This window comes from Taudactylus pleione, unplaced genomic scaffold (genome assembly GCF_031769625.1).
Source record: "Taudactylus pleione unplaced genomic scaffold, aTauple2 ptg001627l, whole genome shotgun sequence".
Taxonomy (NCBI): Eukaryota; Metazoa; Chordata; class Amphibia; order Anura; family Myobatrachidae; genus Taudactylus; species Taudactylus pleione.
The window spans coordinates 369,382-441,470 of NW_028286024.1; the positions used below are offsets into that span (position 1 = coordinate 369,382).

Below are 72,089 nucleotides of genomic sequence, written 5' to 3' on the forward strand. Positions count from 1 at the left end.
AGTGCACACCATCGACCCACTTGCGAGCGGACAGCCGCTTGCGAGTGGGTCTGAATGAGGCCCATTGTGTTATATCAGAGCTGCAACTGGGGGGAGGGGGCGACTGGGTGGGCACTTGCCCCGGGTGCCGGAATTGGTGCTGAGGAGATGGGGGACCTGGGTGACAGCGGTTGTTGATTTAGAGAGAGACACAGCGCTGCAGTCATTCTACGGGGGCGCCGGTCGCGAACCAATAAGAGCTCATGGACTGGTAGCCAATCAGCAGCAGCTGTTGATCCGTGAACCCTGATTGGATCACAAACCGGTGCCACAGTACAATGATGGCGGCGCTGTGTCTCTCAAGGGCTGTGGATGGCTGCCTGCCAGTGTGGCTCCAAATCAACACCTGCTGATGTAGGCACAGAGGGGGGCCAGGTAAGAGGCTGCTGGAGGGGGAGAGGGGAAGGGTAAGAGGCTGCTAGAGGGGGAGGGGGAGAGGCTGCTAGAGGGGGAGGGTAAGAGGCTGCTGGAGCGAAAGGGGCATAATGTGTAAGGGGCATTACTGTGTGGTATACTGTATTGTGTACAGGCATTACTGTGTGGCATAATGTGAAAGGGGCATTACTGTGTGGCATAATGTGTAAGAGGCATTACTGTATGGCATATTGTGTAAAGGGCATTACTGTGGCATAATGTGTAAAGGGCAATTACTGTGTGGCATAATGTGTAAGGGGCACTAATGTGGCTTAATGTGTAAGGGGCATTACTGTATGGTACGATGTGTTGTAAGCGGTATTACTTAGTGTTGCATAATGTGTAACGGGCATTACTATGTCACAAAACCACACACCCTTCTCAGGAGCGCCCTTTTTTTGTGGTGGTGGGACGCCAAATTGTTGTTTTGCCAGGGTGCCAAAAATCCTAGTTTCCGCCCTGTTTATATATGTATCCACACTTTCACAAGCCGTTTTTTAATCCTAGCAGACAACGTACCAGCATGCTGTTCCACTTTATACCACTAGGTGGCGATATAGGTAAACAAATGGTCAAAACTGAATATAGATTTGATGCTCGTGCTTTTGATAAAGTAACTTTGGAACCAGTAGTGTATATGATCACATGTACTTCAGCTGGTCTCTGTAGCAGTGATTCCAATCCTAAGACAGTAAAATGTGTATTAGACGCCCATGATTCCCAACATTCCTAATATGAAAATTTGGATAAACGTCACACCTGAATCCACCGAGACCGTATTCAATTTCCGGCGCATTGCTCTATGGGCATGATTGAGAGATGGACAGTATTGCACAGCCGGAAATGCAACAGGAGGTGACCGTAGGAAATAGACACCTCCAAGCTGCATCTGCGATCCGAGAGCAACATCCACAGAAGCCACCATGGATCACCATTGCAACCATCACACCCCCTAAAACAGCACATACTGGGGGCGTGGCCTCACAGGTATGAGGCCACACCCCTTCTGCATATTTTTTTTTTTGTAAGTGCCTCTGGCTATGGGCCCCACCACTTTCCATTTTTAGAATCTTTAGTAAATCCACCACCTACATATTTATCACCATCCAATCACAATCCACAAATAAATTGCGGTTTTGATGTGAAAATTTTGAATACATTCACAATGCGATATCTGCAAATATCACATGAATGTATTATAATTCGCATCCCAGAACAGAGCTTGCGGGAAAGCTCTGTCCCTGCGAATCCCCTATGCGCACTTCTTGGGTATTTTTTTTTGCAAAAAATACTCTGAGCAAGCACAGGCTCAATGCCCCTAGCACCCGGGGTTTGCTTCTGTGATCAGCCTGTGGGCCTGATTCAGCATGGATCGCTATTGCAAACGCGCATGCAGACCGGTCGATGGTGCGTACTGCGCATGCATGTCAGTGTGCATGTGTGAGGTAGCACTGCCATCACACTGCAATCACGCACGCAGAAAGAAAGCCATCGCAGAGTGAGCGACGGGATGTCAGCGTTAGGGGGTGGTGACGGGGGGTAGTCGGAGAAATGCCAGTCCATTTAAATGCCGTTCTATGGGCGTGCATAAATTAGCCACTGTGACGGCATACACAGCTTGAGTACTTATTGCGTGTGACGAGACTTGTAATTTCTGAGACGGGTCAGGGCCGCTGTAACTGTGCGTGACGGAGCAATGTTACTGATGTATACTCAGGTCTGCAAGGTATTACGGATGTGAGAAAGCGGTAGTGGGCGTCTCTATGCTGGCTGCGCGTTTGCAAACATTAGCATAATTTCGCAGCTGACCTGCGTGCATGATTGCAGCAACGATCGCAGTAGCAATCCGTGCTCAATCAGGCCCTATGTGTCTAACAGACCACAGGCTGATCACAGGGAAAATAAACAAGTTATATTAGAAAATAAATCAAATAAAACTTACCTGCACCCAGCGATCGGTGGGCTCCTTCTGTGACCCCCAGTCAGCTGATCTGTGCAGTCTGCTGAGATGCTAGCCAGTCATGTCATGCCAGTCCAACCTGTGCACCCTACGCTGTCAGCAAAATATCTATGGGATTAATGAGCTTTAGAAAGTACAAGAGGCCTCTTATTAACTGTAGTAACATCTAATTTAAATTGTACCCATCATCCTTGCACCATGTTAGCGCCCATCTTGTGGGATGAACCAATATTCCGCCCACCAATTAAATAGGAACTAAGCTGAATGCCGCTTCCACTGTGGTTGCACTTTGTGGCTCATGGCATCATTGCTAGTAGTTCCTAATCAATGGATACGCTGATTTGGTTTGGCCAACAAAATGGCCGCCGCATGGGTATAATAGGTCCATCATAGCGACTGACCTACATCTACATTACAAATCCCACATTTTATTTCAGTGGTGAGAACAGCCGTATATTTAGGGGGCCTCTAGTCAGGTTTAATTCTCACCTCACCCCATTTAAGCTGCATACACACGTAAAGATTTTCTGTCCAACCATCCAACTAGTTGATTGGTTGGAATGAAAATCTGGTAACGTATGACAGCAAATGACAATCAGCAATTTGCTCCCAAACGCCGGAAAATGGACAAAAACTGTTGTTTGAACAAATTATTTCGATCAAACATTTAACAAACTTGTCTGACGCCATTTTCATCTCTTTACTGGCATTTAGGAGCAAATTGCTCATCATCAGTTACTCCCATACCTTACCAGATTTTCATTCCAACCAATCAACTAGTTGGATGGTTGGACAGAAAATCTTTATGTGTGTACCCAGCTTAACTCCACGTACCAGGGGGTTTCACGGTTCCAAGCCTCCTGGTGAGCTGCAGGTTGCCCAATAGAGGAAGGGGTCAGTGCATGCATTGTGTGTAGGGCTTACACAGCAATGACGCCTTGATGCACAGGATTTGGAGTCTGATAAAAATTAAGTCTTATCTGAGCAAAACTGTTCTCTTCTTCCTGTGCATATTTAATGTGAAGATGTTGACTGACTTTTATTAAAACCCTGTGGGACATATGGTCAGCTGTCATTCATCTCATATCTCCCCGCCCACAGCGCTCGCTTTGACATGGCACCACAACATTTTAAGCAAATAATATCCTGTTACAAAAACAACATCTGTATCTTATGCCCGGGTTCATTTGTTATGGATTCCATTTGTTAGGAGATCTATAATAATCACCAAACTGCTCCAAGGCAGCGGCTTCATGTGTACACTTGTTCCAACCTGGCTGATGTTAACATTAGACAACACCCCGTGACCAGTGGATAATAACATTAGTTCGGAGCAATATTTCCACATAGTTTTCTTCTGAAAGGATAACTCCACAAATAAACTAAATGTTTTGGGTGTAGGTGAAATAATTAATATGTAAAATGAAAACAGAGTTATTCTGAAGGCTTCATTCCTCTGTAAGGGGGCATTTAGCAAGCAGTGAGAAGAACCTTTTTTAAAAAGTTGTTTGACACAGCTTCCTGCTATTTATCAAAAGGTTTATCTCAGGGAAGTCATTCATCTTTACTACTCACTCAGAAAGCAACTCACACCTACCGTACTCCCACCTATACAACCTAAAGTAATGTATCTTTACATGTAACCTACTCCCACCTATACAACCCACACTAATGTACACTCACACACCTACCCAACTCCCACCTATACTGTCTCACACTGGCACACCCTAACATCCACTGCCTACCTATATTACTCACATTAGTACACCCTCACACCTCCCCTACTCCCACCTATACTACTCACACTGCTACACCCTCACACCTCCCCTACTCCCACCTATACTACTCACACTGCTACACCCTCACACCTCCCCTACTCCCACCTATACTACTCACACTGCTACACCCTCACACCTCCCCTACTCCCACCTATACTACTCACACTGCTACACCCTCACACCTCTCCTACTCCCCCCTATACTACTCACACTGGTACACCCTCACACCTCCCCTACTCCCACCTATACTACTCACACTGCTACACCCTCACACCTCCCCTACTCCCACCTATACTACTCACACTGCTACACCCTCACACCTCTCCTACTCCCCCCTATACCACTCACACTGGTACACCCTCACACCTCCCCTACTCCCCCCTATACTACTCACACTGGTACACCCTCACACCTACCCTACTCCCCCTATACTACTCACACTGGTACACCCTCACACCTACCCTACTCCTACCTATATTACTCACACTGGTACACCCTCACACCTACCCTACTCCTACCTATACTACTCACACTGGTACACCCTCACACCTCCCCTACTCCCCCCTATACTACTCACACTGGTACACCCTCACACCTCCCCTACTCCCCCTATACTACTCACACTGGTACACCCTCACACCTACCCTACTCCTACCTATATTACTCACACTGGTACACCCTAACATCCACCGCCTACCTATATTACTCACATTAGTACACCCTCACACCTCCCCTACTCCCACCTATACTACTCACACTGCTACACCCTCACACCTCCCCTACTCCCACCTATAGTGTCTCACACTGGTACACCCTAACATCCACCCTCTACCTATACTACTCACACTACTACACCCTCACACCTCCCCTACTCCCACCTATACTACTCACACTAATACACCCTCACACCTCCCCTACTCCCACCTATACTACTCACACTGCTACACCCTCACACCTCCTCTACTCCCACCTATACTACTCACACTGCTACACCCTCACACCTCTCCTACTCCCCCCTATACTACTCACACTGGTACACCCTCACACCTCCCCTACTCCCACCTATACTACTCACACTGGTACACCCTCACACCTCCCCTACACCCACCTATACTACTCACACTGCTACACCCTCACACCTCCCCTACTCCCACCTATACTACTCACACTGCTACACCCTCACACCTCTCCTACTCCCCCCTATACCACTCACACTGGTACACCCTCACACCTCCCCTACTCCTACCTATACTACTCACACTGGTACACCCTCACACCTCCCCTACTCCCCCCTATACTACTCATACTGATACACCCTCACACCTACCCTACTCCCCCTATACTACTCACACTGGTACACCCTCACACCTACCCTACTCCTACCTATATTACTCACACTGATACACCCTCACACCTACCCTACTCCTACCTATACTACTCACACTGGTACACCCTCACACCTACCCTACTCCCACCTATAGTGTCTCACACTGCTACACCCTCACACCTACCCTACTCCCACCTATACTACTCACGCTGGTACACACTCACACCTACCCTTCTCCCACCTATACTACTCACACTGGTACACCCTCACACCTACCCTACTCCCACCTATACTACTCACACTGGTACACCCTCACACATCCCCTTCTCCCACCTATCCTACTCACACTGGTACACCCTCACACCTACCCTACTCCTACCTATACTGCTCACACTGGTACACCCTCACACCTACCCTACTCCTACCTATAGTGTCTCACACTGCTACACCCTCACACATCCCCTTCTCCCACCTATCCTACTCACACTGCTACACCCTCACACCTACCCTACTCCCACCTATACTACTCACACTGGTACACACTCACACCTACCCTACTCCCACCTATACTACTCACACTGGTACACCCTCACACCTACCTACCCCCACCTATACTACTCACACTGGTACACCCTCACACCTCCCCTACTCCCACCTATACTACTCACACTGGTACACCCTCACACCTCCCCTACTCCCACCTATACTACTCACACTGGTACACCCTCACACATCCCCTTCTCCCACCTATCCTACTCACACTGGTACACCCTCACACCTACCCTACTCCTACCTATACTACTCACACTGGTACACCCTCACACATCCCCTTCTCCCACCTATCCTACTCACACTGCTACACCCTCACGCCTACCCTACTCCCACCTATACTACTCACACTGGTACACACTCACACCTACCCTACTCCCACCTATACTACTCACACTGGTACACCCTCACACCTACCCTACTCCCACCTATACTACTCACACTGGTACACCCTCACACATCCCCTTCTCCCACCTATCCTACTCACACTGGTACACCCTCACACCTACCTACTCCCACCTATACTACTCACACTGGTACACCCTCACACCTCCCCTACTCCCACCTATACTACTCACACTGGTACACCCTCACACCTCCCCTACTCCCACCTATACTACTCACACTGGTACACCCTCACACATCCCCTTCTCCCACCTATACTACTCACACTGCTACACCCTCACACCTCCCCTACTCCCACCTATACTACTCACACTGCTACACCCTCACACCTCTCCTACTCCCCCCTATACTACTCACACTGGTACACCCTCACACATCCCCTTCTCCCACCTATCCTACTCACACTGGTACACCCTCACACCTACTCTACTCCTACCTATACTACTCACACTGGTACACCCTCACACCTACCCTACTCCTACCTATACTACTCACACTGGTACACCCTCACACCTACCCTACTCCCACCTATACTACTCACACTGGTACACCATCACACCTACCCTACTCCCACCTATACTACTCACACTGGTACACCATCACACCTCCTCTATTCCCACCTATACTACTCACACTGGTACACCCTCATAGAGCCATAACTAGACTTTTTGGTGCCCTGTGCCAGAGAGAGCATTGGCGCCCCCCCTCCCAATTTTTAACTAGGGACATAAGTGCACCTGAAAAAGGGCCATGGCTTCATGGGGAAGAGCTAGGGAAGAGATAGGAGAGGCCAGGAGATGCTGGGGATAAAAGAAGAGGAAGCTACAAGTGAGAATGATAATAAACAGAAACATCCTCACACCTCCCCTACTCCCACCTATACTACTCACACTGGTACAACCTCACCCCTACCCTACTCCCACCTAAAATACTCACACCTATACTACTCCCACCTAGCCTACTCCCACCTATATAACTCCCACTGGTACAACCACACACCTACAGTACTCGCATCTAGGTATCGGTATGAAATACCAACAGTCAGGATCCTGGCAGTCAGAATCCCGAGGGATAAAATACCGAAACTTGTTGGTCCGTATGCTAACCCTCCCCTTCTCCCTATGCGAACTCTCCCTCTTTGGTGCCTAACCCTAACCCCCGCCCTAGTGCCGACACCTAACCTCCCCCTCCCCGCACCCTAAACCTAACCCTCCCCCCTTAGTGCTTAGCCCCTAAACCTAACCCTACCCCAAACCCCGCTACTTACCTTCGGCATCCCGGCAGTGGGGATGCTGGTGCCGGGATTCTGACAGGCATCAGTATTCCGGCACCGGTAATGTAAGTGTCGGCATCCCAACCACCGGGATTCCGAACGCATCCCCTCATCTATACTAACACTGGTGCACCCTCACACCTACCCAGCCAAAAGTAATGGGATTGATGCCTTGTATTGTATAGGACCCCTCTAGCCCAGCGAAGTGCAGCAACTCGATGTGGCATCGATTCCGCAAGTGAAGAAGAACTCTGGAGAGATGTTTACCCATGCTGTCTGGATAGCTTCCCACAGCTCCCTGATATTTGTAGATGCAGGATCTTGGGTGCGAATGGACCTCTCCACCACGTCCCATAAATGCTTGCTTGGGTTCATGTCAGGTGAACGTGATGGGCACACAATTCGTCTGAGCTTTCCAGTATGCTCCTCAATTTTGGACAACTTTGGAGTGATGACACAGTGCATTATCCTGCTGGAATATTCCATTGTTGTGGGGGATACATGAAGTCCATGAAGGGCTGCAAATGGTCATCAACAATGCAACTTAGCAGTTACCGGTCATGACATCTTCAGGCAGACCAACGGACCGACCTCATGCCACGTGAGCACACCCAACACCATACAACTTTAAGGAACGAAACACCAAGCCACACAGTGCCTTATTGACAACTGGGGTTCATAGACTCATGGGGTCTGTACCACACCCGAACCCTACCATCAGCTTGAAATCACTGGAACCATTACTCATCAGACCATGTCATATGTTGTCAGACTTTCACGTTCCATTTAGCAATATCATGAGTCCAAGTGAGGCACTGTGTCCAGTATTGTAGTGTTAACAGGGGAACTCTGGTGGGTCTTCTGCTCCCATATCCCATGGAAGCTAAATAATGCTGCACCGACCTGCTGTATATTCGTCTGGTACCTTCTGTATTGAATGTGGATGTGATTTGAGCCAGTGTCGCTTGTCTGTTACCATGGAAAAATCTGGCCAGATGATCATTAAACACCAGTGGTTGGTCACTGCACTGTACTCGGTGGGTGGTAAAGCCTTCCATGAGGTATTACCGGTATATATGTGACACCATAGATCAAAGAATGTTTAATGTCCTCACAACTTCAGATAATATAGTCCCATCCATCAAACATCTACTGGATTTTCAATTAATTTGATAGTCATAGGGTCACATTTGGCTAACTTGGTGAACCATTCCTTATTGCATCTGAAATGCCTTGTTGCACCTGAATCGATACACTAGTAATCCTTTTGGCGGCTATCTGTAACAGTCAGGGCTGCCTCATCTCTACTGAGCACCACGGAAGAGATGGATGGTACATAGCTCACAGTGGGGCTGATTCTGAATTGGCTGTGGTTGTGTGAAGCCACACTTCCCAGTTTTTACATCAACCGCCATAACTGTCATCATTAGGATCAGCAATTGCACTTGCCCCCATGCTGGAAGCAAGAGATAAATTGGAAACAGGCATCTCTTCCCGTACGCATGGCTCAGAATCGCACGGACCTCTAGGTACACGCTCACAGCACTCCAACGATGTTTCCATGAGACAGATCGCTTGTGTGTTGCCGCCCAGTTTCCGCTCAGTTCAAGCAAAGTGAGATCCTTCACAGATTCACCAGACTTGGAATCGATGATGGATACAAAATTAAAAAAATGCATAAAGTCGCTTTTGCTTATACACAGTATTGTAACTTCCCTTATTTGCCTGCATTATTGAATGTATGCCCTGACTCAGAATCAGCACCAGTAAGAGCAGAGTGTCCAACATTACTGTATCTGAATTTAATCAGTTCCCGTTAGCTGTTTGAGGGGGGAATTTTCCTCTTTGAACTTGAAGTTAATAGTCACAACTCAGGAACGAGGAGTTGAGTTTTGGAGACATTTGGCTAGAAGACAGCTGGGCAGCATCCTGCCGTGCGCTCTCAGCCTTACTCAGCAGTGGACGGACATACTTAACCTATTATGCACGGGCTTCACAAGATGCAAGTCAGGTCAATGTGGCACTAAAAGGAATGCTAATGAAATGCAATGTACAGAATGTAACAAAGTGCTTTATTAAAGCTCCCTCTGAGAAAGTTGACGTCTGTAAATAATTTGAAGAAAATCAGAAAAAATATTTTAACTAAAAAAAAAAAGAATTGCAACAGAGGATAATTTCTTGGCTCGTTTATCCCTTTAATTTAATGGTAAACGGTTTATAGCGAGACTGAGATTAGGGCTCCAATGTGTCTGGATTCCCTCAGGATAGCCGAGGTTAGGATTCTAGTGATGAGCATGGACTATAATATTTACGCTCTGGCTGGTACTTTTACATTTGCCCATTTTGCGCCGGAGCTTGAAAATAGGCGTCTCAACGCTTGTACACTTCATTGCACCGTCCCGCACAAAGAGAAGACTGAGATTAGCATTTATTCCCAAAACCGCTATTGCAAGAGAGGCTGAGAACGTGGATGAATTACCAGCTGTCTCTGAATTGGGTCACTCAAGTTTTTATCTTGCGTTAAACCAGCGGCTGCAACTTTTTCTATTCAATTGGAAATCCAAACAAAGTTAATGCAGGTTCTAGTAATAAAATATGTTAAAAAAAGCAGAAAAATGGGTGTAATGATGTGGGACATGTATGTTGGGCATTGTATGGGTGGGAATGGGTGTAATGATGTGGGACATGTATGCTGGGCATTGTATGGGTGGGAATGGGTGTAATAATGTGGGACATGTATGTTGGGCATTGTATGGGTGGGACTGGGTGTAATGATGTGGGACTTGTATGTTGGGCGTTGTATGGGTGGGAATGGGTGTAATGATGTGGGACATGTATGTTGGGCATTGTATGGGTGGGAATGGGTGTAATAATGTGGGACATGTATGTTGGGCATTGTATGGGTGGGAATGGGTGTAATGATGTGGGACATGTATGTTGGGCGTTGTATGGGTGGGAATGGGTGTAATGATGTGGGACATGTATGTTGGGCGTTGTAATGGTGGGAAATGGGTGTAATGATGTGGGACATGCATGTTGACATTGTATGGGTGGGAATGGGTGTAATGATGTGGGACATGTATGCTGGGCATTGTGTGGGTGGGAAATCGGTGTAATAATGTGGGACATGTATGTTGGACGTTGTATGGGTGAAAATTGGTGTAATGATGTGGGACATGTATGTTGGGCGTTGTATGGGTGAAAATTGGTGTAATGATGTGGGACATGTATGTTGGGCGTTGTATGGGTGGGAATGGGTGTAATGATGTGGGACATGTATGTTGGGCGTTGTATGGATGGGAATGGGTGTAATGATGTGGGACATGTATGTTGGGCATTGTATGGGTGGGAATGGGTGTAATGATGTGGGAGATGTATGTTGGGCATTGTAATGGTGGGAAATTGGTGTAATGATGTGGGACATGTATGCTGGGCATTGCATGGGTGGGAATGGGTGTAATGATGTGGGACATGTATGTTGGGCATTGTATGGGTGGGAATGGGTGTAATAATGTGGGACATGTATGTTGGGCGTTGTATGGGTGGGACTGGGTGTAATGATGTGGGACTTGTATGTTGGGCATTGTATGGGTGGGAATGGGTGTAATGATGACGGACATGTATGTTGGACATTGTATGGGTGGGAATGGGTGTAATGATGTGGGACATGTATGTTGGGCATTGTATGGGTGGGAATGGGTGTAATGATGTGGGACATGTATGTTGGGCGTTGTAATGGTGGGAAATGGGTGTAATGATGTGGGACATGCATGTTGGACATTGTATGGGTGGGAATGGGTGTAATGATGACGGACATGTGTGCTGGGCATTGTATGGATGGGAATGGGTGTAATGATGTGGGGCATGTATGTTGGGCATTGTATGGGTAGGAATGGGTGTAATGATGTGGGACATGTATGTTGGGCATTGTATGGGTGGGAATGGGTTTAATGATGTGGGACATGTATATTGGGCATTGTATGGGTGGGAATGGGTGTAATCATATGGGACATGTATGTTGGGCGTTGTATGAGTGGGAATGGGTGTAATGATGTGGGACATGTATGTTGGGCATTGTATGGGTGGGAATGGGTGTAATGATGTGGGACATGTATGTTGGGCGTTGTAAAGGTGGGAAATGGGTGTAATGATGTGGGACATGCATGCTGGACATTGTATGGGTGGGAATGGGTGTAATGATGACGGACATGTGTGTTGGGCATTGTATGGATGGGAATGGGTGTAATGATGTGGGGCATGTATGTTGGGCATTGTATGGGTGTAATGATGTGGGACATGTATGTTGGGCATTGTATGGGTGGGAATGGGTTTAATGATGTGGGACATGTATATTGGGCATTGTATGGGTGGGAATGGGTGTAATGATATGGGACATGTATGTTGGGCGTTGTATGAGTGGGAATGGGTGTAATGATGTGGGACATGTATGTTGGGCGTTGTATGGGTGGGAATGGGTGTAATGATGTGGGACATGTATGGGTGGGAATGGGTGTAATGATGTGGGATATGTATGTTGGGCGTTGTATGGGTGTAATGATGTGGGACATTTATGTTGGGCATTGTATGGGTGGGAATGGGTGTAATGATGTGGGACATTTATGTTGGACATTGTATGGGTGGGAATGGGTGTAATGATGTGGACATGTATGGTGATGTGTTGTATTGATGGGAAATGGTGACATATTGGATTGAGTGTGTGGCCTGGTCATGTAGTTTGGGGGGCAGTGATGTACATTGAGGTGATAACTGGGAGAACGAATTTACCATCCATGATGGCGATTGACATTTTATTTAGACACAAGTGCATTGCGAGTTGGGGCTAATTATGATGCTGGGGGGACTTTTCATTCAACCCACAATTGTGTTAATGACATTTCATAAAATGGGTTTTCCACATTCAGACATCTTTTATTTAGTGGCCTGTTAACTTTAACTTGTGTCTTTTGTCAAAGCATTTATATGATCAGGACAGAGCTGTTTCCCTTTGTACTGTACCTCCTAGGTATGGGTAGCACCCCAGCCCTCTCTCATTCAGTGCCATGACCCAGTGCTACCTGACATCAGAGGGTTAAGAACCACTACTGAGACTATGGACAACTGATTTACAGTTACACAAACTCTCCGGGGTTTCTGGAGCTGTTCAGTGGCTGCGTTCTACTTAACCACAACCTAAAGGAGCTACTGCACATCTGTTATCAGTTTTCTGAAAGGACAAGAAAGGGGGAAAGAATATTTTAACCAATAAAAAGCCAAATCAATTTTCCAAGACTTCAACCCTACGAAAAAAAATAATAATTTTGTGAGTGGAACTGAAGCGGCGGTTCCTAATGAGCACCTGGGTATTAGGTGTGAAGTATTACAGAGTAATATCTGTGCTAGCCGGTCACAGGTCAGTGTCTGATCCAGCAACCAGGGGATTTGCGTCTGGCGGCACCTCGTTATATCCAGTCCTACAGAATCATTCTCCGTTACACTTTATTTTACCTTCAGGTAGGAAGAAGCTGAGTGGAATTTCCATTCATATATTGCGGATGTAACGGTGAGTGTGACCGAGTTCCATAAACACTAGTGGGGTAGTTACAATGGCTGAGGCCCTAATGTAAAGCGGTACCAGATAAGGGCGCCGGACTCTGTCCTACAGTGTGCTGGTTCCCTGCATTGCTCATGCTTCAGATTACCATTTTTAGGCTTTTATTGCACACACACATACACACACACACACTTACACACACATATACATATACACACAAACATACACACATACATATGCATAAGCATCACACACACTTACACACACACATACATACACACACACATATACATACACATACATACACACACACACACACACAAGCACACACACATACATACATACACACACATACATATGCATAAGCATCACACACATACATACATACACATATACATACATATACATACACACACATATACATACATACACACACACACATATACATACACACACACATATACACCAGGGTTGCCTACCTTTAACATTCTCTTCCCGGGAGAAGCCCGGGTAAGAGATGTAGCAGAGGGCCGACGGGGGCGGGGCTTGACGATTCGCATCATTAAGCCCCGCCCCCTCACGGTAAAATTGCCACGATTGGGCACAATTTACATAGGGGGCGAGGCCAAATGTTGCGATTCATGCAGAATCACAGCTTAAGCCCCGCCCCCTTCACGGAGACCCGCGATTGCCGCGGGTATTCTCCTAATTCTGCTCACTTCACTAGGAAGTGGGCAGAATGCGGGAGAAATGCCTACCCTTCCGGGGGTGTGGGGGGTTACCCGAAAAATCGGGAGCCTCCCGCGAAAACCGGGCGGGTAGGCATGTATGATATATACACACACACACACACACACCAATGAGAGGTCAGATTCCTTACGTTTAAGTTGTTCAAAATAACAAATAAAAAAAGTACTATTTTAAAAGGGGTTTGGACTTATTATCATAGTGATAGATCTGATTATTTAGTATAACGTGGAAAGGTCACTTATTTCCATTCATTGGCATTTATTAGGAATAATGGGTTTGTAGCCTCCGGGCCTGATTCAGCAATGGGGTGTGGATTGGAAGATCTACAGTAAAAAAGTTGACAATGTCTAGATCAGGCGTCAAACTGAAAATGCCAACCGGGCAGAATATTCAAGGTCTTAAGAGTGTGTGGGCCTCAACAAAAAAACAAGTCTTATATGCAATTGTTAAAGGTTTATTATTAATAAAAACCAATGCAGTGCCCCCTGTAGTAGTGCCCCTTATGCAATGCCCCCTGAATTTGTGCCCATTATGCAATGCCCCTTATGCAGTGCCCTAGTAGTGCAGGTGCAGACTCCTCTCATCACGAGTGATGTCATGACGTCACCTGCGCACTGCATCACTGGGAGCTCCGATTGTTCCAGGGGTGTGAGCCGCATAAAATGTTTATTCGGGCCGCATGTTTGACATGCCTGGTCTAGATAGATACCAGATGTTAGACAATCAATAGGTCGACAGGGACAAAATGTCGACGACATGTAAGAAGGTCGGCAGGTGTAAGTGGTCGACAGGGTCAAAAGGTTAACACTAAAAAAGGTCAACACAAAAAAATGGTCGACACATTTTTTTAGAAACACAGAATTTGATGGCAGATAAGAACCACTTGGCCCATCTAGTCTAACCCTAATCTTCACCTAACCCTCCCCTTGGAACCTAACGTTAACATTCCCTTCTAGTGCCTAACACTAACCGTCAGGGTAGGTGCCTGACCGTAACCATCCCTTCTATGCCTAACCCTCCGATAAGTGCCTAACCCTTCCTCCTGGTGCCTGACCCTCCCTCCTGGTGCCTAACCCTAACCCTCCCTCCTGGTGCCTAACCCTAACCGTCCCTTCTAGTGCCTAACCCTAACCCTCCGGTCAGTGCCTAACCCTAACCTCCCTCCTGGTGCCTAACCCTAACCCTCCTGGTGCCTAACCCTCCCTCCTGGTGCATAACCCTAACCGTCCCTTCTAGTGCCTAACCCTAACCCTCCCTCTTGGTGCCTAACACCAACCATCTTGGTAAGTGCCTAACCCTCCGCGGTAAAAGCCTAACCCTCCCTTCTGGTGCCTAACCCTAACCATCTGGGTAAGTGCCTAACTTTCTGTTAAGTGCCTAACCCACCCTCCTGGTGCCTACCTCTAACCGTCTGTATAAGTGCCTAACCCTAACCCTCCGGTAAGTGCCTAACCCTCCGATAAGTGCCTAACCCTCCGGTAAGTGCCTAACCCTCCCTCCTGGTGCCTAACTCTAACCATCTGTATAAGTGCCTAACCCTAACCCTCCGATAAGTGCTTAACCCTAAAAAAAATGTGTTGACCATTTTTGTGTTGACCAATTTCTGTATCAATCTTTTTTTTGACCCTGTCGACCATTTGTATCTGTCGACTGTTGATCTTTAGTGTGTAGACCTATTGACTGTCTAACATCTGGTGTCTATCTATACATTATTGACCTTTTTCCTGTAGATCTATAGACCGGATCCCTAGCAATGGGCGCTAATGCCGTCGCAGCTGCAAATTTGTACGCAGCATCTGTGCGAAGCTGGGAAAATGTCGCATTGAGACGGCCACCAGCGGCTTCACAAATCAAAGTACAAAGATGCAGCTCGGTCACAGATCAGTCGATTAACGTCCTTCTAAGTAACACTATGGTCAGGCAGAACGGGCGCAGGAACTCAGATGCTGGAGTAATTTTTACTCCGTACAGGATCGTAGTCGCAGACTGAGACATGCTATGAAAATGGTCATGACATGCCTGCACTTACGTCACGACCCCCCGCTGCCGTCCACTGGAGGTTTAATTTAGAAACCACTTCAAAACCACCACCAAACCCCCGGGGTATAGAATAGAATAGAAACCGCCACCAAGCCGCCAGGGTTTAGAATAGAATAGAAACCGCTGTCAAACCGCCACTTAGTAAATATTGCCCGAACCCTTTAGGGGTAAGCCAAATACAGTATATGAAGGGCAAAATTTACTAAGCGGTGGTTTGACGGCGGTTTCTATTCTATTCTAAACCCCGTTGGTCTGGTGGCGGGTTCTATTCTGTTCTAAACCCCGGGGGTTTGGTGGCGGTTTTGTAGCAGTTTCTAAATGACAGCCCTGTTCTTCTATCATATTCTAAAATGTGTTTTGACAGCGGTTTGGAGGCGGTTTTGCTATCTGCAGATTTACTAAGGCCAAAACCGCTGCAGAACTGCCATCAAAACACATTTTAGAATAGAATAAAACAGGGCCGTCATTTAGAAACCGCTGCAAAACCGCCACCCAACCCCCGGGGTTTAGAACAGAATAGAACCCGCCACGAAACCGCCGGGGTTTAGAATAGAGTAGAACCCGCTGTCAAACCGCCGCTTAGTAAATTTTGCCCGAAGTGTTTTATGTTAATGTGGTGTTGATAGAGAAATGGTCAAAGTTTCTCCGTCACACATGGAATAAGTCGGCTGAACATTCGCACCGATCCTCTGTAGAAGTTGGGTTCCTTATGTCTCCACAGTCATCTGCGCACATGCCTCAGCGACTGTCCTGGCACGGTGGTAAGTTACTACTATACATTGTCACCGAGACCGATGAGGGGGCCTGATTCAGGGTTGTACGCTAAGGCAAGCACATTGGTGAATTTTACCTCTTAGCAATTGCTAAAATACGCTAATGCATCAGCCGGCGGAATCTGTACTGAGACGCCCACCGGAGTCCTCGCAGCTGACCGGAAACTGTGTACACAGACGACAGCATCGGACGCAGATCCTGAAAACATCGACTCCTCGAGTGAGGCTATGGTCACTCAGGATGGGCGAGGTAACTGCGATGCTGGAGGTTCGTTCTCTGCGTGCGCCATTGCAGCCGCTGGTTAGTACACGGCCAGGAAATGGCCCCAACGCACCTGCGTTTTCCCAGAACTCCCCGTAACCACCCACAAAACGGTCTCGTCCTGTCAATCAATTGCGAGTGAATCCTCACAGCAAACTCGATCGTAATTAATTCGGCTGCAGACCGCCGATAATTGCCCAACTGCCAAAAAATCAGCATAGCGTCCAACTCTGAATCAGCCTCAGTAACGCTCAGCTACCCCCCCAATATTTGTTTTAAAATTATACAGTTACCATTATATAATACAGATTGTATTAAAGAGGCTCCAGTGTTTATGGGTAATAGTCCTTTACTGGTTTTGTTATACAGCTTTAATATGTACGTACTGCTGAGTTCTCATGTCTGTCTACCAGGTTATTTCAATTAACACTTTGTTAAATTATAATAAAGATTTGTTATTCCCTGTACCCATAGTGGTGGCTGCCATTTTGCGATCTGTAGCAATATTCATGAGAACGCATCCACGCAGAACAAATGACATCACTGAGACCTGTAGTGCACCGCTGATGTCACTGGTTTCTACTGAATTCATAGGCTGCATTCACGGTAATGTCGTCAGTCCCTTGCGAATTCCGGTTTATTGAATAAGTGATCGGTTCCGGTGAGCGGCATCTTTTACATAAAATGGGACAACGGATGTGGTACTTATGATAGACATGTTTCCATTAGATTGCGGCTTCAAAGGGAAATAGTACCCCATTTATACATTTGGTTACAGTAAAACATATGGATCCAATTTATTTTTGCAGAGAGCGCACGTTGTATCCTGTGTTTTTTTAAATTATCATTAAATCCTGGCAGAGGGGAGAGCGATAAATGGAGTCTGTAAAAAATAATTGTGCATCAGAACAAAAGCGATCTCAGAAAAGCGTGATATCCGGTGGACAGCGCTAAACTGCAATTGTTATTCACATTGCTCGTGTTTTGGCCCTGGGCGGGTTATTATTGATGCCTTTGATTTCTGGGACCCTCTGTATAAGACGTTAGCGGCCGGAGTAGGAGGTAACATGGACGCTTCGTTGTCATTTGGGGCTGCAGGCTGCAAAATGAATGCATGAAATTAGAGCGTAACATATATAGCTGCAGATAGCGTCAGGGAATAACCATTGCATAGTGCTCTGCGCGTGGAGAAAGTAATTCTGAAAAAAGACATATGTACGGTAAAGCAACATATAAGTGCTTGTTATTAGGGTCTCCTAATTAGAAGGTCAGTATGATTGCGGGTGGTGCCGGCTGATTGGTCTCAGCAGTCTGGTACCTGATCCCTTCTACAAATGTAAGCAGGAACCCCGGTGTCTTTGCATCCCTGGTAATTAGGAAGTCGACTGAGATTGCACTAGTCAGCGCTGTTTAGGCTCTATGGGAGCGGGCAGTGAGGCCAAATCCCAATCAGTCAGTGAATCTGCAGACTAGACGCGTTTCGCCCACATCTGTGTTCCATTCCAAGCTAAAATGGTCTGCGTTCAGGTATTGCGCACCCTGCTGTCACCCTGATACTCAGCTAATAATACCCAGTACTAGAAAGCTATACCCAAATAAAGAGGCCCAGAGTATATGGTCGACAGGACTTTATAAGGATGTCTCACACCTCATGCACCACTTCTACCATGGCCCATACTGTGTGGAGTTTGTATGTTCTCCCATTGCTGTATGAATGCTTCGGTTTCCTCCCACAATCCAAAAATATACTGGTAGGTTAATTAGCTCCTGACACAAATGTACCCTAAATTGTATGTGACAGGGAACATAGGGCCTGATTCAGAGCCGGACGCTCTGAATCAAGGTGGGTTTTTTTTTTGGTGCAACCTCCTGGACGCTCGCATAGCTTATGCGAGCATCTATGATGATGGTCGCGATGGTCAAGACCATCGCGACCATCGGGCTTGCGACGAGACCCTGCTGTAGGGTCTCGCTGCCGCAAGCCCTGGAGTGATTTTGGCTCTACCAGAGCCAAAATCACTCCCACTGACATCACTAGTGGGAACGCCTCCGTCTGGGCAGCCACGCCCCGGCACGCCCACCAAAGGGGGCGTGCTGTCACTCACCATCAACAGCACGACCCCCTTTGGTGCGAGACCCGGAGCGACGGCTTCCCCGTTGCTCGCCGGGTCTCGCACATGTGCACGACGGAGCGGCCTCCGTCATGCGCATGAGCATTTGGGTACCATCGACCCGCTTGCGAGCGTCCTGTGCTCGCGAGCGGGTCTGAATGAGAGCCATAGTTTGTAAGCTCCACTGGGGCAGGCCAAATATTCTCTGTACAGTGCTGCGGAATAGGAGTGCGCTGTATATAAATACTGTAACTACTAATGAGTAATAATGTTACATTCATTCCGACATTTTGGCCCTTCACCGTTTTATAAATGATGAAATTGTGTTTCCCGCTGACTTTTTTCATGTTAGCATTTGCCTAGTATTTATTATGGCACTTTATAAAGAGAGAGCTTTAATATTGTGTTAAATAACATTTTATTTACTGCGCGTTTGAACCCTCATTAAGGTCTTGGCAAAGGTTAGATGAAATGACTGCACTGTCCGTTTACTGACTTCACTGAGAGAAAAGAATATTATATTCAGTAAATGATTTCTTACAGCTGGGAACGTTGGGAATAGGTGCTGGGAAAACATGTTATTTTGCCCTAGCAAAATGTTTGTGCACCTCTCTTGGAAATCCTTCAGAAAACCTCAGTGATTTAATGTTGTGATGTTGCTGGTTTCCCTGTGGACACAACATGGCCTCCCACGTCGAGCTCTGTGTAAAGTAACGTTACCGAGCTCTTTCCAGCTTAATTGTCACTAACTGACACCCCCTGCCAGGTGGGAGATTTCACTGTTTCAATTAATGTTCTGAGGTTTTGTGTTTGTGTAAATGACTTAACACATTGTATACGGAAATCCTTTCCAAACAGTACCTGCATTATTCATTTAGACTGAGGAATGGAAATATAGGGCCTGATTCAGACCCACTCGCGAGCGGCTGTCCGCTCGCAAATGGGTCGATGTTATGCACTGAGCATGCGCACGACGGAGGGAGCTCCGTCATGCGCATGCGCCAGACGCGACGAGCGAAGGAAAGTCCTTCGCTCGTTGTGTCCGATCAAAGGGGGCGTGCTGTCAATGTTGATTGACAGCACGCCCCCTTTGGTGGGCGTGCCGGGGGCGTGCCTCCCTTACGGGGGCGTTCCCACGGGAACGCCTCCCGTCAGAAGCCGGCCCACTGACATCACTAGTGATGTCAGTGGGAGTGATTTTGGCTCTGATAGAGCCAAAATCACTCCGGAGCTTGCGGTTGAAAACCTCAACCGCAGGCTCCGGCTCGCAATTTCGATGGTCGCGATGGTCTCGACCATCGCGGCCATCAAAAAGCACGCTCGTATAGCCTGTGGGTGGTGACCCACAGCTATACGAGCGTCCAGGAGGAAGCTCCATAAAAATGGAGCCCGGCCCTCATTCAGAGCGTGCGCTCTGCTCAGAGCGTACGGCTCTGAATGAGGGCCATACTCTATTAAAAGCCAAAAAAAAGACTTGTCTTCCAGGGGGAGATGTATCGAGCCTTGGTGACAGATACAGTTGAGACGTTCCTCATAGCAACCAATCATCTTCTAACTGTCAAATATCTAGCTCAGTCTATAAAATGACAGTTAGAAGCTGATTGGTGCAATGTGTAACTACTCCACTTTATCCCTCTCAAAGGTTTGATACATCTCCCCCTCCGTACGGAGACTAGTTGATAGCAGGGAACCGACAAAATTCAAGTCACATCCATAATCACTCGAAAAAACACCTGTTTTCGGGGGTTTAACTCAAATACTTAGTATCCCCCGAATGTATGAAGGAGAGACCGCAGCAGGTATCTCTGATACCTGCTGCGATCCCTCCATTGCCGCCGGCAGCCGCCTCCCCCATAGGTTTCTATGGGGGATGCGATGCTGCCAAATGTATCAATATCGGGAATGCTTCGCATTCCCGATATTGACCCCAGCAGCTAACGCCATCTGCAGATAGTGTTAGCCGCTGTGTCCTATGGGCACTTACCGCATTTGAGCCGGCGGAGGGATCTTCCAGATCCCTCCGCCGGCAGTGGGCGCCGCTCATGTGCAGTCCGCGGGAGTGCGCATGCGTAGCAGCCCGGAATGAGCTCCGGCCACATCGCAGGGACGGGCTCTTTTCGGAGCCCGTCTCCGTGCATGTGCCGGGTCATACATTCGGCCGGTATGATCGCATTTTGCAATGCGATCATGGGCGATACTGCATGCCCTGATCGCATTGCAAACTGCGATCCTTAATAAATGGGCCCGATGGTGTTTTTTTTCCTTTCCAAAGCCACATTGCAGCATAAAATATGATGATACAAGGGAGTACTGCCATTTCTTTAGTCGAAATGTGACTCATTACCTAAGTGCCATGTATATCTCGCAACAGGGTGATGCCCGCGAGCCATTAAACAACACACGTAGACTTGGGTTCCTTCAGTGGTTATACATTGCTGCTGGGATGCCGCATATTATGTTATGTTCAAATGAATGATTTTAACTATGCCTTGTATGATACCTGGGATCAGGGGTTAAAGTGGGCAGGAACGGGGTGGAATTGAGTTCCGTCATCTCTAATGGTAGGTGGGTGGTACTAGTTCCACCTCCACCAAGTCCCTGCACAGAAGTCCCATAGACAGAGAGCCACTCACTGGGCACGATTCTATTCAACGTGATGTAAATAGCGCCGGGAGTTAGCTCCTGGAGCTATTCAATACACTGCGCTGCCAAGTCCGACTAATGATTTCTTCTTTCATCCCTCCGGGGATGAGAGAAGAAATCCGACAAAAGTCCCGGCGCGAGGCTGTTTTCTGCCCTTTGCGCCTGGAAAACAACCTCGCGCCGGGAAGTTAGGTCGGGGAATGCCCGTTATCGCGCCTAAACACCCTGTTAAAGGCGCGAGAACTAGCCTTCCCCGACCTAACATCGTGATGAATTGAATAGCTCCGGGAGCTATCTCCCGGCGCTATTTACATAGCGCTGAATTGAATCGTCCCCTCTGTCTGCCTAGGGAGGCTCAATTTCTTCAGAGGTCCCTTATTTCAGAGAAACCAGCATATAGGTAAGGAAAGAATGAAGCAAAGACAATACATAGGGGTTGAAAAAAAAAATTGGGCATCCAAGTGACATAGACTAGTTTGTGGGGACCTCATAAAAAAAAAATCAGAGGCACGGCAGAAAAATAACACTGATGACATAGGGCTATGCGCTCGCAAATGGGTCCGATGGTGGGGCATTGCGCACGCGCGTGCGCGAGCCCCAGAGCAAGTGATAAATTCACTCGCTCCGGGGCTCGTTACAAACGGGGCGACTGTCGATGTTGATCCACAGCTCGCCCCATTTTGTAGGCGGGAAGGGGGGGGTGGCTGGTCAAACGGAGGCGTTGCTGAAAGAACGCCTACAGTTTGTGGGCGGCCCTACTGACATCACCAGTGATGTCAGTAGTGAGCTTCGGGCTCTATTAGAGCCAGAAGCTCACTAGGGCTTGCGGCAGATGAGACCCTACCACAAGGGTCTCGTCGCAAGCCCGATGGTCGCGATGGCAGCGACCATCGCGACCATCACCTGGCCACTAGCAAAAGCTGTGGGTGGTGACCCACAGCTTAGTGTGCGGCCAGGAGGCCGTTTTTTAAAGAAAAAAAGCGGCCGTCCTGATTCAGAGTGAGCGCTCGCTTTTTGCGAGTGGCTCTGAATCAGGTCCATAGTACCTAGGCGGCCCCCAGCCATTCACTTTACCATTTCCTATACACAACAGTGCGTTTGTGTATGTGTGTGTGTAAAGAACAGTTTTCACACTTGTTTTGGCCTGTCAGACTAGCGTGGCGGTGGGGGGGTGGGGAGTAGGTGGTGAGAGAAATGAGTTCCACCACATCTACAGGTCCACTTTAAGCCCTGCCTGGGATGAAATACAATGAATACTCGGTGTGCTAGATCTTCGCACAGGTTTAGTATTACCTGATTGAGGGGGGCGAAGGGGGATCTACTCTCACTCCAACCCTCTGTCTTCAGCGGTGATGTCACCACCTCTACAACATAGCAGAGAGGCAAGGCTTTCCCACCCCCAGACACCATCATTCACAACTGATATTGCAAAAGGATTCTTTATTTATTTTGACCCATAAAGGTTATATTTAATCAAGATAAACAGGTCTATCGCCTGGGGACTCCTTCAGGATGGCCAACAATGCAGATAAATATATTTTTTATTTTTTTAAGGTTGTTTTATTTTATTTTCACTTACCTAGGTGGTATAATTATAACAAGGTTTGCATAAATAACAAGCAAAACAAACGTGTCCAGTGAAGCTGAAATAAAATACTATCATGTGCACTAAAGTAGATAAGGTAATGTTGCTCCATACGTTTAATGGATTTTTTTTAATTTTTTTAGATCATTAGTAATATTTACTGCAGCATTATACTATGCAGCAATCATTTAAAATATCAATTCACAAATATTACATTCACGGGAGTTCTTTTACTCTTAGTGTAATTCCGCCTTCTCCTTGCCCTAGGCACTTTGATAAATAATCTCCATTAAATAACTGTCCTGGTCACTAAAAACAGTTTTATTCCTAAACATATCTTGTATGTTGGCAGCCCGGGTTGCTGGTTGGTGGTTTTCGTGTGCACACTGTGGGCCTGATTCAGAGCCGGACGCTATTTGCGAACGGTCGTTCAGAAAAAGGGGCCGGCTATTTAAATTGAGCGCTTGCTCTTTGCGGTCTGTTGACGCCTCTATGTCTGAGCGAGCGAACGAAAACATGCGCTCGCTATTTTGTAAAGATGCCCCCTGGCCGTTCGCATCATACGTCATCTCCGCTATTTATTAGATTAATCGAGTACATCGAAAGGCATCTGAACTGCTCGCAGTGCTTGTGGTAGTTTTTACTTCCCGCAATCACTGCGAGCAGTTCAGGCTAAAAGACAACCAAGTGACGTGGTCGATGACGCTGCTTTGTTAATTATGCACACCCATTAAACGCCCGTTTTGACCGTTTGGCACGCCTGCGTTCAGATCTCCACTCCCCGTTTTCAAGCACCTTCCCCTGTTACCACCCACAAACGCCTCATTCTGTCACTCAAATTAGCAGGCCCTCGCTATTTGGCGAGCACACAATTTCCGACCGCATTGACTGGTTGGCGCATGCGCATTATGACCCATACGCATGCGCAGATGTGCGAACATCGCTTGGAGCGAACTAGCGGCCGCTTACGAGCGGCTCTGAATCAGGCCCTGGGGACCAAAGTGTGCTGTGTTGGAAACAATGGACCTCATTCTGAGGCGCTCGCAAAATGCGAGCGCTCACTCTGAATGAGGGCAGCCTCATCACTAAAAAGAGCCGGCCTCCTGGCCGTTCGCTAAGCTGTGAGTGACCACCCACAGCTTTAGCGAGCGGCCAGGTTGATGGTCGTGATGGTCAAGACCATCGCAACCATCGGGCTTGCGACGAGACCCTTGTGGTAGGGTCTCGTCTGCCGCAAGCCCCACAGAGCTTCTAATAAAGCTGGAAGCTCTCCCACTTACATCACTGGTGATGTCAGTGGGGCTGCCCACAAACGGCAGGTGTTCGTTTGGGAACGCCTCCATTTGTGAAGCCAACCCCCTGCCCCGCCTTCAAAACGGGGCAAGCTGTCGATCACCATTGACAGCCGCCTCTTTTGTAGTGAGCCCCGGAGCGAGAGAATTTCTCTCTCGCTCCGGGCTTGCGCACGCACAGTGCGGCCGCTGCGCGTGCGCAGAGCCCAACATTGACCCGCTTGCGAGCGGGTCTGAATGAGACCCAATGTCTGATACTAGAAGTGTGTGCTAGAGTATAAAGAAATTAAATGGATTCTAACACCACATAAATACAATGACAGCTTTCCCCTCAGTCAACTGCCGGCACACAGTCCCGCTCTGTTCACAAGCCAGGTCCAGCCTTAATGACAGCGTCCCTGCTTCCATGGTGCCCTCTGCCACTCACTTCCCCGATGGTAGAATTGCTGGGAAGTAGAGTGTTCACCTTCATTCCTACATTAAGCATCGACACCGGGAGCAGCCCATGGTTTGAAGACCAGTGTGCCTACCGGGGTAGGGTGATTACAATCTATCCCCTACCACACTGGTATGGGGCAGGCTGGCCAAATGGCTAGGGTCAGCAAGAACCCACAAGAGCATCAAGTCAAGTTATCACACCCTATTCGGCAAGGTGAGCCAACCATACAGATCCTGTGCATGCACCCATCGGAAAACACCAGGTTTAAGTAGAATTGTGAATCAGGCCCTCCGCTATAATTATTCATAAAGTGAATGCTTCCCGATCGCGTAGATTAGTTCGCGCACATGCACTGCGAAGCCTACGCATGCGCAGATTGCAAACATCGGCAGGCTGCGCGCTAACGCAGCATAGTGAGCGGGTCTGAATCGGGCCCTGAGTTTACATATGTATGCCCACAAGGAGGATGGCATAGTGACAGGAGAACATAGGGAATATCAGCAGATTATCGAAAATGCACACACACTGCTCGATATCGGGAAATTGAGGCCAAGATTCGTTCTTGGTCGATCGATCGGATAATCAAAAGAATGGGTTTGTGGACGTTTTTTAACTGTTTTATCGGTAAGAGACGCTAGAATGATCATTCATACACACTTGCCAATAATCGTTTGATCGGCCTGATTTATTGTATAATCGACCCGATAATTGTATAGTGTGTAGCTAGCTTTAGAATAAAACTGTCCAGAATTTGTGGGCTACATGCAAAATTAGCCAGTATTTACTCTGCAGGCAAAAATAATAATTGTATTTGCCCCCCTTACATTGTAACATAGTTTGTCCAGTTGCAAAGTATGTATCAAGAATTCCTAATAAAAGATATCACCTGGTCGGGTGCTTTGCTAGCGAGCGGTCTATCAATAACTGATTTATAACAGAGATATGGTCTGACCTGACCTATGTGAAAATAAAAGGGGTCACGTATTTCATTTGGTGAGGCGAAACATTTTCTGTCTTACCCGTTCTGAGGTGCGGAAACTCTCGGTCATAGATTTTGGCTTTTTCTTCTGGCTGCCAGTGAAGGAAATTAAATCATTTTAAAGGGCTAGACATGCTGGCACGCTGCCACGGGGAGATGTAAGTCTTAAGGTGACTTTTATATACATCTGCTTAGGGCCCGTTGCAGCGTCCAGATTTTCCGCCGTGAAGGAGGCCAGGCTCTTACCCAGAGATCAGTCATACATTTCCTCACAGAAACGCCATTCATTTCTGAGACAGGAATTCCTCCTGTGCCGAGAAGAAACACTCGTGTCCCCGGACAAACGTAGGCCGAGGTACAGAGAGACGGCTTCACACCTCTCTGCATTTATTATCACCGTGTTATGTTTACATTCTGAAACTCACTAGTCTACGAAATAAAAAATGTGTCATTCATCTGTTTCTTTCAAGAAATGATTCCGCGTTCTTTCTTTTGTTTGTTTCTTGATAGAACTGGTGGTTTTAAAGTATTTTTAAAACAAACCTGCTTGAGTCCATTGCTTCCCGACGTTACTTTTTTCTTGCTATAGAGGTGGCTGTGTTAATTATCAGTTGATTATTTATATAAAGCTTAAAGCAAATCTTTACCTATTAATTTGAGTCAACAGAATCTTCCTCTTGTGGAATAGAGTAGGGAAGTGTGTTGGGGTTTATTAATGTTATGTGAGGGCACTCGTGTGTGTGTGGGGGGAGTATTACTGTTTTATGGGGGTATTAATGTTATGTGGTGGATTTATATTAATTATGGTGGGTTTAGTGGGGCAATCGATATGTTATAGGGACTATTAAAGCAATGTGCGATCGCTATTAATTCCATACTTGCCTACTTTTGAAAAAGCATTTCAGGGAGAGTGTGAAAACAACACCTATGAGTGCGTTGGTAAAGTGGGCGTGTACGGCTACATCTGAGAGGCGTGTCATAAAATTGATTTACAAACAGATGTTAATGAGCCCCAAAGCAGTTAGTAAGCTCTATTTGGTGATGAAAACACACTAAGGGGTAAATTTACTAAGGTGCCGACTTCTATTTGATGTCATTCGAGATCAATCTCGGATGACATCGTCCGGATTCATGTGTTTCAGTTTTCTAACAGGTTACTGTATTTACTAAGCTGCCGAGTTCCTGTCATTCAAGTTGTTCGATGGTGTAATCATTTGTTGTCATTCGTATTATTCATTTCTATTTAGTGTTCGGTTTTTACGCGAACAAACAGATGCATGCACGGATCAAGGAGATCCGTGATACATGCATCTGTATGTAAATAAATAAACACAGAAGCACGGACAGGATCAGATCCGTCTGTGCTTCTGTGTTAAAAAAAATTAAAACCAGTGTAACATTAGAAAAAAAAACGACGTGGCCCCCTCCCCAAAAGATCAACCAGCACCGGGTTTGGACACCCAGTATTGGTTGTGCTAAATACAGGGGACAAATTACGTATGGGTCCCCTGTATTAAGCATAACCAGCAACAGGCTATTCAGAAACAGCCCTGGTTGCCAAAATACAGGGAACAAAAGACATAGGGGTTCCCTGTATTTAGTGCAACCAGCACTGGTCTCTGAGCCATTCCTGGTTCTGGAAATACAGGAGAAAAAAATGCATAGGGTTCCCCTGTAAATTCCAGAACCAGCACCGGACTGTTTCTAGCGAGGGGAATAATGCCACAGCCAGGGAAACCCTTTGGTCCACCAGCCAAAGCATTACCCCTGACCGCTAGTCAGCCCAGGGCCGATGTAAGTCAGGCCAAAAAGTCAGGCTAAAAAAACAACTTTTACCCTGTTAAAGCAAAAAAAATTTAGCTTTAGAGAAACAAAAAATTGCCATTTACTGCACGAAGTGGCAAGGAAAGGATAAGGCATTGGCCTGTATTTATGATGACTGATGGTTCTAATGATAATTTAAGTCCCTCTGCTTGTAGGAGAGGTACAAAAAAAATTTGTTAAGACAAGTAAGACACCGGCACCAACTGTGTGCTCTGAAAAATCATAAATGCCCGAGGAGAGTCCAAGTATGTCTGCTGTTGCCAAGTGTGAGCCTGACCTTTCTAGTAATACTGTACTTGAAGAGGATCCTCCTTCCACCATTTGTGTGCCTTCTGACGTAGAAATCAAGGATGCTTCTGTGGAATTGCACGAGGAGGATGAGGAGGATATTTATCTATTTGGCGATAACAACAAGGATGATGAGGATGTTGATAATGATGAGGATGTTGATGGTGAGGATGTTTGTGTAAAAACCGTAAATCAGAGAACAGTTGTTGCTCATGGTGGGAAAAATCCCATTGTTGCCATGCCTAGGCAAAGGACCAAAAAATCCACTTCCATTGTGTGGAATTATTTCCACCCAAATCCGGACAACCTTTGCTAAGCCATTTGTAACCATTGCCAAGTAACAATGTATAGAAGTAAGGACCTTAACCATCTTGAAACCTCCTCCCTGTTATGTCACATGCAGCGCATTCATCAATTTGGAAAGGGTATTTCAAATTCTAAAACTTTGGGGACAAAAAAAGAACAACAATCAGTCCAGTGTCACCTAGCTGCTCCTTTCTATCTGGATCCAAGCGCCTGCAATCTCCACCACCAACACCCGCATCATCATCAACATTCTCATTCATGATCGGAAGTAGTCCTGCATCCAATTTCATAAGCATGACTGACTCCTATCCATGATTCCTCAGAAGGATCCTTGAGTGCTACGCCTGTTGCTCCTGCTGGGGGTGGATCTTCATCCCAGAAAAGGAACCAAGAAGATTACTACTAGTAATTTAAAAAAACAATTGACTATTAAAAAAGTCCTTTGATAGAGGAAGTAAGTATAACAGCTGTCACCCAGTTTCACAGCGGATCACTGACGCCATGACGGCTGTGCTAGTATTAGATGGTGAAATAATAAAAAATGAGAATGATAGTGTAGAGGAAATTCAAAAGGAGATTGAGGGGGAAATTTGTGTCCTATCTGACGCTAATGCGGATGTTGATGATGAGGATGTGGTTTGCGTAAATCAGTGGCAGCAGTTCTTGCTCATGATAAAAATAAAGCCAGAAAAGCCACGTCTTGGGTGTGGAATTATTTTAATCTAAATTCTGACAACAGTTGTGAAGGCATCTGTTCTATTTGTGAGGCCAAAGTTAGCAGAGGAAGGAACGTTAACCATCTAGGCACCTCCTCCCTTTTACGTCATTTGCAGCGAGTTCATGCAATTTGTTTAACAAAATTATAATAATTTGTAATTATTAACAAGTAGTCCAGTATCAGCTACCAAAGATTGGACCAGCACATGCAATCTCCACCACTAATTGAAGGTAGTCCTTCCAAAAAATGTTTTGTGGGGGCCCAAACGGAAACGGTATGATTTACCGCCGGCAGCAGTGGAAATCCCGATCGTCCTCAGGTAAGTATTAGCTAACATAATTCCCCCTTAACCCTCCCTTAGGGGTGCCTACTCCTAACCTCCCCCCCAGTACCTAACCCTAATCCCCCCTCTAAGTGCCTAAACCTAACCCCCACATCCCCTAGCCTAAACCTAACCTCCCAGGGCGGTGTCTAACCCTAAGTCCCCCCGGGAACCCTAAACCTAACCCCCCCCCACGCGGCTATCCGCGCTCGGCGCCTGCCGTCCCTTCGATTGGATGCTGGGTGTCGGGCTCCCGGCATATGTCTAATGACAGGCGTCGGCATATCGACGCCTGTCTTTAGAACCTTGCCGGGATATGACAGTCGGGAAGCCGGCTGTCGGGATTAGGTCCGCTGGCTTCCCGACTGCATACCACCAGTGGTTGAAGTGGGGCGGTATACGGCGGTATGACATACCGCCACTTCCCGGCCCCACTTCATTTTAGCCACAGAAGAGAATGTACCAGCGCTGGGATCCAGAATGGGATCCCAGCGCTGGAACAGCGGCGGCAATGTGTAGAGATGTGTCCCGCAGGGGACACATCTTGATCAACGGAGTCGCTGGCATGTAGCAGCCGGGACAGAGCATTAGGTCCCGGCTGCATTGTAAAGTAACAGGTGCAGCACGCATCGGCCGGCTCGCTGGTGGCTAGCCAATAGCAGGGCTTACTGGCTGCCAGCCAATTACGGGGCTCGCTGGCGGCCAGCCAATCGGGGGGCTCACTGGTGGCCAGCCAATCGGGGGGCTCACTGGTGGCCAGCCAATGAGAAGCAGCCAAGTGGCAGCTTCTCATTGGCTAAGAAGCGTCGCTGGATTAACTGCAGCAACCAAGAACCCGATGCTCCCGGTGGCTCCTTTCCAGCAATGCAGGTCAGTAGCAATTAGAGAGAGAGGATGGTTGTAAGAGGGAATAGGGGGCAGACAGAGGGAAGCAGGTAGTTAGTATTGTAGGGGATGTAAGAGAGAGGGAATCATTTAGTGAGAAGGGCAGGGTGTGAGAGAGGGGAGCAGGCAGGGAGAAGTACAGTGGGGGTGAGAAGTACAGTGGGGTGATATGGAAGCAGGGGCCGGAGGGGGGGATTCAATCTCCATATCCCCACCTCTAAATTCCCACTTCGAGCACTGCATACCACCCAAACAAACCAAGGAGTTCAGCCACGAAAGTGTCATTCCTAGTGGCTAAAGTGCTTGGTTTGTTAGACCGTGCATGTCCTTTTTAATATCCCACATAAGAGTGGGTGGGAGGGACAATTCCATCTTGCACCTCTTTCCTTTACATTTGGCACAATTTGGGGCATTGCCGACTGACATTATTATAGTTTATTAAACTGCCATCCTGTCTGCCACTGCTGTGTGGCAAAGTTTCATAGATGTCTGATATTTTTTTAAACTGCCATGCGTTTGTGCCGCTGCTCTGTCGCTTACTTTAGCCAGCCAGCTTGCTGCAGCCTTTGGCCTGTATTGGGGAAAAATAGTGAAATCAATATTGTGAGCTGTGAGGTGGTTAAAATGCCTAGAAATGCCTGAAAATCATTGTTATTAAGGTTAATAATACTGTAGGAACAAAAACAGGCCCAAATTATGTGGCTTTAGCTGTTTATATAATTTTTTGGATAAAATACAGATCCAAAACCAAAACCGAAAAACAAAACACCAAGGAAAAAGATCCAAAACCAGATCCAGATCCAAAACCAGTGGAGATCCAAAACCAAAACCAAAACACAGGAGTCGGCGCACATCTCTATTTATATTAAATGTGGATGCTATTAATTTAATTTTGGAGCTGGTTGGGGTGTAGGAGGCCTATTAAATGTTGGTGCTATTGATTTAATATTTCAGCTGGTTAGGAGGATAGAAGGGCGTTCTGATGTCAGCCTTATTGTATGCCGACTGCAGTAAGTGCGTTGTCACGTGATTATGAACCAGACGCATACAGGATACTTCTGAAAAAGCTTAGGGTTGTTTCCGCAGTATTAGAGAGGGGTTTTTTTTGTTTGTTTTTATTATATCGATGTCAATCACTGACTTTCCATCGAATTTCAGTGTTGGTGAAATGAATTCACTCATCTATAGAAGAAACTATTGCAAACTATGGACCTTATTCAGAGTCGGTTGTAAGCGGCCGCTCGGTCGTACGCATCCGATGTTTCCAAAGCATGCATGCATGTGCGTACGAGGCTTTGCGATCCATAATGCTATAGATCGTACAACTTACGAGCAGGAAGTGGCTTCCGAGAGTTTATTGACATGAAAGGCCATTTGTGGGTGTTGACGGGGGTGGTGGTCTGAAAACGCAGGCGTTCCTCACTGTTTTCAGGGCGTTTAGGGGCATACATAAATTACCTGCTACGACCGACATAGAAGGCCGGAAGTAGTAAAACGTCACTCTGCGAGCAGGTTAGAGGCCTGGCTGATCGTACAGGTTGAGGTTGGGTATGTGCTCTCTCAAGCCCCAGAGTACAATCGATACTATCGAATGTGACTGATGTTATGTTTGATGTTTCTATTTTGTGCCACACAATGCAAGCAGCTAATAATCGTTTGTTGAAGCTAATAACACTGCTAATTGGCTTGTAATTGATTCAGCTGCGTTTGCATTAGAGAATAATAAGAATAAATATATTTCATGGGGATGGCTTATTCTATGCGTTTTTTTGTTAATTTTTGGTGTAATTTGCACAACACAAGCGGCCGCAACCATCAGAAGAACATTAACATACAGCGACTGACAGCGACTGACAACGATTGACTCGATCGCTAACTGCTATCACTCGCTAGAGGAGGTGCATTGTTCACGTATGGGCGTCACTTTGGTTACGACCGACAGGCCGTGCGATCGCTTCCTTTTTCAGTTTTGCAGTCGTTAGGTGTACAACCGAGCGGCTGCTTACGACCGACTCTGAATGAGGACCTATATTTTACCACAAAGGCAGCAAAAAAATAAAATAAAAAACATTTGCAGATTTTTCATTCCCCAGACCTAAGTGTTTATTTGCCGTGAATCCTGGTTAGGAATGTATCCTTTACTTAGCTATAAGCTTTCTCCTCTGGCTCCCAGAGCGGTGTGAGGCTTCCGGGTCTCAGGCGGAACCATTTTAACTGACTCATTGTAAAAATTGAGTTGTGTGACTTATTATTTCACCTGTCATTTTGTGAGGTGCAATTTCAAGGCTTCCTGTCCCAGATGTCGGCTAGCTCCTCCGGCAATCCCCAGCGTGGATACAGAAAAGCGTGCTGGGGGCATGTTTAAAAATGACTGACAAATCTAATTTTATCTGCAGTACAGCCCATTATTCTGCTATTATCCTGTCAGTCATCGTCTCCCAGTACGTGTAACAGCAGTGAGAGAGATCTCTACAGGAGCCCAGCAACATTTTATCACTGGATCTTTTGTTCTGTAAAGGACTATTGGGCCTAATCATGTAAATGTATGGATCTGGTGTGATATGTTTCTCTATATATCGCATCAGTACGATGTAAAATATAATACAGTCAGGTGCATAAATATTGGGACATTGACAGAATGTTCATATTTTGGCCTCTATTCACCACCACAATGGCTTTGAAATGAAACAAACAAGATGTGATTTAACTGCAGACTTTCAGATTTAATTTGAGGGTAATTACATCCAAATCAGGTGAACGGTGTAGGAATTACAACGGTTTCTATATGTGCCTTCCACTTTTTAAGGGGGCAAAAGTAATGGGACAAACTAAACAATCCTCAATCTAACTTTCACTTTTTAATACTTTGTTGCAAATCCTTTGCAGGCTATTACAGCCTAAAGTCTGGAACGCATAGACATCACCAGACGCTGGGTTTCATCCCTTGTGATGCTCTGCCAGGCCTCTACTGCAAATGTCTTCAGTTCCTGCTTGTTCTTGGGGCATTTTCCCTTCAGTTTTGTCTTCATCAAGTGAAATGCATGCTCAATCGGATTCAGGTCAGGGGATTGACTTGGCCATTGCATAACATGCCACTTTTTAACCTTAAAAAACTCTTTGGTTGCTTTTGCAGTATGCTTCGGGTCATTGTCCATCTGCACTGTGAAGTGCCGTCCAATGAGTTCTGACGCATTTGACTGAATATGAGCATATAATATTGCCCAAAACACTTCAGAATTCATTCTGCTGCTTTTGTCAGCAGTCACATCATCAATAAATACAAGGGAACCAGTTCCATTGGCAGCCATACATGCCCACGCCATGACACTACCACCACCATGCTTCACTGATGAGGTGGTATGTTTTGGATCATGAGCAGTTCCTTTCCTTCTCTTCTCTTCCCATCACTCTGGTACAAGTTGATCTTTGTCTCATCTGTCCATAGGATGTTGTTCCAGAACTGTAATGGCTTTTTTAGATGTTGTTTGGCAAACTCTAATCTGGTCTTTCTGTTTTTGTGGCTCACCAATGGTTTACATCTTGTGGTGAACCCTCTATATTCACTCTTGTGAAGTCTTCTCTTGATTGTTGACTTTGACACATATACACCTACCTCCTGGAGAGTGTTCTTGATTTGGCCAACTGTTGTGAAGGGGTTTTTCTTCACCAGGGAAATAATTCTTTTGTCATCCACCACAGTTGATTTCCGTGGTCTTCCAGGTCTTTTGGTGTTGCTGTGCTCTCCGTTGCGTTCTTTCTTTTTAAGAATGTTCCAAACAGTTGATTTGGCCACACCTAATGTTTTTGCTATCTCTCTGATGAGTTTGTTTTAATTTTTCAGCCTAATGATGGCTTGCTTCACTGATAGTGACAGCTCTTTGGATCTCATATTGAGAGTTGACAGCAACTGATTCCAAATGCAAATGTCACACCTAGAACCAACTCCAGACCTTTTACCTGCTTAATTGATAATGAAATAATGAGGGAATAGCCCACACCTGTCCATGAAATAGCTTTTGAGTTGATAGTCCCATTACTTTTGGCCCCTTAAAAAGTAGGAGACACATATAGAAACCGTTGTAATTCCTACACCGTTCACCTGATTTGGATGTAATTACCCTCAAATTAAATCTGAAAGTCTGCAGATAAAGCACATCTTGTTTGTTTCATTTCAAAGCCATTGTGGTGGTGAATAGAGGCCAAAATATGAAAATTCTGTCAATTTCCCAATATTTATGGACCTGACTGTATATCGCTGTTTTATGTTGTAATTCATGCATACTTACCTTTGTGGCAAAGCGAAACGATGAAGAGGCCTCCGGCGATCCAGTCTTCCGCTGCGGTCTACTCATCTATTGTTGAGTCAGAATGGTCGTAATGTCTGTGCTGGTGTCTGTTAGCCAGTCTTTCCTGCGCATTCGCGGATGTGTGATAGCCAGTCTTTCCTGCGCATTCGCGGATGTGTGATAGCCAGTCTTTCCTGCGCATTCGCCGGTGTCTGTTAGCCAGTCTTTTCTGCGCATTCGCCGGTAGAGCAACAGATCAGGGACAGAGCGCCCAGTATGGGGCAGTCAGCAGTCTAAAGTAACCTGACATTTGCCAGTCACTATTCTATACACAGGACAGAGCGGAGGTGAGGGCAGAGCCAGCTGGCCGTGGCCGCAGCGGGGGTACCAGGCAGTTAGCAGTGAGGCCGGATCACTTCGCTAATATATACTCTCGTGCAGTGGCGGATTTTGCCTAGGAGCTGCAGGGCTGTAGTGACTGCACTGACTACACTGCGACTGGCCGTGTCTTCCTATTGGAAGCGATACCTGCCAGTCAAATAAACAACAGGCAGTCTCAGGGGGAGATGTCTCCTCCCAGGGGTGTATCTATAATGGGTCCAGGGAGGGCCCACACCGCACACCCTGCATCCATATTATCTAATACTTACCTCGCCGAGGTCCCGCGTCGGGTGTCTCAGCCCTGCACAAAACGTCGGAAAATGGTGGCCGTGCCATTTACCCGGCGACCTGAGCAGTAGACTCTGTGCACACTCTAGATGCCTCAGTCTGCTGCCGGCCGCCAGGGAGTAAGGAGGGGGCCCCCGACAGGGGATTGAACACGGGCCCCCTCCTCTCTTAAAATGCCCCTGCTCCTCCCCCTGGGACTGCCAGTCCCTGGCTGCTATTAGCAGAGAGCGGCTTACCAGTAGGAAGACGCTTCTCTGCCTTTCCGCCAGACCTATCGGGCTCCTGGGGGCTGCAGACGATGCAGCCCTTTTGAAGTTGGTGATATGTGCATGCGCGGTGCTCTGCTTCTAGTGCGCATGCGCTGGTCCCTGTGCCTGTCAGATCGATTGTGCAGGCGCTGGGCCCAGGCCAGGATAAGGTCGCTGGTAAGTGTTTTTCCGTGGTGGCAGCCCCCCCTCATCTAAGAGGGTAGGGACCACCGCTGCTCTCGGTCACACAGGGAGCAGATTTTTTTCTCTCTCTCTCCTTCTCCCTGGGCATCGCTGATTGGCTAGGAATACAGCAGTCTCCGCCGTTCTCTCCTATCAGCGGGGGCGCTGAAGGGGGCGAGTACTAATTACCCGGGCCCGGGATTGTTGGAGGGCTCGAGGCACTGCAAAAACTGTTTGAAATTGTTATTTCTAAGGGTGGTGTGGCGCGTCCATCCTGACCTGTCGAATTCTCTGAATGGGGATGTGATCAGGAAGCCGGCTGACGTAAGCCCGACAGCTGGCTTCCCGACTGCTTTATTCCGGCAAGGGTTAAATGACAGGCCTCTAAATCTAGACGCCTGTCATATTTCCGACGCTGGCAGACTGGAGGGAGGCCGGGCGCCGCGAGAGGACAGCCGCGGGGGGGGAGGATTAGGTTTATGGCTCCCGGGGGGGGGGGATTAGGGTTAGACACAGGGGGGGAGGTTAGGGTTAGGCACTCCTAAGGAGGGTTAGGGTTAGAGGGGTTAGGTTAGTAGATACTTACCTAAGGACGATCAGGATTTCCAGCGCTATCGGGCTTCCGCTGCCGGGATCTCTGCTTTTGTCTGCCTGTCGCTGCCGGGATTCGAACTCCCGGCCATGCGGCCACCGGGATTTCATACCGCTTCCCTCTGAATGGGGTGATGGTGTTATCACTGATAGAGGGCTCGTCACTGCTACATGAATAAACCCCTATGATCAGATTATTTGTTTGGTAAATATCTTAATATTTGTGGCATATCCAACATTAAAAGAAATGATTGATCCACCAGTTTTACCCAGTGCACTTCTTAAGGTGCGTATCCACTCAGGGTTGGACTGGCCCACAGGGGTACAGGGGAAATCCCCGGTGGGCCCCACTGTTAGAGGGCCCCAACACTTGCTCTAATGTCAGGTTCCAGAGTTTGCACTTGAATTATACATTGTTACTGTATTAGAGGGTCAGTTACATGGTCTCTAATGGCTACCCAACCCTCTGTGGGGGCTGGCCTCATCCCCTGTGGTAACTGACCACACCCCAAAGCATGGGCCCCTACCACTGCAATCCCCTGGTGGGCCCTCCATGCTCCAGTCCAACACTGTATCCACTACACGAGAGTGGAACGACTGTACGATTACAACATTGTAATCGTGTAATCGTTCATCACCCTGTGCAGTGGATAATGGCCCTGATGCAGACCCGATCGCTGCCGCAGGCAGCTTGCAGGGCCTGTGGGCGTTTATATTTTTTTTATTTTTCTTCAGCCACTCGCAAAACTGTGGGTGACCTCCCGCAGCTTGTGCGAGCAGCCTGGAGACCGTCGCGATTATCGCGACCATCGGCCTTGCGACAAGACCCTGTGGTAGGGGCTAGGCTTCCGCAAGGCCGAGTGAACGAGCAGGAAGTCCACTACTGCCATCAGTAGTGATGTCAGTAGGTCCTCCCACAAATGCCAGGTGTTCCTAAGGGAACGCCTGCATATGTGAAGCCACCCCCCCTACCCGCCTACAAAACAGGGCGAGCTGTCACTCACCAACGACAGCCGCCCCGTCGTGTAGTGAGCTCCGTAGCGACTAAACTTCAGTCGCTCGGCAGGGAGCAGTGGCCAAACATCGAGCCGCTTGTGAGTGCTGTGCGCTCGCGAGTTGCTCTGAATCAGGCCCGATGTGCCCACACTGTACAATATGTCAGTCAGTGCAGACACCCTCCCTCATCCCCGAACATGCGCAACCTGTCGATATCGGCAGGTTGGCCTGCATATTCAGACAATGACAGATGCTGGCAACGACCAGCGGGCGTACGCATCGCTGGTCGTTGCCGGCATAACTACTGCACGATTAATGAACGATTAAACGATATTGCGTAATCGTTCAACCGCACATTTTTCTCATGTAGTGGAAACGCGCCTTTACACTTTGCGCCACCGGTTTGCAGGGACCACATCCTCAAACCTTTAGTCCTACTAGCATATCTGAACTCAATAAAGTAGAACCATGGAGGGCAGGGGGTTGCGATTAATGTAAAGTTAACGGATAAATGCTAAATAATCTGCCTAAGGAATCCTTATTAATACTCATGTGACATAATCACACTTTATTTAGTGCTTTTTGCAATAGACAGTAAGGAATTACATTTAGCACAAACCTCCAGACTGTAGTCCTGATTCTCCTTCGGAACGGCACATCTGCAACAATTGTGGCACAAAATGTTACATGATCTGTGCGTCACACTGATGAGCGAGAACGATTGGCTGTTGTAACCTGCAATCATTTGCTTTGGATAGACCGATGCAAATGCAAAAATGGGGGGACCAAGGGAAACACGGGAGATATTCAGTTACCCCAATCCTAAATCCTGAGGATACTTAGTTTATGTGTTTATCACCCAAAAACGGCTATTTTCTGAGGACTTGCTGCCAAAGCTGTTTGCTAAATGTGCCCCTATATGACACAAGACCAGCAGTTGAAGGAGTGTGGGCCCTGGGCAAAGCAATGCACTGGGGCCCCTACCCACCCATTGTGCCCCCAAGGAGTAAGCCCCTTATATAGTGGTACTCCCTATGCAGTGCCCCTTATATAGTGCCCCCAGTAGTAGTCCCCCAAATGCAGTTTCCCCAGTAGTGGTACCCCTTATGCAGTGCCCTTTAAATAGTGGCCCCAGTTGTAGTCCCCCCTTATGCAGTACCACCAGTATTGCCCTTTATATAGAGCCCCCAGTAGTGGTCCCCCCCTTGTAGTGCCCCTAGTACTTGTCCCCCCCTGCGTTTCCCCCAGTAGTAGTCCCCCCCTTGTAGTGCCCCCACTAGTAGTCCCACCCTTGTATTGCCCCCAGTAGTAGTCCCACCCTTGTATTGCCCCCAGTAGTAGTCCCCCCCTTGCATTTCCCCCAGTAGTAGTCTCCCCCTTGTAGTGCCCCCAGTAGTGGTCCCCCCTTGTAGTGCCCCCAGTAGTGGTCCCCCCTTGTAGTGCCCCCAGTAGTAGTCCCCCCATTGTATTGCCCCCAGTAGTAGTCCCCCCCCTTGTATTGCCCCTAGCAGTAGTCCCCCCCCTTGTAGTGCCCCCAGTAGTAGTCCACCTGAATGCCCGCCGCTGCCATCCGCTCCTCCATCCGTCCGTCCTCCCGGGCCGGACCGCTCTGCATTATGGGAGAGCCGTCATGACGTCTCTCCCATTACCCACTGCAGGAGCCGGAAGATGGAGCTCATGAGTGAGCTCCAGCCCGGCTCCGGCAGTGGGCGTAGCAGCCGCTGAGAGTCTGTCTGACTCTCATCGGCTGCTAAAACAAACACACAGCTGCCGACGCCAGCGGCTGTGTGTTTGTCACTGTGTAGTGCCGACCGAACTCCGTCCGGTCAGCGCTACACACGCTGCAGCTGTGTCACAGAGACACAGACTGCCCGCGGCTGCGTACCAGGAGAAAGGGGGGTCACTCGTCACTGGGGTTGGGGGCTGGCGGATCGGACAATGACTAGTGCTTTAAAAAAAAAACTGGCCATGGCTGCTGGGGGCTGGAGGGCCCCTGGAAGCTTTGGTCCCTTGGGCTACTGCCCTAAAAGCCCAATGGAAGAGACGGCCCTGTGGTCACAGCCTTTTATGTAGTAGTATCCACCATAACCTTAAGTGGGGGGGTTTTCCGGGCAACCAAAGGGTCACATCAACCGTGCCCACTAACCAGTCACCCTGGATCACATAGTTCATTAGCTCGCAACTGTTATACGATCAGCATTGCTTGATCACTGTTATATTATCACACCAATTACAACACTGCCTATATACCACCCATCACCGCTGACCCACTAGCAAGAGTTACCCACTGTTACAGGTGGCACAAATTCCCACACGCAAATAATATGCCAGGGATCATACACATTAAAGTTCTCAGCCACCACGTGGGATGTAGTCACAATGTCGACCTTAGTTTCAGGCTTAGGGTTACGCTGCTAGAGCTATCAGAGTATAAAAACATGTTGTCAGGCTCACTGTCGACATACACAATGTCATACGTCGACATAACAGATGTGTATACATCGTACTTACCGACTTTGAAGAGTCTCTCTCTAAGAGCGCTGCTTCTGCTGGCAGGATCGGGGCGGGGGCGGTCTGCAGACGTAATTAGGTCCACCCCTTTCCCGGGAAAAGTCCGCAATTTGTGGGTCCGCAATGAGGGGGCGGGGCTAAGCAACGCAAAATGCATCTCTACGGACCCGCAAATGACCCATTAAATCTCCCCAACCTGCCCACTTTACTAGGAAGTGGGCAGGATGTGGGAGAAATCGATAATAGAAAATGACAGGCGCTAAAAATATTAATAAATTAATGTAAGAAGACCACAATATAAAATTAAAATTAAACACAGAACCAAAATTTAATAAAATAAGACAAAAGATAAAAGACAATATATATAATAATATGAATTAATAAACCTAAGACAATAAATGAATAAATGTGAAAAATGGAAAATGCTTATTGTAGATATAGATATATAAAGTCTGCACTGAGCAGGGAAACGGATCTGTATGATATCATGTGAATAATGTAGCAATACACACAGAGTACATAGGCTAACATATACACAGTAACAGATATCCTTAAATTGCATCGTTAATACGTGACTCTTAAATGGTCCATGAAGCATAAATGTTAATCAATAACTCTCACACACCTGAGCCTATAGAAGAGTGTTAATTAGTACACCAATATTGAGCATAGTCCAACCTGTATGGCACAGTGTGACTATGGAAAAGGACTCACGATGTCCAGTAATATTCTAGAAAGAGTTGAAATATATAGTGTAGATTGAGCCCTTAACGTTGGGCTTAATTAATAGTTCAGCTTGGAGCATATGGCTGTTCCTTATTTGTATATATACAGAGCCACTCCTAGTCCGTGTAGACCGCACAGCCGCAAGTAACTCTGCTTGAGGTATCAGAGAGTAAAAATGAGAAAATTGAAAAAAATGTGCACATCTGAGCATATATGCCTTAGAGGGTTTGTCACTCACGGTCCTATTATAGCCATAAATCCTGCCGTAATCCTCACTTAGCTCTCACATGCAGTGGCTCCATAACGATCCACGGAGGAGAAAAATCGGCTCCGGTGCAGACACCCGTTTTCTGTCTCCTGAAGAAGCCGCTGATATTCACAAGGTGGAGAAACGCGTAGAGAGAAGGACGTGAGACCGCAAGCCAGCTAAAGTGGGTCACTGAACATCCTACACGGAGGACAAACAGTAACGCTGAACGTTGCTCACCGACGTGTCTGCACCGAAGCCGATTTTTCTCCTCCGTGGATCGTTATGGAGCCACTGCATGTGAGAGCTACATTATTCACATGATATCATACAGATCCGTTTCCCTGCTCAGTGCAGACTTTATATATCTATATCTACAATAAGCATTTTCCATTTTTCACATTTATTCATTTATTGTCTTAGGTTTATTAATTCATATTATTATATATATTGTCTTTTATCTTTTGTCTTATTTTATTAAATTTTGGTTCTGTGTTTAATTTGAATTTTATATTGTGGTCTTCTTACATTAATTTATTAATATTTTTAGCGCCTGTCATTTTCTATTATCGATTTTTTGGTAACTTTTGGGAGGTTCCAGATTCCTCCATCTTATGAAGGCTGCTCTATATTAATTAATCCCCTGGTCCTCCATCTATTCCCTATCTATCTCTAAGTCCACTGAGGTGGAATCAGTCCAGCGCCTACTTTTGTTTGTGTGTGAGGATGTGGGAGAACTGCGTAGACTTCCAGGGATGTGGGGGGCTACCTGAAATATCGGGAGCCTCCCGCGACTTCCGGGGGTGTAGGCAAGTATGGTCGACATTCTGGTGACGACATGCTGAATGATGACATTTTGTACCACACCCCTGCCACATTCCCACCTTTTACTAGAATGGTGCACGGAGCCCCATGTTTTGGTTTTGGTTCTAAATTAATTCATCATCGGGTTTTGGTTTTGACAAAACGTCCCTCAAGTGTTTTGGTTTGGTTTCGGTTTTGGTTTTCTTAAAAATCTCTGAAAAAATATAAATAAAATTGCTAAAATAATGTAGCTTAGACCTGTGTACATGCAATCCAAAACCCAAACTCGTTTTTCTTAAATACAAGTACAGAACTAAGGGCCTGATTCAGAGCTGGACGCTCTGACCAGAGCGCTCGCTCTGAATCAGGGCCCTCCTATCTAAACTTGGAGCGGCCTCTTGGACACTCGCATAGCTGTAGGTTACCACCCACAGCTTATGCGAGCGTCCATGATGATGGTCGCGATGGTCAAGACCATCGCGACCATCGGGCTTGCGACGAGACCCTGCGGTAGGGTCTCGTTGCCGCAAGCCTGGAGTGCTTTTGGCTCTATCAGAGCCAAAATCACTCCCACTGACATCACTAGTGATGTCAGTGGGGCCGGACCCAGATGGTAGGCGTTCCCATGGGAACGCCTCCGTCTGGCAGCCACGCCCCTGGCACGCCCACCAAAGGGGGCGTGCTGTCAATCACCATTGACAGCACGCACCCTTTGGTGCGAGACCCGGAGCGACAGCTTGGCTATCGCTAGCCGGGTCTCGCGCGTGCGCACGACGGAGCTCCCTCCGTCATGCGCATTTGGGCACCATCGACCCGCTTGCGAGCGTCCTGCGCTCGCGAGCGGGTCTGAATGAGACCCTAACAGCAGACCCGAAGCCGAGACTTGGTTCCTCTCGGAACCACAAAGTGATTCCGAACTGCGTCTCGATTCGACTCAGAACCACTAAGTTCGAGTGCGTTTGTATTACAGGAACCAAACCGCACGTCTCTACCTTTTACAAGTTAAAACCCCAGGGTCACTCATGCCGGGTCCATCCTATCAGCCACCTTCCCTTACGGTAAAACTGAGTATATAGTAACCCAGTCTATTGGACAGGAATTCTCCAGGACTAATACTTGGCCAGTCCCAAGACCACCAGGATACACCGACGTTATATAAACAGAATCCTAACCCCCTACCTCATAATCCAGGCAGACAACAAAAGATTTAGGACAGTGTGGCTGGACTGTAATATAAATACAATGTCTATAAAAAAAAATTTATATAGTGCTATAACTAATTTAAACTATTTATTTTTTTAAAGTTCCAATGGAACAAATATGTAGAGAGAAATGGCCGTATTCAGGGGGGGATCGCTGCTGCGGGATATCAGAGGGAGGGTAGGAAGTACCCCAGTACACATTTGGAATTATGCCATTGGCAGGTTTTACATCTTGCACCTGTGTGAATAGAGGTAATAAGCTGCCACAACCGATACACTTTATATTCAAGTACACAACTGTTTCATAATGCGTAAATGATATTATAAAGTCTACTCTTATAGACATTGAACCATCACTGGAGCTTTTTGCTAGAGATTCCCATTGGTTATGTACAGAAAACTGTACAACCTGAAGGAGACACGTTATCACATATAACAGCTGTATGGCATCTTGTTACATATAATATATACATAGAATAATATAACTGCTATACAATGGAAGGGAGATGTGCCAATGCAGTTTTATGGTGGCTGTTGAGTATTATTTAATGAATCCGTCAATAGGAAACAGGATTTACGCAACAATATAAATTCTGGAGCTTAATACATTCCAGTAGTATGTGTTATATAGGTTATATAGTAGTATGTGTTATATAGGTTATATAGTAGTATGTGTTATATAGGTTATATAGTAGTATGTGTTATATAGGTTATATAGTAGTATGGGTTACAGTACATAGGTTATATAGTAATATGTGTTATATAGGTTATATAGTAGTATGGGTTACAGTATAAAGGTTATATAGTAGTATGTGTTATATAGGTTATATAGTAGTATGTGTTATATAGGTTATATAGTAGTATGTGTTATATAGGTTATATAGTAGTATGGGTTACAGTACATAGGTTATATAGTAGTATGTGTTATATAGGTTATATAGTAGTATGGGTTACAGTATATAGGTTATAGAGTAGTATGTGTTATATAGGTTATATAGTAGTATGTGTTATATAGGTTATATAGTAGTATGTGTTATATAGGTTATATAGTAGTATGGGTTACAGTACATAGGTTATATAGTAGTATGTGTTATATAGGTTATATAGTAGTATGTGTTATATAGGTTATATAGTAGTATGTGTTATATAGGTTATATAGTAGTATGGGTTACAGTATATAGGTTATATAGTAGTATGTGTTATATAGGTTATATAGTAGTATGGGTTACAGTATATAGGTTATATCTTAGTATGTGTTATATAGGTTATATAGTAGTATGTGTTATATAGGTTATATAGTAGTATGGGTTACAGTATGTAGGTTATATAGTAGTATGTGTTATATAGGTTATATAGTAGTATGGGTTAAAGTATATAGGTTATATCGTAGTATGTGTTATATAGGTTATATAGTAGTATGTGTTATATAGGTTATATAGTAGTATGTGTTATATAGGTTATATAGTAGTATGGGTTACAGTATATAGGTTATATAGTACTATGTGTTATATAGGTTATATAGTAGTATGTGTTATATAGGTTATATAGTAGTATGTGTTATATAGGTTATATCGTAGTATGTGTTATATAGGTTATATAGTAGTATGTGTTATATAGGTTATATAGTAGTATGGGTTACAGTATATAGGTTATATAGTACTATGTGTTATATAGGTTATATAGTAGTATGTGTTATATAGGTTATATAGTAGTATGGGTTACAGTATATAGGTTATATAGTAGTATGTGTTATATAGGTTATATAGTAGTATGTGTTATATAGGTTATATAATAGTATGTGTTATATAGGTTATAAAGTAGTATGGGTTACAGTATATAGGTTATATAGTAGTATGGGTTATATAGGTTATATAGTAGTATGTGTTATATAGGTTATATAGTAGTATGGGTTACAGTATATAGGTTATATAGTAGTATGTGTTATATAGGTTATAAAGTAGTATGGGTTACTGTATATAGGTTATATAGTAGTATGTGTTATATAGGTTATAAAGTAGTATGGGTTACAGTATATAGGTTATATAGTAGTATGTGTTATATAGGTTATATAGTAGTATGGGTTACAGTATATAGGTTATATAGTAGTATGTGTTATATAGGTTATATAGTAGTATGTGTTATATAGGTTATATAGTAGTATGGGTTATAGAGTAGTATGTGTTATATAGGTTATATAGTAGTATGGGTTACAGTATATAGGTTATATCGTAGTATGTGTTATATAGGTTATATAGTAGTATGGGTTACAGTATATAGGTTATATAGTAATATGTGTTATATAGGTTATATAGTAGTATGGGTTACAGTATATAGGTTATATAGTAGTATGTGTTATATAGGTTATATAGTAGTATGTGTTACTGTATATAGGTTATATAGTAGTATGTGTTATATAGGTTATATAGTAGTATGGGTTACAGTATATAGGTAATAGAGTAGTATGTGTTAAATAGGTTATATAGTAGTATGGGTTATATAGGTTATATAGTAGTATGGGTTACAGTATATAGGTTATATAGTAGTATGTGTTATATAGGTTATATAGTAGTATGTGTTATATAGGTTATATAGTAGTATGGGTTACAGTATATAGGTTATATCGCATGTGTTATATAGGTTATATAGTAGTATGGGTTACAGTATATAGGTTATATAGTAGTATGTGTTATATAGGTTATATAGTAGCATGTGTTACAGTATATAGGTTATATCGCATGTGTTATATAGGTTATATAGTAGTATGGGTTACAGTATATAGGTTATATAGTAGTATGTGTTATATAGGTTATATAGTAGTATGTGTTATATAGGTTATATAGTAGTATGGGTTACAGTATATAGGTTATATAGTAGTATGTGTTATATAGGTTATATAGTAGTATGTGTTATATAGGTTATAAATGAGTATGTGTTTCAGTATATAGGTTATATAGTAGTATGTGTTATATAGGTTATATAGTAGTATGTGTTATATAGGATATATATGAGTATGTGTTTCAGTATATAGGTTATATAGTAGTATGTGTTATATAGGTTATATAGTAGTATGTGTTATATAGGTTATATAGTAGTATGGGTTACAGTATATAGGTTATATAGTAGTATGTGTTATATAGGTTATATAGTAGTATGGGTTACAGTATATAGGTTATATACTAGTATGTGTTATATAGGTTATATAGTAGTATGGGTTACAGTATATAGGTTATATAGTAGTATGTGTTATATAGGTTATATAGTAGTATGGGTTACAGTATATAGGTTATATAGTAGTATGTGTTATATAGGTTATATAGTAGTATGTGTTATATAGGTTATATAGTAGTATGTGTTATATAGGTTATATAGTAGTATGGGTTACAGTATATAGGTTATATAGTAGTATGTGTTATATAGGTTATATAGTAGTATGTGTTATATAGGTTATATAGTAGTATGGGTTACAGTATATAGGTTATATAGTACTATGTGTTATATAGGTTATATAGTAGTATGTGTTATATAGGTTATATAGTAGTATGGGTTACAGTATATAGGTTATAAAGTACTATGTGTTATATAGGTTGTATAGTAGTATGTGTTATATAGGTTATATAATAGTATGGGTTACAGTATATAGGTTATATAGTAGTATGCGTTTTATAGGTTATATAGTAGTATGGGTTACACTATATAGGTTATATAGTAGTATGTGTTATATAGGTTATATAGTAGTATGGGTTACAGTATATAGGTTATATAGTAGTATGTGTTATATAGGTTATATAGTAGTATGTTTTATCTAGGTTATATAGTAGTATGTGTTATTATTATTATTATTATCCTTTATTTATATGGCGCCACAAGTGTTCCGCAGCGCCTTACATAGTACATAGAACTAATAGGTGAACAAGAAACAAGTAACTTACAGTACATTACAGTGCAGTACAAGGACACAACTTATATACATTGCTGAAAGAGTGATTAAAGCACTCACAATAAGCTGCCGGGAGTTGGCAGTCCCGTGTTAGGTGCCCTATGGGGAGTAGAGAGTAGAAGAAAATGTAAAGAGAAGCACATGAGGGAAGAGGTCCCTGCTCATGAGAGCTTACATTTTAAGGGGAGGGGCAGACAGACAGGCGTGACACAGAAGGGGAAGATAGGAAGGAAAGAGCATGAGGTGGGTTAGGATGAGTGCTGGAAGGCCTTGATGAAGTAATGGGTCTTGAGAGCCCGTTTGAAGATTTGTAGAGAGGTGGAGAGTCTGATGGGGAGAGGGAGAGCATTCCAAAGGTAGGGAGCAGCACGGGAAAAATCTCGGATGCGGAAGTGGGAGGAAGTAATCAGTTGGCAAGAGAGGCGGCATGCATTAGTTGAGCGAAGTGGGCGGGCGGGAGTGTGAAGGGAGAGAAGGTCAGAAATGTATGCGGGAGAGGATTTGGTGAGGGCTTTGTAGGCGAATGTAAGAACCTTGAATTGGCATCTGAAGGGGAAGCGGAGCCAGTGTAGGGCTTGAAGGAGAGGGGAAGCAGATGTAGAACGTCTGGAGAGGAAGATGAGCCGAGCAGCAGCATTAAGAACAGATTGTAGTGGAGAGAGGTGAGAGACTGGGAGGCCAGCTAGGAGAAGGTTACAGTAGTCCAATCTGGATATGACCAGTGAGTGGATGAGGGTTTTAGTGGCATCCTGGGTGAGGAAGGGTCTAATCCTGGAGATATTTTTTAGGTGAAAACGGCAGGACTGCGAGAGGTGCTGAATGTGCGGTTTAAAGGAGAGGGAGGAGTCTAAGATAACTCCAAGACAGCGCACTTTGGGGCTAGAGGAGATAGTTGTGCCATCAATAGATAATGAAATTGTGGGAAGTGATGTAGTGGAAGAGGGAGGGAAGATGATCAGCTCAGTCTTAGACATGTTAAGTTTAAGAAAGCACTGGGACATCCACGAAGAGACAGCAGAGAGACAGTTGGAGATACGGGTAAGGAGCTCAGGGGTGAACTCAGGGGTGGAAAGGTAAATTTGAGTATCATCAGCATAGAGATGATATTGGAGGTCAAAGGAGTTAATGAGTTCACCTAAAGAGGATGTATATAGGGAGAAAAGGAGAGGTCCAAGAACAGAACCTTGGGGAACTCCTACCTTTAGTGGAAGTGGAGGGGAAGAGGAGTCATGAGAGGACACAGCGAAGCAACGATCAGAGAGGTAGGAGATAAGCCAGGAGAGGGCAGTGTCACGTAGACCGAGAGAGTAAAGGATTTGCAGGAGGAGAGGGTGGTCTACAGTGTCAAATGCAGCAGAGAGGTCAAGGAGAATGAGCAAAGAGTAGTGGCCCTTGGATTTGGCAGCAAGGAGGTCGTTGCTGACTTTCGTGAGGGCAGTTTCAGTAGAGTGGAGAGATTGGAAGCCAGATTGAAATGAGTCAAGGAGGGAGTGGGTGGAAAGAAAGGTGGTAAGGCGGTTGTAGACAATACGCTCAAGGAGTTTGGAAGCAAAAGGGAGCAGAGAGATTGGTCGATAGTTGGAAAGTATGTTAGGATCAAGGGTAGGTTTTTTAAGAATGGGGGAGACAAGAGCATGTTTGAATGCAGAAGGGACAGTGCCAGATGATAGGGAGAGATTAAGGAGGTGAGCCAGATGGGAACAGGCAGAAGGAGATAGGTGGGAGAGGAGACGGGAAGGGATAGGGTCAAGAGGGGAGGTGGAAGGAGGGGAGGACCGGATGAGGGCCATGACTTCCTCTCCAGAAGCAGGGGAGAAGGATGTCAGAGTTGGTGAGACAGAAGGGGAGGGGTGGTAAGGGCGAGGAGGGGGAGGAGTGCTGAGGGTCTGATGGGATATGATGTCCTCACGTATGGAGTCAATTTTAGATGTAAAGTAGGTGGCAAAGTCAAGGGCAGAGAGTGAGGAGGGAAGGCAAGGAGGGGAAGAGCAGAGTAGGGAGTTGAAAGTGGCAAAGAGACGCCGGGGGTTTGAGGACTGGGAGGAGATGAGGTTCTTGAAATATGTTTGTTTGGAGAGAGACAGGGCAGCACATATAGGTTATATAGTAGTATGGGTTACAGTATATAGGTTATATAGTAGTATGTGTTATATAGATTATATAGTAGTATGTGTTATGTAGGTTATATAGTAGTATGTGTTATATAGGTTATATAGTAGTATGGGTTACAGTATATAGGTTATATAGTACTATAGGTTATATAGTAGTATGTGTTATATAGGTTATATAGTAGTATGTGTTATGTAGGTTATATAGTAGTATTGGTTACAGTATATAGATTATATAGTAGTATGTGTTATATAGGTTATATAGTAGTATGTGTTATGTAGGTTATATAGTAGTATGGGTTACAGTATATAGGTTATATACTAGTATGTGTTATGTAGGTTATATACTAGTATGTGTTATATAGGTTATATACTAGTATGTGTTATGTAGGTTATATAGTAGTATGTGTTAAATAGGTTATATAGTAGTATGTGTTATATAGGTTATATAGTAGTATGGGTTACTGTATATAGGTTATATAGTAGTATGTGTTATATAGGTTATATAGTAGTATGTGTTATATAGGTTATATAGTAGTATGTGTTATATAGGTTATATAGCAGTATGTGTTACAGTATATAGGTTATATAGTAGTATGTGTTATAAAGGTTATATAGTAGTATGTGTTATATAGGTTATATAGTAGTATGTGTTACAGTATATAGGTTATATAGTAGTATGTGTTATATAGGTTATATAGTAGTATGTGTTACAGTATATAGGTTATATAGTAGTATGTGTTATAAAGGTTATATAGTAGTATGTGTTATATAGGTTATATAGTAGTATGTGTTATATAGGTTATATAGTAGTATGGGTTACAGTATATAGGTTATATAGTACTATGTGTTATAAAGGTTATATAGTAGTATGTGTTATATAGGTTATATAGTAGTATGTGTTATGTAGGTTATATAGTAGTATGGGTTACAGTATATAGGTTATATACTAGTATGTGTTATGTAGGTTATATACTAGTATGTGTTATATAGGTTATATACTAGTATGTGTTATGTAGGTTATATAGTAGTAAATGTTAAATAGGTTATATAGTAGTATGTGTTATATAGGTTATATAGTAGTATGGGTTACTGTATATAGGTTATATAGTAGTATGTGTTATATAGGTTATATAGTAGTATGTGTTATATAGGTTATATAGTAGTATGTGTTATATAGGTTATATAGTAGTATGTGTTATATAGGTTATATAGTAGTATGGGTTACAGTATATAGGTTATATAGTAGTATGTGTTATATAGGTTATATAGTAGTATGTTTTATCTAGGTTATATAGTAGTATGTGTTATTATTATTATTATTATCCTTTATTTATATGGCGCCACAAGTGTTCCGCAGCGCCTTACATAGTACATAGAACTAATAGGTGAACAAGAAACAAGTAACTTACAGTACATTACAGTGCAGTACAAGGACACAACTTATATACATTGCTGAAAGAGTGATTAAAGCACTCACAATAAGCTGCCGGGAGTTGGCAGTCCCGTGTTAGGTGCCCTATGGGGAGTAGAGAGTAGAAGAAAATGTAAAGAGAAGCACATGAGGGAAGAGGTCCCTGCTCATGAGAGCTTACATTTTAAGGGGAGGGGCAGACAGACAGGCGTGACACAGAAGAGGAAGATAGGAAGGAAAGAGCATGAGGTGGGTTAGGATGAGTGCTGGAAGGCCTTGATGAAGTAATGGGTCTTGAGAGCTCGTTTGAAGATTTGTAGAGAGGTGGAGAGTCTTATGGGGAGAGGGAGAGCATTCCAAAGGTAGGGAGCAGCACGGGCAAAATCTCGGATGCGGGAGTGGGAGGAAGTAATCAGTTGGCAAGAGAGGCGGCATGCATTAGTTGAGCGAAGTGGGCGGGCGGGAGTGTGAAGGGAGAGAAGGTCAGAAATGTATGCGGGAGAGGATTTGGTGAGGGCTTTGTAGGCGAATGTAAGAACTTTGAATTGGCATCTGAAGGGGAAGGGGAGCCAGTGTAGGGCTTGAAGGAGAGGGGAAGCAGATGTAGAATGTCTGGAGAGGAAGATGAGCCGAGCAGCAGCATTAAGAACAGATTGTAGTGGAGAGAGGTGAGAGACTGGGAGGCCAGCTAGGAGAAGGTTGCAGTAGTCCAATCTGGATATGACCAGTGAGTGGATGAGGGTTTTAGTGGCATCCTGGGTGAGGAAGGGTCTAATCCTGGAGATATTTTTTAGGTGAAAACGGCAGGACTGCGAGAGGTGCTGAATGTGCGGTTTAAAGGAGAGGGAGGAGTCTAAGATAACTCCAAGACAGCGCACTTTGGGGCTAGAGGAGATAGTTGTGCCATCAATAGATAATGAAATTGTGGGAAGTGATGTAGTGGAAGAGGGAGGGAAGATGATCAGCTCAGTCTTAGACATGTTAAGTTTAAGAAAGCACTGGGACATCCACGAAGAGACAGCAGAGAGACAGTTGGAGATATGGGTAAGGAGCTCAGGGGTGAACTCAGGGGTGGAAAGGTAAATTTGAGTATCATCAGCATAGAGATGATATTGGAGGTCAAAGGAGTTAATGAGTTCACCTAAAGAGGATGTATATAGGGAGAAAAGGAGAGGTCCAAGAACAGAACCTTGGGGAACTCCTACCTTTAGTGGAAGTGGAGGGGAAGAGGAGTCATGAGAGGACACAGCGAAGCAACGATCAGAGAGGTAGGAGATAAGCCAGGAGAGGGCAGTGTCACGTAGACCGAGAGAGTAAAGGATTTGCAGGAGGAGAGGGTGGTCTACAGTGTCAAATGCAGCAGAGAGGTCAAGGAGAATGAGCAAAGAGTAGTGGCCCTTGGATTTGGCAGCAAGGAGGTCGTTGCTGACTTTCGTGAGGGCAGTTTCAGTAGAGTGGAGAGATTGGAAGCCAGATTGAAATGAGTCAAGGAGGGAGTGGGTGGAAAGAAAGGTGGTAAGGCGGTTGTAGACAATACGCTCAAGGAGTTTGGAAGCAAAAGGGAGCAGAGAGATTGGTCGATAATTGGAAAGTATGTTAGGATCAAGGGTAGGTTTTTTAAGAATGGGGGAGACAAGAGCATGTTTGAATGCAGAAGGGACAGTGCCAGATGATAGGGAGAGATTAAGGAGGTGAGCCAGATGGGAACAGGCAGAAGGAGATAGGTGGGAGAGGAGACGGGAAGGGATAGGGTCAAGAGGGGAGGTGGAAGGAGGGGAGGACCGGATGAGGGCCATGACTTCCTCTCCAGAAGCAGGGGAGAAGGATGTCAGAGTTGGTGAGACAGAAGGGGAGGGGTGGTAAGGGCGAGGAGGGGGAGGAGTGCTGAGGGTCTGATGGGATATGATGTCCTCACGTATGGAGTCAATTTTAGATGTAAAGTAGGTGGCAAAGTCAAGGGCAGAGAGTGAGGAGGGAAGGCAAGGAGGGGAAGAGCAGAGTAGGGAGTTGAAAGTGGCAAAGAGACGCCGGGGGTTTGAGGACTGGGAGGAGATGAGGTTCTTGAAATATGTTTGTTTGGAGAGAGACAGGGCAGCACATATAGGTTATATAGTAGTATGGGTTACAGTATATAGGTTATATAGTAGTATGTGTTATATAGATTATATAGTAGTATGTGTTATGTAGGTTATATAGTAGTATTTGTTATATAGGTTATATAGTAGTATGGGTTACAGTATATAGGTTATATAGTACTATAGGTTATATAGTAGTATGTGTTATATAGGTTATATAGTAGTATGTGTTATGTAGGTTATATAGTAGTATTGGTTACAGTATATAGGTTATATAGTAGTATGTGTTATATAGGTTATATAGTAGTATGTGTTATGTAGGTTATATAGTAGTATGGGTTACAGTATATAGGTTATATACTAGTATGTGTTATGTAGGTTATATACTAGTATGTGTTATATAGGTTATATACTAGTATGTGTTATGTAGGTTATATAGTAGTATGTGTTAAATAGGTTATATAGTAGTATGTGTTATATAGGTTATATAGTAGTATGGGTTACTGTATATAGGTTATATAGTAGTATGTGTTATATAGGTTATATAGTAGTATGTGTTATATAGGTTATATAGTAGTATGTGTTATATAGGTTATATAGCAGTATGTGTTACAGTATATAGGTTATATAGTAGTATGTGTTATAAAGGTTATATAGTAGTATGTGTTATATAGGTTATATAGTAGTATGTGTTACAGTATATAGGTTATATAGTAGTATGTGTTATATAGATTATATAGTAGTATGTGTTATGTAGGTTATATAGTAGTATGTGTTATATAGGTTATATAGTAGTATGTGTTATATAGGTTATATAGTAGTATGGGTTACAGTATATAGGTTATATAGTACTATAGGTTATATAGTAGTATGTGTTATATAGGTTATATAGTAGTATGTGTTATGTAGGTTATATAGTAGTATTGGTTACAGTATATAGGTTATATAGTAGTATGTGTTATATAGGTTATATAGTAGTATGTGTTATGTAGGTTATATAGTAGTATGGGTTACAGTATATAGGTTATATACTAGTATGTGTTATGTAGGTTATATACTAGTATGTGTTATATAGGTTATATACTAGTATGTGTTATGTAGGTTATATAGTAGTATGTGTTAAATAGGTTATATAGTAGTATGTGTTATATAGGTTATATAGTAGTATGGGTTACTGTATATAGGTTATATAGTAGTATGTGTTATATAGGTTATATAGTAGTATGTGTTATATAGGTTATATAGTAGTATGTGTTATATAGGTTATATAGCAGTATGTGTTACAGTATATAGGTTATATAGTAGTATGTGTTATAAAGGTTATATAGTAGTATGTGTTATATAGGTTATATAGTAGTATGTGTTACAGTATATAGGTTATATAGTAGTATGTGTTATATAGGTTATATAGTAGTATGTGTTACAGTATATAGGTTATATAGTAGTATGTGTTATAAAGGTTATATAGTAGTATGTGTTATATAGGTTATATAGTAGTATGTGTTATATAGGTTATATAGTAGTATGGGTTACAGTATATAGGTTATATAGTACTATGTGTTATAAAGGTTATATAGTAGTATGTGTTATATAGGTTATATAGTAGTATGTGTTATGTAGGTTATATAGTAGTATGGGTTACAGTATATAGGTTATATACTAGTATGTGTTATGTAGGTTATATACTAGTATGTGTTATATAGGTTATATACTAGTATGTGTTATGTAGGTTATATAGTAGTATGTGTTAAATAGGTTATATAGTAGTATGTGTTATATAGGTTATATAGAAGTATGGGTTACTGTATATAGGTTATATAGTAGTATGTGTTATATAGGTTATATAGTAGTATGTGTTATATAGGTTATATAGTAGTATGTGTTATATAGGTTATATAGCAGTATGTGTTATAAAGGTTATATAGTAGTATGTGTTATATAGGTTATATAGTAGTATGTGTTACAGTATATAGGTTATATAGTAGTATGTGTTATAAAGGTTATATAGTAGTATGTGTTATATAGGTTATATAGTAGTATGTGTTATATAGGTTATATAGTAGTATGTGTTATATAGGTTATATAGTAGTATGGGTTACAGTATATAGGTTATATAGTACTATGTGTTATAAAGGTTATATAGTAGTATGTGTTATATAGGTTATATAGTACGATGTGTTATAAAGGTTATATAGTAGTATGTGTTATATAGGTTATATAGTAGTATGTGTTATATAGGTTATATAGTAGTATGTGTTATATAGGTTATATAGTAGTATGTGTTATATAGGTTATATAGTACTATGTGTTATAAAGGTTATATAGTAGTATGTGTTATATAGGTTATATAGTAGTATGTGTTACAGTATATAGGTTATATAGTAGTATGTGTTATATAGGTTATATAGTAGTATGTGTTACAGTATATAGGTTATATAGTAGTATGTGTTATATAGGTTATATAGTAGTATGTGTTATATAGGTTATATAGTAGTATGTGTTACAGTATATAGGTTATATAGTAGTATGTGTTATATAGGTTATATAGTAGTATGTGTTATATAGGTTATATAGTAGTATGTGTTATATAGGTTATATAGTAGTATGGGTACAGTATATAGGTTATATAGTACTATGTGTTATAAAGGTTATATAGTAGTATGTGTTATATAGGTTATATAGTAGTATGTGTTATATAGGTTATATAGTAGTATGGGTTACAGTATATAGGTTATATAGTACTATGTGTTATAAAGGTTATATAGTAGTATGTGTTATATAGGTTATATAGTAGTATGTGTTATGTAGGTTATATAGTAGTATGGGTTACAGTATATAGGTTATATACTAGTATGTGTTATGTAGGTTATATACTAGTATGTGTTATATAGGTTATATACTAGTATGTGTTATGTAGGTTATATAGTAGTATGTGTTAAATAGGTTATATAGTAGTATGTGTTATATAGGTTATATAGTAGTATGGGTTACTGTATATAGGTTATATAGTAGTATGTGTTATATAGGTTATATAGTAGTATGTGTTATATAGTAGTATGTGTTACAGTATATAGGTTATATAGTAGTATGTGTTATATAGGTTATATAGTAGTATGTGTTACAGTATATAGGTTATATAGTAGTATGTGTTATATAGGGTATATAGTAGTATGTGTTATATAGGTTATATAGTAGTATGTGTTACAGTATATAGGTTATATAGTAGTATGTGTTATATAGGTTATATAGTAGTATGTGTTATATAGGTTATATAGTAGTATGTGTTATATAGGTTATATAGTAGTATGTGTTATATAGGTTATATAGTAGTATGTGTTATATAGGTTATATAGTAGTATGTGTTATATAGGTTATATAGTAGTATGGACGCTTCCTTTGCAAAGCACAAATTGAGTTTTTCTGAACAGTGAGCTGATTCTGTAGTTTACACCAATGCAATCGCAGCTGTATTCTTTCACGGATCGCAGTTGCTAAAATATGCTAATGCCTTCCAAAGCACAGCACAACATAGGGACGCCACTGCTGCCTCCTCATATCCGTACAGTGTAAGCACAGCCCAGCATAGGGACGCCCACTGCTGCCTCCTCATATCTGTACAGTGTAAGCACAGCCCAGCATAGGGACGTCCACTGCTGCCTTCTCATATCCGTACAGTGTAAGCACAGCCCAGCATAGGGACGCCCACTGCTGCCTCCTCATATCTGTACAGTGTAAGCACAGCCCAGCATAGAGACACCCACTGCTGCCTTCTCACATCCGTACAGTGTAAGCACAGCCCAGCATAGGGACGCCACTGCTGCCTTCTCATATCCATACAGTATAAGTACAGCCCAGCATAGGGACGTCCACTGCTGCCTTCTCACATCCGTACAGTGTAAGCACAGCCCAGCATAGAGACGCCCACTGCTGCCTCCTCATATCTGTACAGTGTAAGCACAGCCCAGCATAGGGACGTCCACTGCTGCCTTCTCATATCCGTACAGTGTAAGCACAGCCCAGCATAGGGACGCCACTGCTGCCTTCTCATATCCATACAGTATAAGCATAGCCCAGCATAGGGACGCCACTGCTGCCTTCTCATATCCATACAGTGTAAGCACAGCCCAGCATAGGGACACCCACTGCTGCCTTCTCATATCTGTACAGTGTAATCACAGCCCAGCATAGGGGCGCCCACTGCTGCCTTCTCATATCAGTACAGTGTAAGCACAGCCCAGCATAGGGACGGCCACTGCTGTCTCCTCATATCCATACAGCGTAAGCACAGCCCAGTATAGGGACACCCACTGCTGCCTTCTCATATCCATACAGCTTAAGTACAGCCCAGCACAGGGACACCCACTGCTGCCTTCTCATATCCATACAGTGTTATCACTTCCCAGCATAGGGACGCCCACTGCTGCCTTCTCATATCCATACAGTGTAAGCACAGCCCAGCATAGGGACGCCCACTGCTGCCTTCTCTTATCCGTACAGTGTAAGCACAGCCCAGTATAGGGACGCCCACTGCTGCCTTCTCATATCCGTACAGTGTAAGCACAGCCCAGTATAGGGACACCCACTGCTGCCTCCTCATATCCAGACAGTGTAAGCACAGCCCAGCATAGGGACGCCACTGGTGCCTTCTCATATCCGTACAGTGCAAGCACAGCCCAGCATAGGGACGCCACTGCTGCCTTCTCATATCCGTACATTGTAAGCACAGCCCAGAATAGGGACGCCATTGGTGCCTTCTCATATCCGTACAGTGTAAGCACAGCCCAGCATAGGGACGCCCACTGCTACCTTCTCATATCCATACAGTGTAAGCACAGCCCAGCATAGGGACACCCACTGCTGCCTCCTCATATCTGTACAGTGTAAGCACAGCCCAGCATAGGGAGGCCCACTGCTGCCTTCTCATATCCGTACAGTGTAAGCACAGCCCAGCATAGGGACGCCCACTGCTGCCTTCTCATATCCGTACAGTGTAAGCACAGCCCAGCATAGGGGCGCCCACTGCTGCCTTCTCATATCAGTACAGTGTAAGCACAGCCCAGCATACAGACACCCACTGCTGCCTCCTCTTATCTGTACAGTGTAAGCACAGCCCAGCATAGGGACGCCCACTGCTGCCTTCTCATATCCGTACAGTGTAAGCACAGCCAAGCATAGGGACGCCCCCTTCTGCCTTCTCATATCTGTACAGTGTAAGCACAGCCCAGTGTAGGGACATCACTGCTACCTTCTCATATCCATACAGTGTAAGCACAGCCCAGTATAGGGACATCACTGCTACCTTCTCATATCCATACAGTGTAAGCACAGCCCAGCATAGGGACATCCACTGCTGCCTTCTCATATCCGTACAGTGTAAGCACAGCCCAGCATAGGGACGCCACTGCTGCCTTCTCATATCCATACAGTATAAGTACAGCCCAGCATAGGGACGCCACTGCTGCCTTCTCATATCCGTACAGTGTAAGCAGAGCCCAGCACAAGGACGGTCACTGCTTCCTTCTCATATCCATACAGTGTAAGCACAACCCAGCATAGGGACACCCACTGCTGCCTTCTCATATCTGTACAGTGTAATCACAGCCCAGCATAGGGGCCCCCACTGCTGCCTTCTCTTATCAGTACAGTGTAAGCACAGCCCAGCATAGGGACGCCCACTGCTGTCTCCTCATATCCATACAGCGTAAGCACAGCCCAGTATAGGGACACCCACTGCTGCCTTCTCATATCCGTGCAGCTTAAGTACAGCCCAGCACAGGGACACCCACTGCTGCCTTCTCATATCCATACAGTGTAATCACATCCCAGCATAGGGACGCCCACTGCTGCCTTCTCATATCCGTACAGTGTAAGCACAGCCCAGCATAGGGACGCCCACTGCTGCCTTCTCTTATCCGTACAGTGTAAGCACAGCCCAGTATAGGGACGCCCACTGCTGCCTTCTCATATCCGTACAGTGTAAGCACAGCCCAGCATAGGGACGCCCACTGCTCCCTTCTCATATCTGTACAGTGTAAGCACAGCCCAGCATAGGGACGCCCACTACTGCCTTCTCATATCCATACAGTGTAAGCACAGCCCAGCATAGGGACGCTCCCTGCTGCCTTCTCATATCCGTACAGTGTAATCACAGCCCAGCATAGGGATGCCCACTGCTGCCTTCTCATATCCGTACAGCTTAAGTACAGCCCAGCATAGGGACGCCCACTGCTGCCTTCTCATATCCGTACAGTGTAAGCACAGCCCAGCATAGGGACGCCCACTGCTGCCTTCTCATATCCGTACAGTGTAAGCACAGCCCAGCATAGGGGCGCCCACTGCTGCCTTCTCATATCAGTACAGTGTAAGCACAGCCCAGCATACAGACACCCACTGCTGCCTCCTCATATCTGTACAGTGTAAGCACAGCCCAGCATAGGGACGCCCACTGCTGCCTTCTCATATCCGTACAGTGTAAGCACAGCCCAGCATAGGGACGCCCACTGCTGCCTTCTCATATCTGTACAGTGTAAGCACAGCCCAGCATTGGGACGCCCCCTGCTGCCTTCTCATATCTGTACAGTGTAAGCACAGCCCAGTATAGGGACATCACTGCTACCTTCTCATATCCATACAGTGTAAGCACAGCCCAGCATAGGGATGCCCCCTGCTGCCTTCTCATATCTGTACAGTGTAATCACAGCCCAGCATAGTGACATCCACTGCTGCCTTCTCATATCCGTACAGTGTAAGCACAGCCCAGCATAGGGACGCCACTGCTGCCTTCTCATATCCATACAGTATAAGCATAGCCCAGCATAGGGACGCCACTGCTGCCTTCTCATATCCATACAGTGTAAGCACAGCCCAGCATAGGGACACCCACTGCTGCCTTCTCATATCTGTACAGTGTAATCACAGCCCAGCATAGGGGCGCCCACTGCTGCCTTCTCATATCAGTACAGTGTAAGCACAGCCCAGCATAGGGACGCCCACTGCTGTCTCCTCATATCCATACAGCGTAAGCACAGCCCAGTATAGGGACACCCACTGCTGCCTTCTCATATCCGTACAGCTTAAGTACAGCCCAGCACAGGGACACCCACTGCTGCCTTCTCATATCCATACAGTGTAATCACATCCCAGCATAGGGACGCCCACTGCTGCCTTCTCATATCCGTACAGTGTAAGCACAGCCCAGCATAGGGACGCCCACTGCTGCCTTCTCTTATCCGTACAGTGTAAGCACAGCCCAGTATAGGGACGCCCACTGCTGCCTTCTCATATCCGTACAGTGTAAGCACAGCCCAGCATAGGGACGCCCACTGCTCCCTTCTCATATCTGTACAGTGTAAGCACAGCCCAGCATAGGGACGCCCACTACTGCCTTCTCATATCCATACAGTGTAAGCACAGCCCAGCATAGGGACGCTCCCTGCTGCCTTCTCATATCCGTACAGTGTAATCACAGCCCAGCATAGGGATGCCCACTGCTGCCTTCTCATATCCGTACAGCTTAAGTACAGCCCAGCATAGGGACGCCCACTGCTGCCTTCTCATATCCGTACAGTGTAAGCACAGCCCAGCATAGGGACGCCCACTGCTGCCTTCTCATATCCGTACAGTGTAAGCACAGCCCAGCATAGGGGCGCCCACTGCTGCCTTCTCATATCAGTACAGTGTAAGCACAGCCCAGCATACAGACACCCACTGCTGCCTCCTCATATCTGTACAGTGTAAGCACAGCCCAGCATAGGGACGCCCACTGCTGCCTTCTCATATCCGTACAGTGTAAGCACAGCCCAGCATAGGGACGCCCACTGCTGCCTTCTCATATCTGTACAGTGTAAGCACAGCCCAGCATTGGGACGCCCCCTGCTGCCTTCTCATATCTGTACAGTGTAAGCACAGCCCAGTATAGGGACATCACTGCTACCTTCTCATATCCATACAGTGTAAGCACAGCCCAGCATAGGGATGCCCCCTGCTGCCTTCTCATATCTGTACAGTGTAATCACAGCCCAGCATAGTGACAACCACTGCTGCCTTCTCATATCCGTACAGTGTAAGCACAGCCCAGCATAGGGACGCCACTGCTGCCTTCTCATATCCATACAGTATAAGCATAGCCCAGCATAGGGACGCCACTGCTGCCTTCTCATATCCATACAGTGTAAGCACAGCCCAGCATAGGGACACCCACTGCTGCCTTCTCATATCTGTACAGTGTAATCACAGCCCAGCATAGGGGCGCCCACTGCTGCCTTCTCATATCAGTACAGTGTAAGCACAGCCCAGCATAGGGACGCCCACTGCTGTCTCCTCATATCCATACAGCGTAAGCACAGCCCAGTATAGGGACACCCACTGCTGCCTTCTCATATCCATACAGCTTAAGTACAGCCCAGCACAGGGACACCCACTGCTGCCTTCTCATATCCATACAGTGTAATCACTTCCCAGCATAGGGACGCCCACTGCTGCCTTCTCATATCCATACAGTGTAAGCACAGCCCAGCATAGGGACGCCCACTGCTGCCTTCTCTTATCCGTACAGTGTAAGCACAGCCCAGTATAGGGACGCCCACTGCTGCCTTCTCATATCCGTACAGTGTAAGCACAGCCCAGTATAGGGACACCCACTGCTGCCTCCTCATATCCAGACAGTGTAAGCACAGCCCAGCATAGGGACGCCACTGCTGCCTTCTCATATCCGTACATTGTAAGCACAGCCCAGAATAGGGACGCCATTGGTGCCTTCTCATATCCGTACAGTGTAAGCACAGCCCAGCATAGGGACGCCCACTGCTACCTTCTCATATCCATACAGTGTAAGCACAGCCCAGCATAGGGACACCCACTGCTGCCTCCTCATATCTGTACAGTGTAAGCACAGCCCAGCATAGGGAGGCCCACTGCTGCCTTCTCATATCCGTACAGTGTAAGCACAGCCCAGCATAGGGACGCCCACTGCTGCCTTCTCATATCCGTACAGTGTAAGCACAGCCCAGCATAGGGGCGCCCACTGCTGCCTTCTCATATCAGTACAGTGTAAGCACAGCCCAGCATACAGACACCCACTGCTGCCTCCTCTTATCTGTACAGTGTAAGCACAGCCCAGCATAGGGACGCCCACTGCTGCCTTCTCATATCCGTACAGTGTAAGCACAGCCAAGCATAGGGATGACCCCTTCTGCCTTCTCATATCTGTACAGTGTAAGCACAGCCCAGTGTAGGGACATCACTGCTACCTTCTCATATCCATACAGTGTAAGCACAGCCCAGTATAGGGACATCACTGCTACCTTCTCATATCCATACAGTGTAAGCACAGCCCAGCATAGGGACATCCACTGCTGCCTTCTCATATCCGTACAGTGTAAGCACAGCCCAGCATAGGGACGCCACTGCTGCCTTCTCATATCCATACAGTATAAGTACAGCCCAGCATAGGGACGCCACTGCTGCCTTCTCATATCCGTACAGTGTAAGCACAGCCCAGCACAAGGACGGTCACTGCTTCCTTCTCATATCCATACAGTGTAAGCACAACCCAGCATAGGGACACCCACTGCTGCCTTCTCATATCTGTACAGTGTAATCACAGCCCAGCATAGGGGCCCCCACTGCTGCCTTCTCATATCAGTACAGTGTAAGCACAGCCCAGCATAGGGACGCCCACTGCTGTCTCCTCATATCCATACAGCATAAGCACAGCCCAGTATAGGGACACCCACTGCTGCCTTCTCATATCCGTGCAGCTTAAGTACAGCCCAGCACAGGGACACCCACTGCTGCCTTCTCATATCCATACAGTGTAATCACATCCCAGCATAGGCACGCCCACTGCTGCCTTCTCATATCCGTACAGTGTAAGCACAGCCCAGCATAGGGGCGCCCACTGCTGCCTTCTCATATCAGTACAGTGTAAGCACCGCCCAGCATAGGGACGCCCACTGCTGTCTCCTCATATCCATACAGCGTAAGTACAGCCCAGCACAGGGACACCCACTGCTGCCTTCTCATATCCATACAGTGTAATCACATCCCAGCATAGGGACGCCCACTGCTGCCTTCTCATATCCGTACAGTGTAAGCACAGCCCAGCATAGGGACGCCCACTGCTGCCTTCTCTTATCCGTACAGTGTAAGCACAGCCCAGCATAGGGACGCCCACTGCTGCCTTCTCTTATCCGTACAGTGTAAGCACAGCCCAGTATAGGGACACCCACTGCTGCCTCCTCATATCCACACAGTGTAAGTACAGCCCAGCATAGGGACGCCACTGGTGCCTTCTCATATCCGTACAGTGTAAGCACAGCCCAGCATAGGGACGCCACTGCTGCCTTCTCATATCCGTACAGTGTAAGCACAGCCCAGCATAGGGACGCCCACTGCTGCCTTCTCATATCCATACAGTATAAGTACAGCCCAGCATAGGGATGCCCGCTGCTGCCTTCTCATATCCGTACAGTGTAAGCACAGCCCAGCATAGGGACGCCCACTGCTACCTTCTTATATCTGTACAGTGTAATCACAGCCCAGCATAGGGACGCCCACTGCTGCCTTCTCATATCTGTACAGTGTAAGCACAGCCCAGCATAGGGACGCCCACTGCTGCCTTCTCATATCTGTACAGTGTAAGCACAGCCCAGCATAGGGACGCCCACTGCTGCCTCCTCATATCCGTACAGTGTAAGCACAGCCCAGCATAGGGACGCTCACTGCTGCCTCCTCATATCCGTACAGTGTAAGCACAGCCCAGCATAGGGACGCCCACTGCTGCCTCCTCATATCCGTACAGTGTAAGCACAGCCCAGCATAGGGACGCCCACTGCTGCCTCCTCATATCCGTACAGTGTAAGCACAGCCCAGCATAGGGACGCCACTGCTGCCTTCTCATATCCATACAGTATAAGTACAGCCCAGCATAGGGACGTCCACTGCTGCCTTCTCACATCCGTACAGTGTAAGCACAGCCCAGCATAGAGACGCCCACTGCTGCCTCCTCATATCTGTACAGTGTAAGCACAGCCCAGCATAGGGACGTCCACTGCTGCCTTCTCATATCCATACAGTGTAAGTACAGCCCAGCATAGGAACACCCACTGCTGCCTTCTCATATCTGTACAGTGTAAGCACAGCCCAGCATAGGGACGCCCACTGCTCCCTTCTCATATCTGTACAGTGTAAGCACAGCCCAGCATAGGGACGCCCACTGCTGCCTTCTCATATCCATACAGTGTAAGCACAGCCCAGCATAGGGACGCTCCCTGCTGCCTTCTCATATCCGTACAGTGTAATCACAGCCCAGCATAGGGATGCCCACTGCTGCCTTCTCATATCCGTACAGCTTAAGTACAGCCCAGCATAGGGACGCCCACTGCTGCCTTCTCATATCCGTACAGTGTAAGCACAGCCCAGCATAGGGACGCCCACTGCTGCCTTCTCATATCCGTACAGTGTAAGCACAGCCCAGCATAGGGGCGCCCACTGCTGCCTTCTCATATCAGTACAGTGTAAGCACAGCCCAGCATACAGACACCCACTGCTGCCTCCTCATATCTGTACAGTGTAAGCACAGCCCAGCATAGGGACGCCCACTGCTGCCTTCTCATATCCGTACAGTGTAAGCACAGCCCAGCATAGGGACGCCCACTGCTGCCTTCTCATATCTGTACAGTGTAAGCACAGCCCAGCATTGGGACGCCCCCTGCTGCCTTCTCATATCTGTACAGTGTAAGCACAGCCCAGTATAGGGACATCACTGCTACCTTCTCATATCCATACAGTGTAAGCACAGCCCAGCATAGGGATGCCCCCTGCTGCCTTCTCATATCTGTACAGTGTAATCACAGCCCAGCATAGTGACATCCACTGCTGCCTTCTCATATCCGTACAGTGTAAGCACAGCCCAGCATAGGGACGCCACTGCTGCCTTCTCATATCCATACAGTATAAGCATAGCCCAGCATAGGGACGCCACTGCTGCCTTCTCATATCCATACAGTGTAAGCACAGCCCAGCATAGGGACACCCACTGCTGCCTTCTCATATCTGTACAGTGTAATCACAGCCCAGCATAGGGGCGCCCACTGCTGCCTTCTCATATCAGTACAGTGTAAGCACAGCCCAGCATAGGGACGCCCACTGCTGTCTCCTCATATCCATACAGCGTAAGCACAGCCCAGTATAGGGACAACCACTGCTGCCTTCTCATATCCATACAGCTTAAGTACAGCCCAGCACAGGGACACCCACTGCTGCCTTCTCATATCCATACAGTGTTATCACTTCCCAGCATAGGGACGCCCACTGCTGCCTTCTCATATCCATACAGTGTAAGCAAAGCCCAGCATAGGGACGCCCACTGCTGCCTTCTCTTATCCGTACAGTGTAAGCACAGCCCAGTATAGGGACGCCCACTGCTGCCTTCTCATATCCGTACAGTGTAAGCACAGCCCAGTATAGGGACACCCACTGCTGCCTCCTCATATCCAGACAGTGTAAGCACAGCCCAGCATAGGGACGCCACTGGTGCCTTCTCATATCCGTACAGTGCAAGCACAGCCCAGCATAGGGACGCCACTGCTGCCTTCTCATATCCGTACATTGTAAGCACAGCCCAGAATAGGGACGCCATTGGTGCCTTCTCATATCCGTACAGTGTAAGCACAGCCCAGCATAGGGACGCCCACTGCTACCTTCTCATATCCATACAGTGTAAGCACAGGCCAGCATAGGGACACCCACTGCTGCCTCCTCATATCTGTACAGTGTAAGCACAGCCCAGCATAGGGAGGCCCACTGCTGCCTTCTCATATCCGTACAGTGTAAGCACAGCCCAGCATAGGGACGCCCACTGCTGCCTTCTCATATCCGTACAGTGTAAGCACAGCCCAGCATAGGGGCGCCCACTGCTGCCTTCTCATATCAGTACAGTGTAAGCACAGCCCAGCATACAGACACCCACTGCTGCCTCCTCTTATCTGTACAGTGTAAGCACAGCCCAGCATAGGGACGCCCACTGCTGCCTTCTCATATCCGTACAGTGTAAGCACAGCCAAGCATAGGGACGCCCCCTTCTGCCTTCTCATATCTGTACAGTGTAAGCACAGCCCAGTGTAGGGACATCACTGCTACCTTCTCATATCCATACAGTGTAAGCACAGCCCAGTATAGGGACATCACTGCTACCTTCTCATATCCATACAGTGTAAGCACAGCCCAGCATAGGGACATCCACTGCTGCCTTCTCATATCCGTACAGTGTAAGCACAGCCCAGCATAGGGACGCCACTGCTGCCTTCTCATATCCATACAGTATAAGTACAGCCCAGCATAGGGACGCCACTGCTGCCTTCTCATATCCGTACAGTGTAAGCAGAGCCCAGCACAAGGACGGTCACTGCTTCCTTCTCATATCCATACAGTGTAAGCACAACCCAGCATAGGGACACCCACTGCTGCCTTCTCATATCTGTACAGTGTAATCACAGCCCAGCATAGGGGCCCCCACTGCTGCCTTCTCTTATCAGTACAGTGTAAGCACAGCCCAGCATAGGGACGCCCACTGCTGTCTCCTCATATCCATACAGCGTAAGCACAGCCCAGTATAGGGACACCCACTGCTGCCTTCTCATATCCGTGCAGCTTAAGTACAGCCCAGCACAGGGACACCCACTGCTGCCTTCTCATATCCATACAGTGTAATCACATCCCAGCATAGGGACGCCCACTGCTGCCTTCTCATATCCGTACAGTGTAAGCACAGCCCAGCATAGGGGCGCCCACTGCTGCCTTCTCATATCAGTACAGTGTAAGCACAGCCCAGCATAGGGACGCCCACTGCTGTCTCCTCATATCCATACAGCGTAAGCACAGCCCAGCATAGGGACACCCACTGCTGCCTTCTCATATCCGTACAGCTTAAGTACAGCCCAGCACAGGGACACCCACTGCTGCCTTCTCATATCCATACAGTGTAATCACATCCCAGCATAGGGACGCCCACTGCTGCCTTCTCATATCCGTACAGTGTAAGCACAGCCCAGCATAGGGACGCCCACTGCTGCCTTCTCTTATCCGTACAGTGTAAGCACAGCCCAGTATAGGGACGCCCACTGCTGCCTTCTCATATCCGTACAGTGTAAGCACAGCCCAGCATAGGGACGCCCACTGCTCCCTTCTCATATCTGTACAGTGTAAGCACAGCCCAGCATAGGGACGCCCACTACTGCCTTCTCATATCCATACAGTGTAAGCACAGCCCAGCATAGGGACGCTCCCTGCTGCCTTCTCATATCCGTACAGTGTAATCACAGCCCAGCATAGGGATGCCCACTGCTGCCTTCTCATATCCGTACAGCTTAAGTACAGCCCAGCATAGGGACGCCCACTGCTGCCTTCTCATATCCGTACAGTGTAAGCACAGCCCAGCATAGGGACGCCCACTGCTGCCTTCTCATATCCGTACAGTGTAAGCACAGCCCAGCATAGGGGCGCCCACTGCTGCCTTCTCATATCAGTACAGTGTAAGCACAGCCCAGCATACAGACACCCACTGCTGCCTCCTCATATCTGTACAGTGTAAGCACAGCCCAGCATAGGGACGCCCACTGCTGCCTTCTCATATCCGTACAGTGTAAGCACAGCCCAGCATAGGGACGCCCACTGCTGCCTTCTCATATCTGTACAGTGTAAGCACAGCCCAGCATTGGGACGCCCCCTGCTGCCTTCTCATATCTGTACAGTGTAAGCACAGCCCAGTATAGGGACATCACTGCTACCTTCTCATATCCATACAGTGTAAGCACAGCCCAGCATAGGGATGCCCCCTGCTGCCTTCTCATATCTGTACAGTGTAATCACAGCCCAGCATAGTGACATCCACTGCTGCCTTCTCATATCCGTACAGTGTAAGCACAGCCCAGCATAGGGACGCCACTGCTGCCTTCTCATATCCATACAGTATAAGCATAGCCCAGCATAGGGACGCCACTGCTGCCTTCTCATATCCATACAGTGTAAGCACAGCCCAGCATAGGGACACCCACTGCTGCCTTCTCATATCTGTACAGTGTAATCACAGCCCAGCATAGGGGCGCCCACTGCTGCCTTCTCATATCAGTACAGTGTAAGCACAGCCCAGCATAGGGACGCCCACTGCTGTCTCCTCATATCCATACAGCGTAAGCACAGCCCAGTATAGGGACACCCACTGCTGCCTTCTCATATCCATACAGCTTAAGTACAGCCCAGCACAGGGACACCCACTGCTGCCTTCTCATATCCATACAGTGTAATCACTTCCCAGCATAGGGACGCCCACTGCTGCCTTCTCATATCCATACAGTGTAAGCACAGCCCAGCATAGGGACGCCCACTGCTGCCTTCTCTTATCCGTACAGTGTAAGCACAGCCCAGTATAGGGACGCCCACTGCTGCCTTCTCATATCCGTACAGTGTAAGCACAGCCCAGTATAGGGACACCCACTGCTGCCTCCTCATATCCAGACAGTGTAAGCACAGCCCAGCATAGGGACGCCACTGGTGCCTTCTCATATCCGTACAGTGCAAGCACAGCCCAGCATAGGGACGCCACTGCTGCCTTCTCATATCCGTACATTGTAAGCACAGCCCAGAATAGGGACGCCATTGGTGCCTTCTCATATCCGTACAGTGTAAGCACAGCCCAGCATAGGGACGCCCACTGCTACCTTCTCATATCCATACAGTGTAAGCACAGCCCAGCATAGGGACACCCACTGCTGCCTCCTCATATCTGTACAGTGTAAGCACAGCCCAGCATAGGGAGGCCCACTGCTGCCTTCTCATATCCGTACAGTGTAAGCACAGCCCAGCATAGGGACGCCCACTGCTGCCTTCTCATATCCGTACAGTGTAAGCACAGCCCAGCATAGGGGCGCCCACTGCTGCCTTCTCATATCAGTACAGTGTAAGCACAGCCCAGCATACAGACACCCACTGCTGCCTCCTCTTATCTGTACAGTGTAAGCACAGCCCAGCATAGGGACGCCCACTGCTGCCTTCTCATATCCGTACAGTGTAAGCACAGCCAAGCATAGGGATGCCCCCTTCTGCCTTCTCATATCTGTACAGTGTAAGCACAGCCCAGTGTAGGGACATCACTGCTACCTTCTCATATCCATACAGTGTAAGCACAGCCCAGTATAGGGACATCACTGCTACCTTCTCATATCCATACAGTGTAAGCACAGCCCAGCATAGGGACATCCACTGCTGCCTTCTCATATCCGTACAGTGTAAGCACAGCCCAGCATAGGGACGCCACTGCTGCCTTCTCATATCCATACAGTATAAGTACAGCCCAGCATAGGGACGCCACTGCTGCCTTCTCATATCCGTACAGTGTAAGCACAGCCCAGCACAAGGACGGTCACTGCTTCCTTCTCATATCCATACAGTGTAAGCACAACCCAGCATAGGGACACCCACTGCTGCCTTCTCATATCTGTACAGTGTAATCACAGCCCAGCATAGGGGCCCCCACTGCTGCCTTCTCATATCAGTACAGTGTAAGCACAGCCCAGCATAGGGACGCCCACTGCTGTCTCCTCATATCCATACAGCGTAAGCACAGCCCAGTATAGGGACACCCACTGCTGCCTTCTCATATCCGTGCAGCTTAAGTACAGCCCAGCACAGGGACACCCACTGCTGCCTTCTCATATCCATACAGTGTAATCACATCCCAGCATAGGGACGCCCACTGCTGCCTTCTCATATCCGTACAGTGTAAGCACAGCCCAGCATAGGGGCGCCCACTGCTGCCTTCTCATATCAGTACAGTGTAAGCACCGCCCAGCATAGGGACGCCCACTGCTGTCTCCTCATATCCATACAGCGTAAGTACAGCCCAGCACAGGGACACCCACTGCTGCCTTCTCATATCCATACAGTGTAATCACATCCCAGCATAGGGACGCCCACTGCTGCCTTCTCATATCCGTACAGTGTAAGCACAGCCCAGCATAGGGACGCCCACTGCTGCCTTCTCTTATCCGTACAGTGTAAGCACAGCCCAGTATAGGGACACCCACTGCTGCCTCCTCATATCCACACAGTGTAAGTACAGCCCAGCATAGGGACGCCACTGGTGCCTTCTCATATCCGTACAGTGTAAGCACAGCCCAGCATAGGGACGCCACTGCTGCCTTCTCATATCCGTACAGTGTAAGCACAGCCCAGCATAGGGACGCCCACTGCTGCCTTCTCATATCCATACAGTATAAGTACAGCCCAGCATAGGGATGCCCGCTGCTGCCTTCTCATATCCGTACAGTGTAAGCACAGCCCAGCATAGGGACGCCCACTGCTACCTTCTTATATCTGTACAGTGTAATCACAGCCCAGCATAGGGACGCCCACTGCTGCCTTCTCATATCTGTACAGTGTAAGCACAGCCCAGCATAGGGACGCCCACTGCTGCCTTCTCATATCTGTACAGTGTAAGCACAGCCCAGCATAGGGACGCCCACTGCTGCCTCCTCATATTCGTACAGTGTAAGCACAGCCCAGCATAGGGACGCTCACTGCTGCCTCCTCATATCCGTACAGTGTAAGCACAGCCCAGCATAGGGACGCCCACTGCTGCCTCCTCATATCCGTACAGTGTAAGCACAGCCCAGCATAGGGACGCCCACTGCTGCCTCCTCATATCCGTACAGTGTAAGCACAGCCCAGCATAGGGACGCCCACTGCTGCCTCCTCATATCCGTACAGTGTAAGCACAGCCCAGCATAGGGACGCCCACTGCTGCCTTCTCATAACCTTACAGTGTAAGCACAGCCCAGCATAGGGACACCTACTGCTGCCTTCTCATATCCGTACAGTGTAAGCAGAGCCAAGCATAGGGACGCCCACTGCTGCCTTCTCATATCCGTACAGTGTAAGCACAGCCCAGCATAGGGACGCCCACTGCTACCTTCTTATATCTGTACAGTGTAATCACAGCCCAGCATAGGGACTCCCACTGCTGCCTTCTCATATCTGTACAGTGTAAGCACAGCCCAGCATAGGGACGCCCACTGCTGCCTTCTCATATCTGTACAGTGTAATCACAGCCCAGCATAGGGACACCCACTGCTGCCTTCTCATATCCATACAGTGTAAGCACAGCCCAGCATAGGGACGCCACTGCTGCCTCCTCATATCCGTACAGTGTAATCACAGCCCAGCATAGGGACGCCCCCTGCTGCTTTCTCATAACCGTCCATCGACGTGCAACAGCGTAAACATCGGTACCATCGATGCACATCAGGCAGTCACACAGCGCATAAGTCGGTCTCACCAGCCGCAGACACTGCAGCTCTCCTGAGGCGCAGAGGTCTCTTATGCTGCGAAGGCGATCGCAATGGCTCATTTATGCGCACCCAAGGAACGACGGTTGAACGGTGCCAACACGCCTGCATTTTTCTAACCACCCCCAGTTTCTTCCCCCAAACGCTGACTACCTGTCATTCACTTTACGAGTCTTTCCTCTGTACAAGTGTAATCGCAATGCAATCGCTGCCTGCGCGATGTGCGGCTTTCACGCATACAATCGCACCATCTGCGAAAATATCAGCTTTGTGAAAATCTATGAATCAGGCCCAGTGCGTGGTACGGAAACAATGGAGCGCAACAATAGGGCCATGCAGAGGCGTACTCATTTCTGTCACAACTCCCAATTGGGGGGATGTGACGATGCAGCTGCCGGCTACGCTGACTTGGGTGGATACATAAATACCTGTGCTTCTAGCTGGTGCAAGCGCGCCCTGATGATGGCGGCTATGAGACCGAGGACCTGACACAGAGGTGCACACCGCGCTGATGTTAATGTAGTTCGTGGATTATTTGCCACTGCGTATGAGAGAAGTCCTGTGAAAACACCAATGGTGCATGCGTTACACAGAGAGCACGCTCAGCGATTCTGCTGCAATCAGTATAGGCGGCATCATATAGGGGGCAGCAAAGTGATGGGCGCTCCTGGGCGGTGACTGGGAGGTGGCCTGAAGAGAACTCAAATATGCAAATAAAGTCTCTCATGGGCGTGTGATGGGAGTGTCATGGGCGTGTGATGGGAGTGTCATGGATGTGTGATGGGAGTGTCATGGGCGGGTGATGGGAGTGTCATGGGCGTGTGATGGGAGTGTCATGGGCGTGTGATGGGAGTGTCATGGGCGTGTGATGGGAGTGTTATGGGCGTATGATGGGAGTGTCATGGGCATGTGATGGGAGTGTCATGGACGTGTGATGGGAGTGTCATGGGTGTGTGATGGGATGATGGGAGTGTCATGGGCGTGTGATGGGAGTGTCATGGGCGTGTGATGGGAGTGTCGTGGGCGTGTGATGGGAGTGTCATGGGTGTGTGATGGGATGATGGGAGTGTCATGGGCGTGTGATGGGAGTGTCATGGGCGTGTGATGGGAGTGTCATGGGCGTGTGATGTGAGTGTCATGGGCGTGTGATGGGAGTGTCATGGGCCTGTGATGGGAGTGTCATGGGCCTGTGATGGGAGTGTCGTGGGCCTGTGATGGGAGTGTCGTGGACGTGTGAT

The 72,089-nt window shown here is 46.3% G+C and overlaps 1 pseudogene; it reads left to right on the forward strand.

Moving 5' to 3' along the window:
• The first annotated feature begins 4,668 nt into the window (after positions 1-4,668).
• On the forward strand, positions 4,669-17,548 carry LOC148442085 (uncharacterized; annotated as a pseudogene).
• The last annotated feature ends 54,541 nt before the right edge of the window (positions 17,549-72,089 follow it).